Source organism: Glycine soja, chromosome 5, assembly GCF_004193775.1.
Source record: "Glycine soja cultivar W05 chromosome 5, ASM419377v2, whole genome shotgun sequence".
NCBI lineage: Eukaryota > Viridiplantae > Streptophyta > Magnoliopsida > Fabales > Fabaceae > Glycine > Glycine soja.
Genome location: NC_041006.1, coordinates 1,514,812 through 1,586,103, shown reverse-complemented (window position 1 = coordinate 1,586,103; position 71,292 = coordinate 1,514,812). Strand labels below are relative to the sequence as shown.

At 32.0% G+C, this 71,292-nt stretch overlaps 8 protein-coding genes across 11 annotated transcripts; 3 read left to right on the top strand and 5 right to left on the bottom strand.

Moving 5' to 3' along the window:
• The first annotated feature begins 8,118 nt into the window (after positions 1-8,118).
• On the top strand, positions 8,119-11,596 carry LOC114411774 (rhamnogalacturonan I rhamnosyltransferase 1-like). Its single transcript, XM_028375461.1, has 8 exons — positions 8,119-8,930; positions 9,062-9,129; positions 9,232-9,320; positions 9,427-9,592; positions 9,721-10,010; positions 10,141-10,345; positions 10,439-10,596; positions 10,927-11,596. Exons 1-8 carry the CDS (start codon positions 8,615-8,617, stop codon positions 11,180-11,182), a joined length of 1,548 nt encoding a protein of 515 aa, XP_028231262.1. The 5' UTR covers positions 8,119-8,614; the 3' UTR covers positions 11,183-11,596.
• A 5,599-nt stretch (positions 11,597-17,195) lies between these two features.
• LOC114411772 (transcription factor BIM1-like) lies at positions 17,196-26,240 on the bottom strand. 2 transcript variants are annotated; one of them, XM_028375460.1, is made up of 12 exons: positions 26,020-26,240; positions 25,389-25,818; positions 25,190-25,267; positions 22,272-22,661; positions 21,115-21,214; positions 20,853-20,983; positions 19,744-19,849; positions 19,273-19,342; positions 19,095-19,190; positions 18,562-18,956; positions 17,728-17,863; positions 17,196-17,646 (listed from the first exon to the last, which is right to left on the bottom strand). In XM_028375460.1, exons 2-12 carry the CDS (start codon positions 25,423-25,425, stop codon positions 17,542-17,544), a joined length of 1,644 nt encoding a protein of 547 aa, XP_028231261.1. In that variant the 5' UTR covers positions 25,426-25,818; positions 26,020-26,240; the 3' UTR covers positions 17,196-17,541. The 2 variants fall into 2 exon arrangements, with proteins under 2 accessions (XP_028231261.1, XP_028231260.1); XM_028375459.1 differs by having other exon boundaries at positions 19,744-19,852; positions 26,020-26,239.
• A 14,644-nt stretch (positions 26,241-40,884) lies between these two features.
• On the bottom strand, positions 40,885-45,632 carry LOC114411771. The gene is made up of 2 exons (XM_028375458.1): positions 45,252-45,632; positions 40,885-42,842 (listed from the first exon to the last, which is right to left on the bottom strand). The coding sequence occupies exons 1-2, from the start codon at positions 45,281-45,283 to the stop codon at positions 42,086-42,088; spliced, it is 789 nt and encodes a 262-aa protein (XP_028231259.1). The 5' UTR covers positions 45,284-45,632; the 3' UTR covers positions 40,885-42,085.
• Positions 45,633-46,442: 810 nt separating this feature from the next.
• On the bottom strand, positions 46,443-47,534 carry LOC114411433. 2 transcript variants are annotated; one of them, XM_028375121.1, is made up of 3 exons: positions 47,372-47,534; positions 47,177-47,235; positions 46,443-47,064 (listed from the first exon to the last, which is right to left on the bottom strand). In XM_028375121.1, exons 1-3 carry the CDS (start codon positions 47,460-47,462, stop codon positions 46,732-46,734), a joined length of 483 nt encoding a protein of 160 aa, XP_028230922.1. In that variant the 5' UTR covers positions 47,463-47,534; the 3' UTR covers positions 46,443-46,731. The 2 variants fall into 2 exon arrangements, with proteins under 2 accessions (XP_028230922.1, XP_028230923.1); XM_028375122.1 differs by having other exon boundaries at positions 46,444-47,061.
• A 5,680-nt stretch (positions 47,535-53,214) lies between these two features.
• LOC114411770 (E3 ubiquitin-protein ligase CIP8-like) lies at positions 53,215-54,715 on the top strand. The gene has a single exon (XM_028375457.1). It carries the CDS (start codon positions 53,351-53,353, stop codon positions 54,377-54,379), a length of 1,029 nt encoding a protein of 342 aa, XP_028231258.1. The 5' UTR covers positions 53,215-53,350; the 3' UTR covers positions 54,380-54,715.
• Positions 54,716-57,392: 2,677 nt separating this feature from the next.
• On the top strand, positions 57,393-58,267 carry LOC114411432 (basic leucine zipper 43). Its single transcript, XM_028375120.1, has one exon. It carries the CDS (start codon positions 57,443-57,445, stop codon positions 58,085-58,087), a length of 645 nt encoding a protein of 214 aa, XP_028230921.1. The 5' UTR covers positions 57,393-57,442; the 3' UTR covers positions 58,088-58,267.
• Positions 58,268-61,429: 3,162 nt separating this feature from the next.
• On the bottom strand, positions 61,430-64,301 carry LOC114411769 (serine protease SPPA, chloroplastic-like). Of its 2 annotated transcripts, XM_028375455.1 has the most exons (5): positions 63,846-64,301; positions 63,135-63,240; positions 62,167-62,254; positions 61,937-62,075; positions 61,430-61,847 (listed from the first exon to the last, which is right to left on the bottom strand). In XM_028375455.1, exons 1-5 carry the CDS (start codon positions 64,009-64,011, stop codon positions 61,843-61,845), a joined length of 504 nt encoding a protein of 167 aa, XP_028231256.1. In that variant the 5' UTR covers positions 64,012-64,301; the 3' UTR covers positions 61,430-61,842. The 2 variants fall into 2 exon arrangements, with proteins under 2 accessions (XP_028231256.1, XP_028231257.1); XM_028375456.1 differs by lacking the exon at positions 61,430-61,847 and having other exon boundaries at positions 61,943-62,071.
• LOC114413774 (serine protease SPPA, chloroplastic-like) lies at positions 63,967-70,679 on the bottom strand. Its single transcript, XM_028378318.1, has 7 exons — positions 70,635-70,679; positions 68,635-68,856; positions 68,227-68,410; positions 66,513-66,674; positions 66,328-66,431; positions 64,308-66,063; positions 63,967-63,991 (listed from the first exon to the last, which is right to left on the bottom strand). Exons 1-6 carry the CDS (start codon positions 70,677-70,679, stop codon positions 66,046-66,048), a joined length of 735 nt encoding a protein of 244 aa, XP_028234119.1. The 3' UTR covers positions 63,967-63,991; positions 64,308-66,045.
• Positions 70,680-71,292: the final 613 nt, after the last annotated feature.

Genomic DNA, 71,292 nt, shown 5'->3' with positions numbered 1-71,292 from the left:
TAATCAAAAGAAAGTCAAAAATATTGGCGAATTTTTCCTGATTAATATTGCCGTTCGATGTCTTCAATTTGTATATAATCATAACTTATTAAGGACTATGTACTTTTTTGTTCCCAAGACAAACATGAGAGGAACTTTCAAATATTTTAATGAACTTTTACTAGTTAAATAAAGCTGGCTTGCTTAAATAGTCCACTCCGTTTTTTTATTTTAACTTTTAATGAGTAAGGTGTCCATTAAATTAACTAATAAAATTAAATTACTTATAATGTGCAAAAGTTAATAACTGAACCGCCCTTTACTTAAAGAAAAAAAAAAGGATTTATGTATGATATCCATATGTCCTTTAAAGATCGTTTTTCAGAGAGATATATAATATTAATTGATACATAAGTAATCCAAAAATATTTATTGTATTAAATAAATAAATAAGAAAGGATTACCATTGATTCTAACTCAATGACATCTCAAATCGAAATCCATATATTTTCGTACTTCATATAGGTGGTCATTTTGCTGATGGAAAGACAAAGTTGGTTTTAAAAAATGCCTGCCCAAAGAGTATGGTCAACTGATATTGTTTATTTGTTGGGTAATACTAATACTAATATTATTTTTCTTCGCATCTCTAGACCATAATTAGGAAGAGGACTTTGAATTAGTCTTTTTCGTAAGGCTTAATTGAAATGTACAATCACAAATACCCAATTCAATTTGCGCATATTATATATGATTCCAAAGGCAATATTCTTGGGAGCAGCCAGTATAAGTATGGTGGAAGATATCATTTGTATTCAATAACAAGTTATTGGTTTTGTGAGTATGCATTACTCTATCGCATCGAAGTTGAAAAAATAATTAGTATGGAAATGATAAAGTCAAGTCAGCTCCCGAGTTGGATAACTACAATTAATTAGCATAAATTATAATCATTACGTCACTAAACTTTCCAATAGCATGAAATAAAGAAAATTGTAATTTAGCGTTGAACATAGTGTTTAATGGCTTTCAAAAGGCACACTAAGACATTATTGGAAATACTTGAAACAAGTTATAGTTTCACTTGTTTGTGTTAAAACATAAATGAAGCTACACAGTTTGGTCATTTTCATGCAGTCAATTCTAATAAAAATGTAAAAGCTTCTAGATCAGAACGGCTTCACGTTTGCTATGGTACGACCGGCAGCGAGGAGTTAATTCAAAATTTTGATTTTGTGGGATAATTATATAGCTATCTTGCTTTCAAAATGGTAGACAAATTAGGGTTGAAAAATTAAAATAAACATAAGAAAGAAAAGTATAATTTTATTAATAATTTCAAATAAATCAGAACTTTCAAAATGATTATTATTGTAATGAAGGTTTTTTCTTCTTCTGCTGAGCAAATCCAATTAACTGCTGATTACGATCGATACATTGAACTTTCCAGTTTTTTTTTTTTTTTGGATAACTTGATAATAAGTTCACATTCATACATATGTGATTCCTCACCTACTGCTTAAGTGCTCACTCCGTTGACAATCAACAGTTAATTTGACATTTTATACTTGTGAAAACATGTAAAGTTTTGGATCAGAGTTTTAATATGACAATAATAATGTCATGTTATAAAAGAGAAAAACATAAAATAATCATATTAAAGTTTAGAGTAATTATTTTGATTAGAAAAATTATGAATTTTATATTTATGTCTTTCTAGATCAATTACCGCAATTCCTCACAATTTTATGTTTGCAAAAAGAGATCCCTTTTTACGTTATTTAATGCATGAATTCCGAGTGGTGTGGTTAGTTTAATATTATTAACAAATGGTCAAACTGTATTATGTCAATATTAAAGGGTAATTAACGATTCAAATGGAATTAAAAAGAGAGCGTAAAAATTAAACATGATGCGACCATGTCACGCGAATGACATGCGAGAACGGCATGGCGGCAAGGTTATAACAAGACTGAGTGCAATTGCATGTCTCGTAAAAATAATCAAGATAATGATAATGAAAATTGAAAACAAAGTTCGTCTTGTTAAATGAAGTAAAATATTTTATTGTTATATTAAAATATAATTATTCAAATTTTAAATAGCATGTCTCTTTGGAAAACATAAGAATGATTAGGTGGTTAAGAAATAAATGAGAAAAAGACTATGAATTCATTCCTACCATTAACAAAACTAACAAGAAACCTAACGGAATAGCTATATGTAATTTTTTTATTATAAAGTGTGTTTTTAATCTTTTACCAACTAATCTAACCTCATCAAAAAAATTGAATACACAAGGGATTAAAAACACATTTTACAAAAATAAAGATATAAGTGATTGTCCCATTAGTTTCTTTAATGATGCGCTAAATAATTTAGTTATTAATATTTTTGTTATGTTATTTGTTAATGCTATTATTTGAGTGTAAGACTAAAAATATTAATGAAAAAATATTTCAAATGATTAAAATTTAAAATTTTCAGTCTTAATCCTTCGTTTTATTGAGAAAAAAAATCTTGATTAATTCAAAATTTGATCAAAAGGTACTTAAAATTTGATCAATAATTATTTTTACAGGTAATCAAACTTAAATATTATTCAAATAATTAACCTTAACTTTAACATAATAATTATTTGTATTCAATTACTTTCTTATTATAATTTAAATTATGAGTTCATGTAGAGATTCAGAAAAGTTTTGAAAAATAATAAACCCATTAAAATTTATATCGTCGCTTATTACTTCCTTTTATAAATTGTAGAAGATCTCAATTGTAAAAAGCAATTTACTAGTCACAAAATTGAATTTAAAACATAATATAATAGTTGAATGATAACTCCACGTTTCTATAGTTAGTTTTCAACCTAGAAAATAAATGGTCCGTTGTTACTCATGTATATCGATCCCAATAATTACTCTCGATTCGGGAAATTCCTTTTGCCTCTGGCATGCCTACCCCAAAATTTCATTTAAACGTATAGATTTTTTATAAAAACAATAGGAGAAAATAAAAGGGGAGTTAAAAATATTAAAGACGCGGCAGTAAAATCTTTAGAAAAGAAAGCCATAAAGAAATAACAGAATCATATAGTCAGAATAGCTAATTTTAGATGGAGCAATACTATTATTAGTTGTGTAATATTTTTTTATTTTTATACAATACATTGTGTACAAAAGAGAGATTTACTAAAATATTTTTAGACATTTGCCCCTTTTCATTTCATGCTTTTAGTTTGCTTCCACAAAATAGGGAAAAATTATTTTAGCGAGAACTTGGCTTTACATGTTCCTCGCCGTTACTCTGTCGGTTCCGCCGGTACCACGTAACCCATTTCTCTTTCAGAAGGGGCCAGGTGTCAGCATCCTAACTCATCCTTTGAGGACCATGTATGCCATCAACGGTGACTGATCCTTGACCACGATAGATAAGATACGCTGCTTCCTCTCATTCTCACGCTTTTTCTTTCACTATTTGCTTTCCACTCAAATTTTGTTTTCATTTAACTAATAATTGTGAAAAAATATATTTCAAGGAGGCGTTTGATTTTGAGTGTTTTTATTTTTATATTTTGAAAATAATTTTTATTTTTTAAAAATTTATAAAGCATATATATAGAGTAGAAAACATTATGAAGTATTGTTGTATTTTCACTTTTTACTAAAAACGTTAATTTGCTATTTTTAATTTTGGGTCTGTTTTTAAAAATATTTTTAGACAAAATATTTTTTTTATTTTATGCAAATGTATTGTCATTCTTATTTTTTTGTTTTTTAAAAATGAAAACAAAAAACACTCCAATCAAGCCTCACTTCAATTATTTATAAATTTGATTTAAAAGCTGGCAATAATTAAAACAAATGAAAACAAATATTATGTATAAATACATATTTAGTAAAAAAGAAATATAAATATAAGAAACGTAGATATAAGTCTTTGGAAAAAGAAATTACATGCTATTTTTTAATTAGTTTAACCATTAGTTTTGTTAGTTTTTTTAATGGTAGGAATGAATTCATAGTCTTTTTCTCATTTATTACTAATCAACAATTAATGTTATTATTCAAATTCATAGACTAAAAATGGTGACAGAGAAAAAAATCAACAACTTTGACCGATTAAAATTTACATTAATGACTAAAAATAGAATATCAAAAAAGTTTAGGAACAAAAAGATAAAGGTCTTTATGTAATATAACATGTTTCTTATTGTTTTTGGATTTGTATGAGTCTCAACAAAAGTCTACAATTTAAGCTCAAATTTTAGAAGCTGGTCAAAGTTAGAATCCCCAACTCATTACCTAAGAAACTAAGGCTCAGTTTGGTTTAGACAACATAAATAATTTCTTGCAGACCAAAATGAGCTCTCATTGTTTGTTATATGTGAGTGGCAATAAAAACTAACTTTATATTAAGTGTTCCCCGTTTTATGTGATTGAATGCACAATAAATAAAAAGCCACTATTGCCCCTGTATTTATCTCTCATTCACGTCATTTGGATATAAACACTAAGGGTATAATGACACTTTTATAACTTTACAATACTATTTGTTTATTTCTCACATATTTCTCATAAATTAAATAACAAACCATATCATTTTATTTCTCTATTTTTAAATTATCTCTCTTCTATTTTTATCTATTTTATTTCTCTCTTTTAAACCAAACACAACTTAAGCTATCCTTTTATTGTCAAATTAGATGTCACTTAAGTAGATGTCAAAAGTTGAAACCCTCGTTATAGTCTAAGTTGGATGTCAAAGGTTGAAACTTTCAATTTTTTTCAAAAGAAGATTTTACCCTATGAGTCACATGATTTCTCCTTGTTAGATACAATGAGAATCCTTTACACAAAGAAGATAGTGTGCAAGCAACAAGGAGATTCGACAAGATAACATAATCATCCATTCCCATCACCTTGATTTTGCTATAAATATCTCTTTGTAAACACTTCGACCAAATACATTCTCCCTCTATAGTACGAATTGTCCTATCCTTTAGATTCATTTTATAATAATTTGGATTTTATATTATCTTTGGCGTTAGAGTATTTGCACGTGACCATCATTATAGACAATTTTTAATTCATCACAAACAATGTTATTCAACATCACGTTTACATTATTAGTGTGTCTGAATACCTATGTGCTTACTTCTCTACAAATATTTATTCACATGATGATGAAGATAGAAAGCATATATGATTACATAATATTTTATTACATTTTCTTAAATATATATCGACTTCTTAAGTTTATTATTTTAATTATGAGTTTCTTCATGTTGTTTATGATCAAAGAATGAAAGAAAGGTTCATTTTTATTTATTTAATTCTCTTTTAAATTCTCGTATCTCAGTTAAAGTGGACTTAAATATATTGTAAATATCATTTTTCATACTCAATATAGTCTTTCTTTGGGACAAGTATATTGCAATGATGGCCAAACTCACAACTTCTATAAAGTTTATAAACTACCTTGATTAAGTTACAAGTTTGATTAAAAAAGTTGGTATACAAGCTTATTTTAATAACTTTTAACTTATTTTTACAAGTTACTTCAGGTAGTTTGTGAAAAAAAAATTAACTTATAAGTTACTATCATCTAACTTTTAAATTAATTTCATTAGATACTTTTAATTTAATCAATTAAATAATAAGTTTTTAGTTTTTTTTAACTCTCATATCATAACTTACAAGCTTTACTAACTTACGAGTTCTTAACTATTTTATCAGTTAATTTTATAAAACACAACATTTATAGGATGAGAATCTCTTTTGAGTGCATGCTATAGTCTAAGCCCAAGCATTTATTAGACAAGGGAAGGCGATCCAAGGTTTTCATCCCTGCGATAGGTTTAATCCTATCGTGGGAGAGCCAATTAAGTGACATACGATGGAAAATAGATTGTAGTCGTGGAAAACTAGTGTTTCTTGGGATAAGTGATGCAACGACCGGAGCAAGGTTGTTGATGGAAAACTTTGTTGTCGGTGTTATAAAAGTCGTTATTAATGTAGAGTTTGAAGCCAAAAGATAAGGTGCATGCAAATTAGGAATTAGATTTTGATTACTAAGGTTTAGGTGACTTAAATGCAAAGTGAAAGATTACATTTTATTATATGAACCTTAGTTGAATGAATACATTATAAGTTGTTTTTATTTCAACTTCTAAAAGAACTTATTTATTATAGTTTGTGACAATGGTGAAGAAATACAACACATGAAGAGAAATTCTGAAATAAAATCACTTCGTTGAGAGAAAAATGTCTTTATGTGAGAGTGCTATCATTTATTGTAACCATTGGGTGTGATATTCGGGTTTGTAAAATGATATACTATTTGGGGTGAGTTACAATTTTGTAATCATTTTTGTAATAATAAAATACTTTTTGAGTCAGTTTCACAGACATAAGTAAGAGGTGTCGAATCACGTTAAATTTTTGTGTTTGTTATTATTTTTGCTACGTTGTAGTCTTTGTTGTGTTTTCACGATTTTTTGTGGGTGTGAGTAATTTTATTTGTGAGAACATTGATTATCCAACAGTGATATTAAAGCGTTGATTTCCAACAATTAGTGGTGATTGGGTGAGTCATTGGGAACAGGCAATGATTGTTCGATCTCGAGGCCTTGTCGTTGTTGTTGTCGGTAGCGGCGACAGAGGGAGAGGAATGAGTGCAACAATGACGATAGAGGATGAAAGCAGCAACGATAAAGAGAAGAAACAGAGACGACAATAGAGAGACAGAAAGAAGGGATGTTTTTTTTTTTAAAAAAAAAATTAGTATAGGAAAAAATTCCTATGGACCACCTTTGTTTCCCAGCATGGGAGACTTAGAAAGGTCCTTCACGTTAGTCTTCTATTCTTATTAGACAAGGGAAGATGATCCAAGGTTTCCATCCCTGATATAACTGATTTGGAGTTTCTATTATTAGTGTAGGCTAATGCCTTGGTTTGCTTTTGGCGAGCTTATTGAGAACCTAGATGATAGGTAAAGTCTCAAAAGTTATAAGTATAAGATGCAAAGTGTCTTGGATGAGATTGAGCTAATTAAAACTTTGTTTATAATAAAATTTAAAGCTAATTATAATTATTAATTTTCTTATCGATAATCATAAATATACTTTATTTTCTAAAATACGTTTATTTCATTCATATATATATATTTATATTTAGACAAAACTTTATTTTCATTTCCTTACTTATATAAACTCATTTAAATCATTAATTTGTTAGACGTGCCCTGTAGATGGGCAGAAAAACCCGCGATATAACGTCGGCGTGGTGGACACGATTAGCCGTATAGCTCAAACGGCGGATACAAATCACCCACCGCTTCCTCTTAAAGCCCACAATCACACAAACCGCCACGACTGCATTCAACAACACGTGTGAAATATTATTCTCAGTTTGTCACGGACCCATAGAATAATCAAAAGATGCATTTCTCCACTTACTACTATTTCCAAAAAAAAAAAAACACTAACAAAATAAATCAAAGCTCTTATATAAGCATTTTCATCACTTGGCAGTTGGCAAAAGCAACAAACATTTTTATTGTGCACAATAACCATAGGTAAGAAAAAAATTGTTAAATATATGTTGTCGAAATGTGTGTAAAACACATATCATATCACAATTCATCAATAACTGTTGTAAAAAAAATATTCTATTTAGTCTCATACTTCTTTTTGCATAATTTTACTCTCAATTATTATAATATTCATTTTAACTTCCAATAACAATTACATTTTTAAAATAAATTACCTAATTATATAATCTATAACTATTAATAATAAAAACTATTCCATTTGATGTATATATTTCATTGGATAATTTTATCCTTAAATTATTTTTTAAATTTTCCATTACTTTTATATTAATAATTGTTCTTATTCTATCCTTTTTTTAATTAACTGTATTAAATTTTTATTTTTTTATTACTTAAAAAATTTAGAAATTTTTTTAGTATATACAAAAGTAATTTTCAAGTCCAACACGAAGTCTATAGCACTAAGACACAGCTAAGTAAATGAAGCGAACCAAAGGTGAGATGAGCTTAACCATGGTTAGTTGGGTTGGGTTGGGTTGGGTTAGAACGGGTGGCGCACGCCTTTGCTTGCTTTCTTGTGTGCGCCAACACCGAATGTCTTTCTGTTTGCGTTTTATTCTCTTCTCTCTCTACTCTCTCACTTCCTAAAACATTTTTTTTTCTACTCGCCGCCGATCAGCCACGTCACTCTCCGGCGACACCCTTCTCTTTTTCGATTTGTTCCTTCCTCCAAATTGCAAGATATTTTCTTTGTTTTATTGTAAAAAGAATTGTGTGGTGGTTATCGCGCGGTTTCGATTTGGATAATAAGCGTCGTCTGCGCTTCTCTGCCGGAAGAAGCGGGTGGATGTGCCTTTCTGTTAATGCGGCCAAGAACTGAGCTTCGTTGACGCTTCTAGAACTCGAAAATAGAAATCTGTCAGTGTCGGCATTGGCGAGTTGTGGTTTCGTGAGTCCGTGTTTAGGTTCGATCCGGTGCCGTTTCGGGGAAGCACGGATCTCGTCGGAGAGAAGAAGGGGGGAGGATCGAAACGACGGCGTTTAGGGTTTTGACGGTTATGAAGAGAGAAGAATAAAATAAATGTGCAGGGCGGAGTGGGAAGGTTTTATGGGTCTGAAGAAGTGGGAAAGTAAGGTTCCGAAGGTGGGAATGGGAATGGGTGTGTTAGGTTCGGGTTCGGGTTCGGGTTCGTCGCGGTCGAGAATGAAGATGTGGATGATACGGGCGACCACATCGGTGTTACTGTGGACCTGCATCGTTCAGTTAACGGCGTTGGGTGACATGTGGGGGCCGAGAGTTTTGAAAGGTTGGCCTTCTTGTTTCACTCACGAGTCTGCCGTTAGAGCAATGGATGTCGAGCTACCGTCACCGCGTCCTCCTCTTCTCCCTCCAAAGAGTCAGTGTTTCTGTTTCGGTTCTCTCTTGTTTCTATCTGTTACTTAACTACTTCTTTGCTCTAATTTTGCTTTTGAAACAGTTTATTGGTTACCTTATGGATAAGACCGTTTTTTTTCTTCTTGTCACCAGGAGTTTATAAAAACAATGGTTATCTTATGGTCTCGTGCAATGGAGGACTCAACCAGATGAGAGCTGCGGTGAGTGAGTGGTTTTGTTTTTTTCAATCATAATTCATAACCTATCTTGCATTGGGTCTCTCTTTTTTTTTCCTGATTATTTGATTTTATGTAACTTGACAGATATGTGACATGGTGGCTATTGCTCGATATTTAAATGTCACGCTTATAGTTCCTGAACTGGATAAAACATCCTTTTGGGCTGATCCCAGGTGACCCTCTTATTTCACTGTTCATGGTGTTAATTTGTTGTAAAATTGAGCATTATTTTTTAGTGATAATTTCCTATCAATGAGTGTTTTTTGTTGTGTATCTTAGTGACTTCCAAGACATATTTGATGTGGATCATTTTATCACTTCCTTGAGAGATGAAGTGCGGATACTGAAAGAGTTGCCTCCCAGACTCAAGCTGAAAGTGGAGCGCGGGTTTCTTTACACCATGCCGCCTATTAGTTGGTCTGATATATCTTACTATAAGGATCAGGTGTGTTTTATTGTAGTTATGTAGTATCCTTGTGCCAATTGGTTTTGGAGTTTTAAAAACTGTCAGCTGAGCTTGTGATTGTTGTTTTTATCTTGTGTAGCTGAATTATGTTGTATTTGTTCTTGCAGATTCTACCCTTGATACAAAAGTACAAAGTTGTTCATTTAAATAGAACTGATGCTCGGTTGGCCAATAATGGTCAACCGCTGGAGATTCAGAAGCTGCGTTGCCGAGTTAATTTTAGTGGTCTGAGATTTACTTCTCAGATAGAGGAGTTGGGCAGAAAGGTGATCAGGCTTCTTAGGCAAAAGGGGCCATTTCTGGTGCTCCATTTGAGGTATGAGATGGACATGTTGGCATTTTCTGGCTGTACTCAAGGTTGTAACAGTGATGAGGTGGACGAATTGACAAGAATGAGGTGATTACTTAGATGTGAAGTCATGCTATTCCATGATTTCATTGTTTTTCTTTAATTCCAATCAACTTGGACATTGAAAAGATATTTCATATGAATCTCTCTCAAATTTCTATATTCCGTGCATTGGCAGATATGCTTATCCTTGGTGGAAGGAAAAAATAATTAATTCTGATTTGAAAAGAAAAGATGGTTTATGCCCTCTAACACCTGAGGAGACTGCCCTTACGCTTAAGGCTCTTGACATTGATCAGAACATTCAAATCTACATTGCAGCTGGGGAAATATATGGAGGGGAAAGGAGAATGGCAAGTCTAGCGAAGGAGTACCCAAAATTGGTAAACATCAATACTCAAGGCATATGGTAATTGTAATGTTTGTTATTGTTTAATGTCTTTCTTAGCATTTGACTTTGTACTTTGTCAAAACAGGTCAGGAAGGAAACGCTGTTGGAGCCATCCGACCTTCAGTTCTTCCAAAATCATTCATCCCAGATGGCAGCATTGGATTATCTTGTCTCATTAGAGAGTGATATTTTTGTTCCCACATATGATGGAAATATGGCCAAAGTGGTTGAGGGCCACCGCAGGTATAGTTCTGCACGTAATTACATTAATTTGTAAACTTTTAACTACTTTTGCTCCTCCTTCTTGGATAATCAGATATAATTTTGTTTCTATCAGTAACCACTAAAACTGGTTTTTTATATTTCTTTGGGAGTGTTGGCATGTGTGTTCTGTTAAAATACTAAAAACACTTCATGTTGAAACAATTTTTGTATTTGCATCTTCCGAGAGATCAGCTTGCTGTTATTGTTGATTAGAGATGGTATTCAAGCTTAGTTTAATGGTTTGGGTCTTTTCAGTAGTACTTCTGTGTCAGGTGAGTTGACTTTATACCCTCTTCTATGCATGTACAGATATCTTGGGTTCAAGAAAACGATTTTGTTGAACAGAAAACTCCTAGTCGAATTGATAGATCAATACAATAATGGAGTGCTGAACTGGGATGAATTCTCTTCAGCAGTGAAGGAAGCCCATGCCAATCGCATGGGTAGCCAAACCAAGAGGTTTGTAATCCCTGACAAGCCAAAAGAAGAGGATTATTTCTATGCCAACCCACAGGAGTGTTTGGAACCATCAGCATATGAACTGTTGGCGTTGAGTAGTACGTGATTAATGTCTTGGGAAATAGTGGAATTTACTTGTGCCATCATCATCTCCTGGTGCACTTGGTTTTTCTACCACAGATAAGCAGTTTTTTCCAGGCAGTTTCAGCGAATCAACAACGAGGTCGTCAAAAGGTGACCCATAAAGAAAAGTGAAGTGGGTAAAGCAAAAACAGCCAGGGGATACTTTAAATTTTTATATTTGCAAAATAATCAATCCATCACATTCATGTATAGAAAGCTACCCTGCCATTACAGGGTGAGAGCAGTTCAAACAACATTGTAGACGGAGGAATTCTTATACAAATTTGGATTACTGGAAACTGCCCTTCTTGGAAAGCTTAATTCATTGGTATTTGCCTCACTTTTTTTTTTCTTCTTGGATATAAATATATAATTTTTTCCCTCCTTTTTTCTTAAATTCGTCTCCATCATTGTGATTTTCTGGATTATTATACACTAAAGGTTTTGTTTGTTGGTGTATTAATTAATGCTCCTAATTTCATTTTCCACATTGGTACGTTCCGGGAATGGTATGCTAGGTTGGATGAAGCTTTTGTATCATCATCTCATTTATATTTGACAGTGAGTGCCATTTCTAATTAATTCATGAAAACTTATCCATTAACCATAAAGTAGTAGTTGAAGACCAAATAATAAAAAATGGGATGGGAACTTTATGGCTGTATCATGTAGTGTCATGTTTATAGATAAGCTGGAGTTAGAGTAGGCTCTTACTCTTTGGAGTCTATGTTCCAGAGGGAGACATATTAACAAATTAGTACATTCAATAAAAATCAGTGGTCAATTGTGCCAAACAAAGAAAGCCACTAGACAAGAAAAGTGGAACACTGTGATTTTTTGGTTTATTCCAGCATACCCGTCATTGAAGATAAATTATTTGAGTCATGTGATCGTTGGAGGAATATGCTTTGTTACCGTTACTTTTGACGTCTTTTGCTAAGATGACGCTCGTGTGTATTGAATCGAAAACGTATTAGATTCTGGTGTTTCGACTTTGTTTAATTATTATCCCGGGAGAAGGTAAATTAGTCTTTCCTAGGACACCGGTTAAATAAATAAAAGTAAAAAATTATGAAAATATTTAATATATTAAAAACTTAATACCACATATTCATTATTTTAAGAAATTGAAAGATTTAACAGAATCTAATATGAAAGATTGAGAAAAAAAACAAATAAATATTATTTATTGTATTTTAATAAGCATAGTTATGAGATTAATCTTTTGGACCATAGGTGACGATTAAATTATTTTCTTCCCAGAGTGTAGTGATTTTCAAAATTAATTTCCTAACGTTATAGGTTAAGTATGTTTTGGAGTTAAAATTTTATTTCTATGGAAAAAATCAATCACTATTTCTGACCCAAAATTATCATTATTGGATGTTTACCATTTTTGTCTAATGAAAAAGATTTACATCAAATTACTTTGTCAGTAATAAAAGAGTAATATTAATATCGCCCTAAATAATTCACATTATTTTAACCATTCAATCATAAAAAATGACATGCCAACGAAGGCTAGGCGCAATAATAAAGAGCTGTCATTCTAGGATGATGAGTAAATTTCAAATATGAGAGAATACAAGGATTGAGAGGACCTCTTAATTAGTAATCAACAGCACCGACTTTGCATATAAATTATGTTTTTAATGCCACTTTTCATTTTAATAACAAGTGTTTCTTTTCATAATTGAAGTGCCACTAATTTGATATTTTGTTAACCTTTTTTTTCTATGATCAAGAAGTTGTCTTGGCCAACGAACCTAGAAAAATCCTACAATCTAAGAACCCAAGGTGTTTCTAAGAATGCCAGCAAATCCACTTCAGTTAGAGGCAACTACCATCTACGTTAAGTTTTATAGTATAAGAGGTAGAGGACTCCACTTAACAGGATTACATGCAGGAGTAGAGTGAAGAATTGTGAACGATTTATAATCAGGAAAACATTCCTATAGCCATGTGAACAAACCCAAGAACATCCTCACGCCACTTCCAGATCCACCAGCCAGAAGAGATAAAAGAGTTCTCTAGCAATTGAGGGCATCCAATGGGTTTGGTTTAAAAGAGGGAAGGAGAGGAAAGAGATTTTTAACAAAGGAAAGATGTTTTCATGGGAAGAAAAATATCTTGGTATGTAAAGAAAGGGGGAGAAAAAATGGGGATATTATAATGTTATACCTATTTAAATAGTAATGGTATGAGTAGTAAAACCTTTATATATAAAAAAAAGAGATGAGCAGTAAAACAAAGTTTCAAAGTTTCAAATAAGGAAAAAAATATTAACCTTTTCATCAATGTTTTAAACTAAATGAAATAGAATTGAAAAATTTTCTTTCTCTCCTCCCCCTTCAATAGGTTCAAAATTTAAGTTAAATTATTAATAACTTAACTAACTTTTTTCTGTAAATAAAATTTGTACTAATTTATTTTTTCTTTTATCTTTCATAATTTTTACATTTATTTTTATGAAAAAAAATTAATTACTTACAATATTAAGTAAAAAAATCTACACGTAAATCCACATGTAACTATGCATATGAATAGTCAAATTTCTAAAAGACTCTTCGTATAAGGCAAAGTTAGACTTTCATATCGTTTAAGTCATTAATGTATTTCACTTATTATTTTAAAAGATGATTCATAATTAAGAATTTTTGTGAAAAAATAATTTATACAAAATACATTATAGATTGGTTCTAATAAAAACTATCAAACCTAACTCCTAATTTTATCCTTATAGAAGGGACCGAAAAGAGTTTTACATATAGAATACTTAACAAAGTATGTAGGACCCAATCCCATGAAAAAGAATTTGGAAAATTTAAGCATATTATTTTGGATTCAATCTCAAAATCAACTAGTAAAAAAAAACATATTCCGCACTAACATTTTATTTGATTTGATGATAATTGTTCTGGCCATTGATATTAAGTGCATCTTAGTTGTGACAAATTATTTCCACAAAATAAAAATATTACTTATCTTATAATTATTTCAAGTTATTAAATGATAAGTTAAATAAATAAATATATCTTATTGGTATGACTAATATTAATTAATTTTTTTAGATCATCCTAAATTATACAATCTCATATTTATATAATTTTTAATTCCTCTCATTAAAACATGATTCATCTAGAATATTACATCAGTCTCATTGAATCAACTTAAATTCAACAAACACACACGTTGGCTCAAACATAAACAACCTAAATACACAACCTTAGCGTAAACAACCCCAATAAACAACTTCATTCAAGAATGATCTCAGCGTTGAAAGAGAAATAATACATATGCGAAACACCAAATTATAATAAAAAAAACAATTACCAATGAGCACTTAAAAGTAGCGAGTCCCAATGAGGGCATTCCTCATGCATTCACGCTAAGGATGATATAAGGCAAGCACAAAAGACACCACTACACATTCACTCTAACTCGCAGTCTCACTCTTGTCATTTCCTGGTATCACTATTTTGAATATCGAAATCTTTACAAGTGACCACACTAATGCTTGAATCATGGGATTTTATTGGATATTTTATTGCCCCAAGAATATTCTACTCCCTTGATGGTGAACACTTGTATTTACAAAATGTTGATTGTTTGATATAAAAAAAGTTGTTTCAATCCTTTTTTCTCCTATCTTTAACAATGTTCCATAAAAAAAATGCAAGGAGTTGAATACTTGTTCATGCTAAAAGTCATATATGTAAAAAAAAAAAGACTTATATTACATTTAATTTTTTTTATTTGATCACATTTTTAAAAATATTTATTAATAGTATTTATACTCTTTAATAGCTTTTTTTCCCAGTCACATGAAACTTTCAGATGACTGTCTAGAGATGACTTTTAACTAGGGTATTCAAAAGTGAGTTTCATATGTTGTTTAGATCCGAGGGAGATTTTAAACTCGAGCTAATTGGCAGTTAGTCGAATTATAAGGATCTCTTGTATTGTGGTGTTATTTTACTTAGGGGCAAGTGTACTCGCTCATAAATTTATATCTCAATAGCGTTAGAAAATGGACCAAATATCTAGTGATAAATCGGTTTAGAACCATGGATCTAAGACATATGCAGCTCAACTTAAAATAAAAAGAGTAATTTTTTTTTAAAAATAATTCAAATCATGCAGATCAATTTCTTTTAACACAATCAAATTAACAATTGAAAGCCACCAATTCAAGTAATTTTCGTTGTGTAAGGTGTCGGCAATATGCGAATAGCACAAAATTAGTGCGTTGTTTTCTACTGATAAATACTTCATCCATTTCATCATATTCAATTCCTACTTTGTGAACAGCATAAAAGTGGCAGACACCCAATTTCAAACCAGCATTTTCTGAAACCGTGAATCCAATTCGTCACGGCCAAATTAGGATTTATATTCAATTAAATAAAACTTGAAGACAAGAGATGATGGAGTATCTTCTTTGAGTGCTTTGAAGGATTGTTTTGGTCAAATCAAACACAGTTTGAACAGAGAGCAACTAAAGCTAAATTCTTGTAGTGTTGGAAAAAAAAACAAGAAGATCATTGGGAAATTGAATATAAGTAGATCCCAAGAAAATACTCACGAACTTTTCTCGTTATTCTATTTTAATATACATTGAATGATCCAAGAAACCCCAACTGGGACTAAAGGGTCCAATTGTATAAATTATTATCTGACCAATGAGTAATGTCACCTTAGTCACTGGTCAGTGGTCACTAATGCTAGTAGCAGTACGTAGGGATTTCATAATTAAGTAGCAAATATTAATAGGCTTGATAACACACATGGTTATATTAACTTAATGGATGTTGCTTTGGTACCAATATATTGATGGTGATGGTTGGTGCTGTGTACTACTTCAACCCTTTCGTAAATTTCACACTATTAATTAGAAGAAAACATATGAATTTCCTTTGATTTTAGTGATGATTAAGTGGCATTCCCTTTGTTTGGGCACATTATTATTATTATTGTTATTTGAAAGTTGATTGATTATATATCATGAGACCCTTTACCTTTTTTTTATATAGTAAAAATGTGACAAGAACAAATTAACTAATTCCGATGAAAGATGTAATTTGGCTCAGTTTGTAAAAGGTCAAATATTGGCTTTACCATTCTCCTTAAGACCTTTAATTGAATACTGAATACGATCTATTCTATAAGTCTGTACCATAGTGTAATTCAGTTTACCCCTTCCCCACTTCAAGTGTAATGCGTGTTCTGGTGATCGATTATCAAAAGAGGAGGAAGAAAAAAAATAACGAAAAAGCCTCTAATAACAATAGTTGCAGTCTTCCACTTGATTGGCTGTTTTTTTTTTTTTTAAGTTTTGTATCTAATCCTTCTCAAATTGAGGCAAACATTTAGACTTTTTCTTTATAAAATTGAATTTTTGGATTATTGTCGAATTAATGTGACTGAATATTGTCCTCTTGATAAGTCAAAAAGAATCAACTCAAATAATATGTTAGCTCACCAAAGATTGCTCAAAAAGTGAATTAATCCAACCTGGTTGGCTTTTTTTGAGCAAAAAAAAAAATATAATACACAATCCAACTCAACTAACTGTGTGAGTTAGTGGATTATATGGGTTGACTCAGTTCACTTGCCTTAAAGAAATTTAAAATATAAGAAAAAGACAAAAATACAAAAGGTAAAAGTAAAAAAATTACTTGTAATCATACATATAGTACATAAAATTCAATAATTTAATTATACTAATTTATTATATAATATATTTGTTAATCTTAACCAGAATATTCCTACAGGTAAATAACATCGATCCTTCGAACACTAGTGCACTATTGGGATTCAAATCATTTAAATAGTGCGTTCTTTTAGTGTTTTAAACTCTGGTCCTTTTAAGAATGAGTTTCGTCTATCATTCCACTCATTCACTCAACTCCTGTTGGCTATTATCCAAATATTCTAAAAAAAATACATACAATAGGTATCATTATAGTTTATGCTAGTATTTCATAACGATTGACTAAACCACCAAAACCAAATGAAAAACAATATGCAGCAAATAACGGAGCGAGAGTTTACAATCTTTACATGAATAGAAGCCTTGGTTAAAAAATAGCTTCTCGATTAGTATGGAAGCCTTTATACTTATATGATTTAGAAACTAAAATAATTCATTTTATTTTGTTGGGGTGAGCCTAATGATCCCAACAAACTAAGAAGACACTGAATGTACAGTCGATCTCCCCCACGCTGGATAATAAAGCCAGCAGAAGACATAAAATACCCCTTCCAAAAATTAATTTTAAAAAGTTACCCCAAATAATTAGTAAGAATTGTAATAAAGAAAGAATGAATATAACGGTCGAATTAACTTCTGCAAGTCTTTAGCTTCTTAACTGCTTGGTCAGACTTCCCAGAGCTAGCAACTCTAGAGCGCATCATCTTTTGATTGTTAGAAGGAACTGCACCATCCTAGGGGAACATGATTAACAAATTAGATAATGAAAATAAGCTAGATTCTAGCATTAAATTACAAATCGAGTGTCAATATACCTTAGCACCACACACTGACACTGGTACATTTGATCTGATGTTTGCTTGTTTACCAAGTTCAATTTGCACTGAGATGCTAGCCTGTGACAAGTCCACCCCTGAACTCTGCAATGCGTGTGTAAGCGTATGTAACAACCTGTCCAAGTATAATACATTTATCTTAATATAGTGTTACCAAAATGCTTCTAGAAATCTATGTTGCTATTCTAATTAAACCATTTATCACTTGCAAGCATTCAAAGAGAAGACTGTTAGCTAGTTCTCTACTATCACAAAAAGGTACTAAATATAGTAAGTGCAAAGTTTTACATACTTAATTCAAATGCAATGCAAAGATTGACCTGGTTCATATAAATGTTGTGCAAATATTTGGGCTAATTTCTAATATTGTATAATTAATTGTTTGAATGGAATAGAGCAGCACTAAAAGGCATCTTAACATAAGACAATTGATCTAATATAAAGAAATAATAGTTAAGGTGCGAACTGAAATTATGGACTTGTTCCCCTATTATACAGCATCATGAATTGCAAATCCTAATAAGAGAAAGAAAGTTAAATACGTTCAAATATAGGTTGCATAACATAAATCCAAAGACTCTGCGGCATCAGGCCAGGGTCAAGATAAGTATGACGCGACATAAGTAGGTTATTATTAAAGAGCATGTCCCCATAATCACATGCCACATCTACATTCTCTTCCTATTAATGCTTACTAGGGAATGAATCCATATTTTTTATGTCCAACAGACCAACACGATTTCAAAATGGTCTAAAGGAGCAAGCTGTTTTCTTATTATACAGAAAAGAAATAAATATAATATAAATCCTCACCCTTTTGAGTACACGCTTGATATGCTAATGGCACCACCTTCAATAGTGAGCTCTTTCTCTTTCAGCTTTTCATTGGTAGCAGTCATAGTCTGACATTCCACTGAAGGTTGATATTTGGTGTTCTCAGCATCAGATGCCGATCTATGTGTGAGCTGAGACACTACTCCACCTGGACCACCGATTTGGGTTGGAGTGAAGAAATTTAGCTGTGAAGGAATAGGAATTGGAAAAGCCTTGTTCATTTTTCCAGCCTGATGATCCATTGTCTTGGAGGTAGTTGCTGTGCTCAAGCCAGATTCTACATTCTGGGTACTCCCAGGAATTGTTGGTGATGGACTTGACCCATTATCGGTGCCACGAGGTTGAAAACTTTCTGCTGGCTTGTCATTATTTCTCTAATATAAATATTAAAAAAAATGCAAAATAAGTTTTTGGATAGTTCGCAATCATTAATTATTTATGAATATTTCTAAATTCAAATCTGCAGGCTATATGATACTAATGAATGAATCCAACAAAGAAGTGAGATTTACCCATGGCATCAATCTTTCTGGCTCGTTACTCCACCCTTGAAATGAACCTTCATACTTGTGCACCTTCTCTTGCAAAAAATGAATATATTCAATGACCTACAAATAGTTCAGATTGAGCATTAATGAGCAATACGACAAACTTATAAGATAATAACTATGTCATCTCATATGAATGTACCTCCAATAAAAAAGATGCTTTGTCCCTCTTTTGGTCACTGTGTGGAATAAGCTCTCTTAGCATTTGGAATCTGTATGATTAATTCAAAAATGTTCAGTCAGAAGACTCTAAAATAAACACTATATTAACCCTGATTCATGATCTTTGAATTTGGTCCACCCAAACAAAAATGAGGCAGCAATGGAAGCATAAAAAGCCCTGTAAGGCTGTGTAACTTGATAATATTATGTATCCAAATATGAAAATACTTGGTGTCTTTACAAGTTAACCATTAGGACCCGTCAGTCACTCCTAATTATTGTAAGGAATTTTTCTTTTAATTTATCTTAGTTTATATTCAGTTCATAAATAAAAAAGTAAAAAGGAAACTTCCTTATACTCTGCATTTCAAGTTTACACTTTGCAACTAGTGAGTGCCTGCTGTAGCATCCAGAAAAACTTTTATCAGTTTGGCAGGCGATATATACTTGCCTGTCATTAATTTTGCTCCTTCTCCGCTGTTCTGTTGCAGAGTGTTTTGATCTTGGTGTGTTTGGCTTTTGATCAGTACTCTTCCCATCCACTTTCACAAGCAGTTCTGCTGTAAATAATCACATAAATTAACCTCGTCAGAAAATTTCAAACAGGTTAGAATTAAAAAGTGATTATCGCACTGAAAATTTTCTCCTTACTCCCTCTTTACATTAATATAAAAACACAAGAATAATGGCAACAAACAGGAAGAATAGTAGTTAAAGGAACAAAAAGTATTCTGATATGAGAAAAATATAGTTGATACAAAGTATCACCGGAATACCACAAAATTCGACTTTGTTTTGGTTTGAGACTCCTGTTTAAACTTTCTCAAATTAGTCCCATACGTGTTCTTGCGAAAATTTAGCCAAACGGTATTTTGTAGTCCAAAGATAATGAAAAAACACTTTTTGTTGCCTTTGTAAACCAAATTTACCGGAGTAACATAGAAAGTCAAAAACTTGAAGGAGAAGTGTACTTGAACAATACTTTCTACAAGTCTTAACAACAAATTCTGTACCACACTCTCTCTAACATTGTTTTTGTTTAGTTACTATAGTTTATTGCAAATTATAAAATTATAAGTAAAATTCATTAAATAAAGACCGAGATACACATAAATTAGTATTTTTAATAAATTTCAATTAATAATAAAGATGTATTAAACAGTATTTTAGAGTTTCTTGTATTTTTATACAGCATAGAGATAAGTAAAGAAAACAAAAAAACAAACGAGATAAAATAATAAATAATGGAAAATACTAATAGTATTTTTTAATACACTATTATTAATTTATTCTTAAAATTTTGTTCTAGCTACTAGTTGTCTTTAAATAGATCAGGTTTTAAAAACAAATAATTGCTGTTTAAAATTAAAGAATTATTAAAAATTGTTTGACAAAGTATATTAAAAAGGTGTATCTAGTTAACATCTCTATGATGATACTGGTCAAAAGGAGTTATTTAACATGAACATTAATTGAGCCAGCTAAAAATATTCTAAAACTTCCATAAAAGAGACATGGGCATGCTGCAGCCTTTCTCAAGAAGGGAATATTAAAACTTACCTCTTTGGGTGTTCGAGGAGGGTTCTTTCTTGAGAAAAAATGTTTCCTCGCTTTCTAGCACTTCATTCTGTGCACTATCCCTTGCAGACTTCATCATTTCAATAAAACTCTGGTTTTTCAGCCCAGTTGTCCTGTTAAATCAATTCCATAAATCCATCATAAACATATAAATAACCCCACTTTAAAAGACACCTCTTTCAGATTAATAAGATTAAGCGGGGGGAAGGCAAATAAACATCGAAGTAGAGGCATAGAGACTAACTGAGACGAAGAGCGAGAGCTGAAGCTGCCGTGACGATTGTTGGAAAATGACTGTGACGTCCGCTCCGTTGTTGTCCACTGCCCTAGCTTTGCTGCAGACTCTGTCACAGTATCAAGCGCGGCCAAACGCTGTTACCGTTAGACACATTATGCAGTTGATATTTGACAACATTAATATTGTAATTACTATTATTATTACTTCTACTGTTTTTTATTGCTGAATACTGGCAATTGACAAACAATGAATAGAATTTGGCTAACTAGTCCAGCACACTGCCACGCTAAATCTATTACATGTGTAAATCTGAAAGGAATCAACACATATATTGTGGCAAGACATATATATTTATTTATAGATGTAATACAAGATTTTCTATTTTTACTTTTTATTTTTTATCACATTAATAATTTTATATAAACAAATGTTTGTACAAATATATTTGTAGGTATCATCTTTTTTCTTTTCTTCTTATTAAATATATTTTTTAAAATTATACAGATATAATTTCCTATTGTAAATAGATGACTTTCTCCATCTACTTGTTTTTAGGAAGAGATCAAATTTCTATGCAACAATTGAGATGATTTGCATATATAAATTGCCAATAGACTTCAATATTGAGAAATAAGGAAGGAAAAGTGGTTGTTTGATCCTTGTTTTGATTTAAGTTTAGATTCATGCACGTATAAACAAAAGTTACAGAAAACTCCATGACAATGTAGGAAATTGGTGGAACAAAGTGGCGATACATTGGTATAAAATATTATTGTTTAATCACAAATTATTATTTGTATAATTTTTAAGATTATTTTTTTATAAAAATTAATAAATTTATCATAAATAATAATTTGTAATTAAATAAAAATATAAAATAATTTTATAGCATAACCTCTTTTCTCTAATATTTAAGGCATATTTAGTTAAGTATTTATTCAATAAATTATTATCATACAAAAATTTGTTATAAATTCATCTATGAAATTCATTGAATTAAGATGAAAAGTGTTTGTTTGAATAAATCAAAATTTTATATGAATATATATAAATAAAATTATAAATGTCATTTATTATTTTTATAAATTGAAAAATATTTCGGCGAATTTTTACAAAATACTACTGATGCAATGTACACAATAAAGAGAAAATTTATGGTTTACCTCCTAGAGAGGGTTTCTCGCCCGCATTATTCTCCTTTCCTGTCTTTCCCCTCTTCCCCGACGACTCTTCCCACAAAGTGAAACCACTTGAAGTATATGAACTGCAGTTAGAGTTTTCTTCATTCCTATCCGTACTAGTTGCTTGACGCCCGTAAAGGGATGATGTCTCTGGTTTTGGAACCCTTTGATTATTATTATTATTATTATTAACATATGAAATGTGGCTAATACTATAAGTCCCAATTCCTCCAGGTAAGAGGTGCTCAACTGAAGGTGAACGTGGCTTTTGAACCACCGATGATATTTCATCTGTGGCTTCTTCCTTGGCACTGGCTTTCGTTTCTACCCGTTCTAGTGGCTGCAAGAAATCATGGGTCTTGAGGTAACTTCCTGATGTTCACACGTGAAAATGGCAACAAGATGTTAAGGGAAGAGAAAGATAACTCATTCATTCATCCCAAATAAATACTATTAAAACAAATAATACATGAAACAAAGACGGATTGTGACAAAAGCTGATACATCGTTTTCATTTCCAGCAAACTATAATGCATGAAAAAAAGACGCGCATGTGCACAATAAGTGAGCACAGTAAGACATTAACTAAGGTTAAGATATCAGCGTTCAATTAATCAGAAATATCACTTTTTATTTTGCTACTTTTAGTTCCCATGCAAAACAATATATTGATATATACATTTTTAAATATGCTAATAATTTCAATTATATAGGAATAGAAACTTCTTATCAACACAAAATAATAAATTTCTATGAAAATAAAGCTTAAGTGAATTCTATTAGAAAAAATAAACAACTGATGTAATAAAGTATGAAAATACCCTCAAATTAAAGTTTTGCCTAAAAACATTAAAACCTTCACCGTTTGTGCTTGGAGTTAAGAGAGGAAAGAAGGTAAAAGGAAAAAGAGAGGGGGAAAGTTAAATAGATGAAGGAGATCAAAGAATAAGTTATTATCTTTGTTTAGATGTCATGAATTTAAAAGAAAATAAATTTTTAGTTAAATTAAAATAATTAATAATAATATGAATTTGTGATTTTGTTATTTTTAAAAAAGATGAATTAATTAACTTAATAAAAAAAAGTTCAATTCTCAATTGGAAGAATTCAAGGTACTATAACTGAAGGTCAGAACTTAGAAGTGATGAATAGAGAGAATCTAAATGAAAAACCATCCTTTTCCTTTTCTTTAGAAAACAAAAGGGTAAAATTGTAAAATTGATCCTCCACTTTATCTCCAATTACAGATTTGGTTCCCATATAATTTAATTTACAAATTTGATCCTCCAGTTTTATAAATCCCTACAAAATTAGTCCTGAAAGTCTGATTTGGACGTTGACCGTTAACCTCAGACGTCGACTGCCACGTGTCTGAGTGATTCCTTGTAAAGATTTCATTTTTTTAGGTAAAATTGTAGTTTTAGTGCTCCAGTCCTACTTCAATTTCGATTTTGGTCCCCCTATAGTTTAATTCACACATTTAGTCTCCAAGTTTTATAAATCCCTTTATAAATTGTTCCTGTAAAATTGGTCTTTTGAATGGTTTAACCACTGGTGCTAGAGACATGTAGGTCTTGATAAATCTCGTACTTCTTTTCCATCGCAAGTTTTTCACTCACTTGGAACCTAGAGAAAAATCACTCTTTGTCTCTCTCCCACTTCTGGGGTTGTTCAATTTGGAAAGATAACACATGAATCCTAACGTCTGAGGTTAACAGTCAATGTTCAACTCGAGCTTCCAGGACCAATTTTGAAGGGATTTATAAAACTGATGACCAAATTTATAAATTAAATTATAGGAGGATCAAATTTAAAATTAAAAATAAATGAAAAACCAAAAATATAATTTTACCAAAACATAAGTCACAAACAAAAGGTTACCCTTAAACTTTTCCATCGCTCGTGTTTTCCCCCACCTAAATCTCTCACTCGTACCGTTACACCGAACAGGACGCATGGTATGTATTGTTTTAACGTTTTGAAATCCAGACATAAAATTAGGTACATGGTACGTACGTAACTGCGTGTGTCGTAACGAAGATTTCACCTGTTGTGAAATAAAAGTAACGTATTTTTAATCTATTAATAAATAGTTCATATCATCATCATGTGCCTAATTTTTTGAGAGAGGGAGAGAGAAAAGCTCAAGGAGACAGGAATGAGAGAAAGCAGAGCCTGAAGTCCCATAAGACGTTGCAAGCCAACCAGGCCAGGAAGAGAGATATTCCAAAACCAAAACTTGAGCCAAAGAGACAAACAAACCTTTCGCTTTGGGAAAAAAGGGAGCGAAATAAATATATAGCGCCCAAAGAAAGAACATAGATGCATCCAAGTCTTTCGTTTTCGTTTTCATTTCCTCATTGAGGAAAAATAAAAAATTGTTTGTGAGCTGGGAGAGTAATTTCTTTCACAAATGAAGAGAAAAGGAAAACTACATACACCTACACGAGGACGCCATTCCCTCCACAACAAAGACCAGATGCGAAACGTCAAATCACCTGCAACTCCAATTCCAAATTGGGGCCCCCAACCATCCCCATGCCCCACCCAACCTTTTATCAAACGGTTTAAATACGTTCTGATTGACACTTCTCCGTTCGATGGGAAAGCCATCAAACGACAGATATCAATAAAAACACCACACAATGATAAATACGCAAACCATGAGATTCATGGCTCAGATCCTTTGATTAAATAGCGGTCACGTGCACCAGCAACCATGATGTACATAACTAATTGAATTATTTAAAGAAATTGACCGTGATGTGGAATTTATAAGATATTTACACCACGATCCCACGTCAGAGAAAAAACGGCAAAAAACAGAGAAAAGAAGAAGAAGAAAAAACTCTCACAGTGAATCGCTTTGCATAATAATCAAAAATTAAAAAGCGGAATACCTTGAGAAGGTGGCCTTGGATCTTGTTGGGCAGTTGAATTACTGTAGAGTGACAGAAAGTCATGGGTCGGTTTCCTCCCTGCTCGTGTTCCCGGAAAAAATCAGAAAATCTCATACCAACAAATTCAAATAAACTAATTAATTATTTCATTTTTATTTATTTTCTGGGAAAAATAGGACCAACTACTATCAGGAACTACCTTCGGTTCCAAGGGGGCATGCTTGAGGAAGCTCCATCAAAACCTGAATATGATGCTTTTCCGTTTTTCTGTTTTCCTTTTCCTTCCCGGTAATTCAACGGAATTTTGAATTTCGCTCCTTCCGGAGATGAAATCTCATAGAATTCGATCCCGTTTGAATTCGGAAACGAACACGGGATTCGAGAACTTGCAGCTTCGGTTAGTATTAAAAATTCTCAGATCTTCTCAGATTACGTCCCCGGCCGGCTGAAGATCGGAGACGCATTCACTCAATTTCGCCAACGAATAACTGTTTTAACTGGATCAAATTTTACCAGTAAATTCTCCACGACTTATCAACGGAAACTTTCGCGATTGATTTTCATTGGACGAAACAGTTCGGCTCCAAAATCACCAATTACAGAGCGTTCGTTCAGAGATTTCACAGAATCTGAAATCAAATCAAACAAAACACACAATCACAATTCAACTTTGAAAAATTAACGCGCTTTCTGTTCTAAACTAGTACTTACCAAACAAATCAAAACTCAGCACACCCGTAATTCAGAAACTTGAACAAATAAAAAGTAAAGATCCGAAAGATGACAAGATAAAAGTGCGAGTGAAATTCCATGAAGAAAGACATAATTACCGTAGTGTGGAGAGGTGGAACAGTAGAGAAGTGGAGTCCACAGCAGAAGAATCAGGGAGCGTTTGACACCAAAGATATCTTCTCCCTTTTTTAATCACTTTCTGTGTCGATTCCTTTGCAGCTCTGAAAACGAGCACTAGGGCGAAAGATGAGGTATCGGGTCGGACCCTGCGCTTTCTCTTTCTATGCTATGTTGTGTCTTGAGTTCAGAATTCATAATTGAGATGAGAGATGTTTTTATATAGCTCTTCTCTCCATCCATTTCATCTCCTTTCTCCGTCAACTCATGCACTCCGTTTACAAACGTCGTTGCGGCGGGTAACGACGTTAAGTTACTAACAAACGCTTTATTCTGTGCGACACGGCGCCGTTTGCTTCAATACAAGATTATATGGACCGGGAGACGTCACGTATTACTGAAAAAAAATAACTCTTTTATTTATTTATTTAGACCTATATTTTCTGTTTAATGTTTATGCAACCCGTAATACCCTCCTAGGCTCGTTCTAATTAATTTTGTCCTGTGAGTAAAAACTAAACAATTTCTTATGCCCACAGGCCACAACTTCATACAGTACAGTAAGTTGGAGAGGAATTTGACTGTACAAAAGTATAATTATATTTATTAATTAAATCCTTAATAAACTACATGTATATAGTATTTTAGGACAAATTAAAATAATATATATATATATATATAAACAAAAAATTAATAAAATATTATTGTTATCTATCGGTCTTTCTTTACCATTCTGTCATTCAACCATAATGAAAGTAGGCCTTGAAAGATAGATCACATTATTTTATGTATCACGACCTCTTGTACCGAAAATCAATCTGATCTTTGATTTAGGTTAACTCTTGTAATCAACGTGCATCAATACCAACTTTATTTGCACTGACCTCTAAAGATTGATGGACTAATTTTGACATTATCACACATCTTTAGTGACTATAACCATTTGCCACATGTCTCCCATGCTTTCTAATGACCTCGTGACTTTTCCCGCCAAATCGTTCAATTTCTATATATGGGATTTCACCAATCAGGTATGGATTAATTCTTCAGAGTTCTTACATGTAGCCACCAGTAAAGCTCTCTCAGTTTCGTGTTGCAACTGCGTTCCATAACATTCATCTAGATCCACCAATGCATATATCTTGTTAGAATTTTCCTATAAAATTTTGTGGACTACAATCAAGTGTCATGTTTTGTTTTGCTAAAAAATAATTTAATATTATAATTCATTTAATGATATTTTAGTTCAGTAATAATATAATCAATTGCTAATAAGTTTCGAACATATCTAATATTGATGTGTGAGAGATAATTTAGGTCTAACCACTAGACTTATAATAGGAAATACATAGTTTAATAAATATTGTGACTAGATTTCATTCATTGTGACATCATTCAATTATTCCTTAGGTTGCTGCATTGAAAACCTAAAATTTAGAGTATATGATTTGATAAAGAATGACTTTAATTCTCAATTCCAACTTCCAAGGATTCACACAATATATAAACAATTCTTGATCGATTTGATCATGTATTCCACAAGAAAGTTTTTAAATTAGTATTTTAAATTCATATAATATATTTATCTTAATTTCTTGGTGTGTTATCCACCTTGACTTAAGGAATTGAACAATTATTAAATTTTCATAATAATTATAATTTCATGCTATATTATTTAAAGTTCCTCAATTACTTTTGAAAAAGATAAAATCTTTTGAAAGAACATCCATTCTGTGATGATAAATGTTTAAAATAATTTTCTTACATGCATAATTTAGAAAAAAAATGTAAAATTGGGAGAAAGAAACGACCATTTAATAGGGGGAAAGGTCATATGGTAATATTTATCATAGTTTATAATTTCATCAAAAAAATTAAGATTTAAAATTTCTTAAATTAAAAAAGATATGTTTGAAATATTACCAGTTTAAACTCTCAAGGAAATATATAGATTTTCTTCCTCTTATGTCTACACTAAAATGCATTTTTTTAATCTATATAAATCCAAAACCAGTAGCAGAAAATTTAGAGTAACAATTCGCATTCCTTGTTTAATCATCAAAGCTAAATTTCTTGATGTTAAAATGCTTTTTTTTTATTTATCAATAAACGAGATTTTCTCACATATTTTGTTTTGCTTAAAAAATGTATTTTGCAATTCATATCTTTTATTTAGGGACAACACATTCAACTGTAATACAGACAGACTTTGAATATAGCTTGAGGTTCATTACCCAGTCAACCAGCAAATTGTATATATGTAGGTGAACTCAATTCTTGGGATCTGTTTTATCCTTTTGAGAATGCAGTGCGAAATGAACTTGACAACAATTGTTCGAACTTAACCGGGGAAAACCTAACTTTTGAAGGACACGTCACTTGTTCTCTTCAATAGCTGGCTAGATAATTCTATGGGCGAAAGCAAAGCAGTATCGGAGGGAAAAGAAAAAAAAAACAAAACAGGAATGGAACTAGCAGAATTTTTTACCATATTTGTAAAATAATAAATTATAAATAAAAAAAGTATTAATTTATAAAATAATATTAAATAGTACAATTTTTTTGTAAACGATATATAAAAATATTATATTTGATCAATTATATATATTACTATTTTATTATTTTTTCTGCTTACATATAAACAAGTCACTGGTGAAAAAAATGAGACGATTTGGTTAAAAAGAAAAAAAGAAGAAGAAGAAGTGACGTGAGACTGAGAGGAGGGTAACCCGAGCTAGCGTTGACATGGGAACAGAACAGTTGACGTCCCTAAATGAAATTAAGAAAATGATAAATAGAGTCCTGATGATTAGTGCACAGATCCCTAGCGATATTATCTGCATAAGTTACTACTTAAACTCTAGTACAATTTTATAAATTAATTCGAAATGCATTTACATTTCTCCTGTGAAGTGTCACGTGCTGCACCACCTCCACTCTCCATATATCCTTATGTATCATGGATCTTTTTGGCTGTGCCGTCAAACGCGGGATTTTTTTTGTTTGCTCTTTACTCTTTAATCTATCTCTGCTCTATGCTCTTTTATCACATCATGCCTTCTCCTATGCCTCCATGTGCATGGTCCTCAAGATTCTCTCTCTCATACCCACCTCACATATGAAAAATACTTGTACTCCCACTAATTGCTGTTTTTATATATGCCCACTCAAGAAAAAACGTATAGAGACAAGGTTCTTTCAAATCATATACTTACATTTCTTTTTCAACAAAAGAAAAAAAAAATGTTACTTTCATTTGTATCCTTCATTCTTCGTGTTGCTGTGATATATAGGTTACGCAACTAAAAGTGGACTAGTATTTAACTACTTATTAATTTAGCTATAGCACTGTTTCAGTTTGAATATGTAATGTTCTTAATTAAACTTGTCTCACATTCTCATTATAGCTAATTAAATAGTTATATCATTCTATACTTTTTTTAATCTTAAACAGTTTATCTATAAATATAATTTACTCACAGAATAAGATATAATAAGATATAGTAGATAATAATCATTCATCCCACTTATTCATTAGGTAATTTCTAATTTCAATAATTGACAAATTCTACTAATTTAAATACATTGATACATTATAGGTAATACATCTTTCAGTTACATATTATTTTTAATTATTTTGATCATTCATGTTCTGCCTTGAACTCCAAAGTAACTTCAGAAGTATCATTCCCATCATTTAGGGGAGCTCGACATATAGAATAGAAGATCATATGACTAATAAAAATTGATATGAAGAATACTTCAGAAATTGATATATTAAGAAACAAATTAATTAAGAGCATTATTTGATACCAAATCAAAGCAACTACTTTACCTTTATGTTGATTCCTACATTGATAATTGAATTTCCCTTACATGCATATAATTGATAGAAAGAATTATTTTTTATATAATTCGTGATTAACAGAAAATTTAGAAATTTGTCACGTTGCTAAGTTGATTATGCACAGGCATGTGAATTTTCAACCTTTGTCGTGGCCTTTCCCTTTCCGCGGGCTGCAGCTTCCCCCCTACCTTCTTTTGTTTTCTTAATCGAGTTTTATAATTATTTGTATCACTTTTAATTAAACAAACGAATATCAATTTATTAATGAAACGATTCTTTAGCCCTCCGACAATCATGGCGAGCATTTACACTATGATGCAAAGATACAATGAGACAGCTTGGAGTTACGATATCCATACATCTTTATCTTTCTTCTTTCTCTTTTCGGATATATATACACACAACTTATCTTTGGTTGGGAGTATACTAATTAATCAATTCTTACAAAGTAGACACTCAAATTTGGACACATGGCAATACTTACTTTCCCGTTAAATATAAAAATGGACAAGATCTTATAAAAACACCTCAAAGTTTGATTCCCAATAGCAGTGATGGTTTATTAAGAGTACTAAATTTTCTAATTCTTAAAATTCATACTGCACAGTTCGCAAACAAGTTAGTGATCGAGCATGCATTAGCAAATTAATTATGCAAACCCACTCATCATAGAAGCTTAAAGCTTAAAGGAATATATATATATATATTGGACAGATCTGTGTTATAAATTGATGAAAAAGTCAGTAAACACATTGAAATTCTTTAATTTGTTGGCATTAATGTGTCATTGTTGTGACTAAAATTAAATTCAAATATCTTAAATAAGATATTAAATTTAAATTTTGTGAATGAACTAATTCAAAGATAAGACTTCACTAAAATCAATCAATCAATACTCCCATAAATATTAGTCTTCAATAAAATTAATATGACACACTTTGAAAACATGTTTTAGAAGTACTTAATACAATCACATTTTGAGCTTAGGAATATTCTGTATTTCGTTCATCTTGTATGAAATCACAATATATTAAACATCTTAATTAATTCTTTAAAATGGCTATATAAAGGTTTTGCTAAATAATTAAGAAGACATTTCACATAGATTGAATTAGGCTTGTTAGTTTTATATATATAACCCAATTGATATTTATGTACTTGAAATTTTATCTTGTATTGTTCATAAAATTTTGGGTATTTTTATTTTTATTTTCGACACTCAATAATTTCATCAATCAGAAAAGCTTGGAAATGGTGATCCATGGCCTGTGATTTCCATGGCATGTGATTTTTCTACGTCTTTTCCTACATTACTAAAACTAAAATAATCCAAATTAAGTTTGTTTAGTTTTAAAAAAATATTTAAATTATAGTATCTTACGTAATTAAGATTATTAAAAGGTATCAGTTTGGTTAGAAAATAGATTTATTTAAACTTGTATTCTATTATAGTATATATAAGATGGAAGAATTAATGTATGGTGAAAAGGTGATGAGCAGTGACTTTGGTTAGTTTGGTGACTGGGGTTACAGATGGAAGGGGATGGGGGCCACGTGAGTTGATCCCAACTCACGTGCATAAAAACAAAAGGAGTATGCAGAAGATAACCAAAGCAGACCAGTAACTTCTATTACCCACAGAACTGCACTGTGGACAGGCCCAGTCATGAGGTCCCCCACTTTTTCAGTCACGCATACCAGTGTCATCCAAATCCACACTTATTCAATTCCACCTTCTTTTATAAACTCTACACTTATTCTACGTTAATCTACTTAGCATTTAGAAAATAAGAGCAAAGTTACCGCTGCAATTGGAAAATTTGAGATCACAAGGGACAGAAGTATATGCAAATTTGTTTTCGTGTGCAAATACAAACAAAAGTTGATTTGCACAATGTTATAATTGTTATATAACAAGTTCTTAAATTGATTAGGTTGAAATTTTGTATTACATTTGTCTTATAAGATAATTATATTAGTAGTTTTATTTTATATTATAAAATTAAGTTAGTCTATTAAATAATTAAATAAGATGATATAAATTTAAATTAACATATTTTAGTGTTTGTTCATTAGAAGATAATGAAAACCCATTAAATATATAATTTTTTTTGTCTTCATCTAATTAAGAAAGGTATTATTGAGAAACAAAAAGGTTGAGGTTGAGGAATAATCATAAAGATCTTATAACAAAAGTCAATGAACGTTTAAATTAAAAACCAACTACGAATTTATATATTTTAATTAATTTTTAATAATAAAAATGTTATAAATCTTAAGACTTTTGATGAATTATTTTAAAATATAGACACATGAATTTTTAATTTTCACATAAAGAAGAAAGATTAAACATATTTCAAAATATTATTTTATAAGAGTGTAGTATATATAAAAAATTTCATTGTTATTGTTATCAATTAACATATATCCACTATTTGTAATGAGTATCTTGATGAATGTTTGATAAAACTAGATATTTTAATTTTTATTTATTTTATTTCTTAACCTTTTTATTTATTTAAATTCTATGGTTTTTAAATAATGTCCATTAAGTCGGATACCCTAACAGACATCCTTGGACTTTATTTATTTTTCAAATATGACACCTAAACTTAATTTATCCTAACTAATCCTTAAACTTTATTTGTTTAGCTAGTAAATAGATATCATAACTTTTAATTTTATTACACATAATCCTTAAATTTTGCTGTTTCTTTTAAATAGACATCTTAATTTCAACTTCATCTCAATTAATCTTTACAATTCAACCCATTTATAAAAATAGTCACACATATCAAATTCAGGTTAAACTACTCTCAATTATTTATTTATCTTAAATCCTAGTCATTTACTAGTTTTATTTTTATAAATCACTTTTCCAACACATTAAAACTTGATAAAAGTATTAGAATAAAAAAAATCTTTTAATTTCTTTTTCTAAATTCATATTTTTATTATATTTTGCTATTTGAAGAAATCAAATGTAACAAAAGAAGAAAAAGACTAATGCATTATTGATATTTTAGATGAATAATTTAATTGATCTTAACATGATAGAAAACAACTATTTGTAAAATGGATATATTTTAAGAATAAATTAGAATTCAATTAATGTTTAAGGTATTTATTTGTAAAAATGGTAAAGTTTAAACTTTAAAGACCAATTGAAGCGAAATTAAAGTACATGGTATTTGTAAACGGGATAAAGTTAAGGATCAATTGTGATAAAATTAAATTTTAGGGCTAGCATCTATTTACAAAAGAAGTAAAGTTTAAAGAAATTAAGTACTCTTTTCCCTTGTTAAAAAAACTAATGAAATTAAATTGAATGATTTTTAATCTCAAAATTTAACAAAACTAGAGATATGCAAATTTATAGCCTTATTAATTCTGATCCTACGTCATGCATATAACACATAATTATACATTTATATATGTCATTAAGTTCACTTAACGCAGCTAGTCTATTAAATTTGTACGATATGTTAATAACCTAAAACCTAATCCTTTTAATTAAATAAACTTTTTAAAAAAAAAATCTTAACATATTTATTGAAGTAGACTTTATATGATCTAAACGGATAATCAAATATAAGCTAAGTCATAGATTATCATCAAATGACTTATCACTTAATCCATTCTTATAGCTAATTACTATATATAGCCATATAAAATAGTCATATACCACGTATTACGTATAGTATAGCCAAACGGAGTTTTATTAAAAGTGAGGTTAAAATAAGAAATTAATGATTCTGATGCATAAAGACAGCGTACCAGGTTCATGCACGGAGTCGCAAACCTGTGCTCATTCCTGAACATAAAATTAAAATTTGAAAGAGAATATCACAAAAGAATTGCTTGAAGCTCCTTATCGGCATCGGGGTCTGACTGGTTACAATAATTGTTTTCGTGGTATTCTATTAAACATATGAAGAAATGAAAAATAAAATGTAAAAGATCAATTAAGCCCTATTAAATAGCCAGAACTTTTTCATACAGAGAATAAAATACTACCATTTAAACTATGCTCTAGCTATATAATATACTTATTAGATAATGAATTACACAATCGTACTTTTAAACAATTGAAAGCATTAATAAAATATACAACCAAGAACGTGACACTCTAATTCTATAGTGCAATGCACTTTTTCAAGTTAATTCATTTGCTTTTTATATAATATTATGTATAAAGATCTCAATCATTAGATGTGTTTTTCATATTTAAGTGGATGCGGAAACACACAAAAGATAAATAGTTATATGTAGTAGAAGAAAACGTACACCAGAAAAAATAAATATATAATGAGATAGATCGATTTTGTTTGTAAAAACAAAAATATATCTTTTAAGTATTGAAAATTGAAACATCGTCTCACAAGATATCTAAATTTAAACTATAAGTTGTGCATATTTCATTTTGTTAAAGAGCATAGATATTTTTTACATTAAAAAATTATTCTTGATGTATGCCAATTGTATATTCTAAATTAGAATAAGATCTTAATTAAATTAAAATAATCTCGTATTGATTGATTTACATTCATTAAAAAAACAAATTAAGTGTAGTCATAGAATAAAATTAAAGGGCCCCATATCCTTCCAACCCAAAAAATACAATAAAATTAAAGTATATCCTTATATAATATGAAATTAATTCACTCTTATATATATATATATATATATATATGATATATGAATGCAGTATGTAGTGTTCAAAGTATAAAAGAAAGCAGTAAGCAAGATAAATTAAAAGCAAAACAAAATTATTAAACAAACAAAAACGGCGACAGAATCGCACAGGATCTGTGAGGTGAAAAAAGAAAAGAAACTGAAGCGACGTCAAAGTCGTACAGGATCAGTCAAAGAGATGTGAAAAGAAACTTTAGATTTATTTAAATTGAAAGAAGAGTTTACAAAGATTTTTTCTATGCAGAGCGCTTCTCTTTCTAAAACCTTAAAATAAGGCTATCTGAAAGGGTGCCTCACAATGAAAACGAGGACTCATTTAAATAAATCCATTGACCACTGTTGTTTTTATAGTGTCAGTCATATCTTTCGGAACTATTATAAAGTTGGCATTGATCTTTGACCGAATTGATTAGTTACAATCACTTTTGATTATATATATATATATATATACTCTTAAAAGTATTTGATATTTAGTCATGACTTAAGAATAAACTTTTTAATTAATTCTCAATGTTGTATGGGCCATCAAACGTATTTTTGGTACAAACAAATGAATATTTAGTCATGATGTTATGTGTCCCATACAAATTAGTAAATTTCAAACATATATTTAGCCTTTCAAAAAAATATTTTTTAATATCATTTTACCCTAATTAAAAGGATTAAAGGAAATATTATTTTGTAAAATTAGAGATTCTTGAAGGGTATTTTAAAAAAATCGCATTACTTAATAAGTTTCATATAATACCTAATTTCATAATAAAACTTAATATATATATATATATATATATATATATATATATATATATATATATATATATATATATATATATATATATATATATAAAATTTACTAATTTATAGAAGGAATAAATTAGGAAGGCAAATGTAAAGTTAACAAACCCTTATATACCTATATATGTATGAATAAATGTCTAGATACTAAATATATTTTTATGCATAAAAATATGGTTTTACGCAAATATTATTAAGATAAATACATTTAATAGTATACATATTGCTTTGCTTATTTTTGGTCAAAAAATAGGTTTATATTTATGCTATGTGCTGGCTAAGAAGGTAGTGACATTCCTCTGTTAAGGAATCAATTTAGGGATCAGTTAACAAATCCATTTTAATTTGGATGTTATATAATTATTAACAATTCATCCCCCTAGCTAGCTCCACTCTTTTTAATAGTCTCTGGACAAGTCATGATCCTAATAGAGACATTCTTGCTAATAATCTAATTACAGATTGCAAGACGAAGCACACTTCTAAAGCCTTTTCATTTTCTCTTTTGTGTGTTTTTTGAATCACAAGTTAAATGTATATTTTAATTAACAAATAACTTGTAATTAGCTGTGACTATATGTTTATGCCTTAAGGCAACCGATATGGATCATTAGAATACCATATCGGGTTTCTGCACGTCGTAATTGAATGCACACGTGTCGATTTTTCCGGATAATCCGCACCCCATCACGTGATTAAAATGCAAGCATACTTTCTCTCTTCACGTGGCCAACTCTTCCATCATCGTTACTGGCTCCACCATATTTTACGTTAATTAATAAACTTAATCCTTTTATCTCTCTCTCTCACTCATACGTCATACTATATTGTATTTCTTTTTCTTCTTTTTTTAAGGAAAATGACTAAAAATATAAATTGTCCCACTACAACAATTTGAAACCATAGGGAAAGCATGTGTCAAATTCAATAATGTAAAAGCTAAAAGCTGGTTATCACGATACGGGATCTAAACTAAAAATGCATAAAATACTTTAACTAATTAGTAAAAAGACTAATGATATACTAGACATAAACCATTATTCCAAAATTTTAAAAAATATTTGGATAAATTAAAGACAAATTAACTGGCTGTTTTTGGCCCTTATTTTTATTTATATTTATAAAGATAGCATATATCATTATATCTTTTATGAGAAACAAATAATCGCATAAGTCACATCGGTTTATCTAAGAGTATTCGGTATGTGATAATATTTAAAATAACATATTAAAACATTAAAATTATAGAAAATTCAATAATGAGATAATACTTCCATAAAATTTAACACTATACATACTTTTAATACAATTTACAAGATAAATTTACCACATCGTCCTGATCACTTGTTGGAACTCTCTTAGCTTGAAAACCTTATTCTCCTTCTTCTTAAAAATTATTTAAGTCATATTCATAATGGACGGGTGCATTTAAATCAAATTTCCTAATTGTTTTATACTTTTCTTCGATCGTACGTCAAGCATCACAAATGAGTGGGAATCTTGATTTACTTTGTAGTTTGTACAATCTTCAAAGCCATTCAATTTCTCCTGACTATGCATTAGTATTGGCATCATGTAGTGACTCTTCAACTACTTCTACTTTAGCTCTTGTGGTGCAAGTGTACGTCATCACCAGATTTCACTCTCATGAAAATTTCATCCCTTTCTATTATTTTCTTTTGTATTTTTTCATAAACATAAAATTTTACCTTGTGTGATCAAATTTCAGCCCTTTCTATTATTTTCTTTTGTATTCTTATGTCATCATAAAATTTATATATTAGAAACCGAGCTAATCCTATTGATTAATGTGAGAAGATGTGATAAAACGGAGTGTCATTTTAATTAAATCTTTAAATGTTTATTACCCAAATTTATCTTTAAATGTTTATTACAGTCTGAAAAAAATATCAGAGAGTATTATGTAATTTATTCTAAATAATTTGTACTCCTACGTAAAATTATGAATTCAATTTTATCTCGAATATTTGGGAATCAAATGAATCTTAAATGAGTTAGAGCAACTACTACCTTTGTGAGAGTCTAGGGTTTCTCTCTTCTTTGTGAGAGTGGTATGAAAGTTTGTGTGAGGATTGAGTTTTCATTCAAACGTGTTTATGTTCAACGTTTGCTTTTATTGAATCATGGATGAGAGGTGTAATTAAAGGGTTTCTCTTTTGAGAATTTTTTTTCCCTTGATGAATAGGAGGTTAATTTTTTAAAACATGATTATCTGATAATAGTATTTTTTATTTAAATTTCCATATCAACAGGCTTATAGATCCAAGTCCTTTATCATTCGTCCAAGATATGATGATATCTACTTAGATGACTGAACTTTAGTCATATTCTCATCCATATAGCTAGTTATCAAATATAACTAGACATGTTACGTTTTTTTTTTAAAAAAAAAATTAACACAAGAATGAATTTGAGTAACAAGGTCCACAAAATTCATTATACTAATCTTGTTACATAAAAATGTAATTTGTTAGCCTTTTTGTTCAATTTTACTTCAACACAATCCTAAATAATTATCAAACAATTTATGCCTAGAAGGAAAATTTGTCCCTTATAGGTTCCTAAGTTTCTTCAAAGAGTGTTTAATGTAGGTGAACAAAAAAGAAGAAAGAAGATGAAGAAGGAAGAATATTTGCATTAAAATAAAGGTTAAAAGCTATAAATGAAAGAGGGTAAGTGAAAGAGGGTAAATAAAAGTTAATCGAATCTCATCTTAGCTCACAACTATTGTGCTAAATCCTCCACAGCTCAATTGCGAAGTAAAATTTGAGTGTTAACAATTAATATAGATTATTAAAAACTTATAAAGTAAAATGAAATTAGGATAGATTAAAAAAAACTTATATGGGACTATACAAGTAAATTATATTTTTATTTTTATTTTATAATATTAGAGAAAGATATTGTGTACAATCTGAAAAAAATAGAAAGTATTAATGTAATTTATTTTAAAATAATTTGTACTCCTACATAAAATTATGAATTCAATATTATTATATGCTACATGCAATCAAATGCAAGGGAGGGGGTAGTTTGTTGTTACAAATACGGGAGCATGGTGCACAGAGCACGTGAGGAAGCAGTAAGTCACGTGCGATCATCCCCTGCCGTTGGTCTACCCCGCGTGCGGTGGGGACCATTTCTCTTTCTATTTCTAATTTTCCTTCGCCACTTTTATGTTGCGACATTCGGCGCCCAGTTCAACCTTCACGTCGTCATTCCTCCTTAACCGCCGTTAAGTATCGTTACGACCTCTTTGCCCTTCTGTTACCACCTTAGCCTTCAATGTCCCACTTTACCCTTTCCTAATCCCTAACCTTTTAGTAAGTCACATGCTATTATTCTATTATAATTGATAATTGACTTCTAATACATTTTTTTTTTAATTTTTTAACTTAAACTCACTTTATTCAACTTCAAGCCTGTAAAATTATTAAAAGTGATAAAAAAATTCCTTAACAAAGTGTTTCGGTTCTTTATTTGATGAACTAGTAATTTATTGGGTGTTTAACGATAGCGAAGAAGAGATTGATCAAGGGAGAAAAAAAAAATCAAAATAGACAAGTGGATCACTTAAAGAGAAAATTATTAAACCATGGCCATAACTAATAATAAAGTTTCATTAAGTTGTGATTTTGGTATGAAACAGCTAAGTGATTGATAATTGATGGATGTATTGGATGTCAAAGAAAAGAAAGAAAAAAGAAGAAGAAGGAATATGTTATGCTTATGGGTTTGGATGAAGAAAATTGGGATTTAATAGAGGAAGAAAAAATGGAGGAGGAAAAGAAAAGAAAAGAAAAGAAAAGAAAGGGTACATGAAAGCACGTGGTTTGGTGGAGTGGAGGAAGAGGAGGTGGTGGATGGGATGGGATGGGATGGGACGGGATGGGATGGGATGGGATGGCGGTGCGGTCTCTCTATCTATGTGTGTGTCGCTTTCTTTCTCGTGAGGGTGTCACGTGGGGGTGGGTAAGGGACCCACAAATGCACCCATCAAAAAAGCCCCTCCAAATAAAAGGCAAAAACTTAGTGGGGGCATGTGCTCTCCTTTCTCAACTGCGACCTGTCGTTTATGGGTCATTCAAATCTGAAAGCGATCCAAGAAGTTCTTTCTTTCTTTCCTTCACATCTCACGTGCCCCCTCTCTCTTTGTCGTTTAGCTTTGGTAGGACAAGTGTCTCCATCCACCCTGCCACAGACTATAATCAATCTGGAACACAAACTACACTAGTACTACCACCCCCTATGGGCCTCACCATCCATTGCATTTACTTTAATCTCTCCTTTTCCTATTCGCACCACTTTTCATATATTACCCTTCTTATTTCATTTTATACTATTATCATTTTCAAATAAACTACCAAATAAAGTTAAACTATTACTGCAAAGGAAAAAATTACCCTGATTCAATTATAATCCATCATTTATATTATAATAACTTTATTAACTTTTAAAATAATTAGTTTAAAGTAATTTAAATAATGATCTCTAATTGGATGATAGTATATAATTTTACTGTGATACATAAAAATTAAACTCTATTACTAATCACTAATATAATATATAAAAAAGTTTCTACTACTTGTCATGGTGAGATAATTTATTTCTTTAAAAATACTATTAGCTTTTCTCACAAGTCAGATTTTAAATAACTTATCTTTCTATACGGATGATTCACAATCAACAAATTTAATTCCATAGATTTCTTTAATGACGTATACTTTTGATGAATATATTTATACCTCTTATTTATTTTTAATTCCTATATTTAAATAATTTTCTATCTTATCTCCTTTTCTTATTTTGCAACTACAAACCACGCAAGGCTAACAATTTTATTTTATTTTTTTACAAAATAAACAATGATGTTACACACAGGAGAAACTATGCAGCTCGTATTGTGCGCTGTTATATGAAAAAGAATTTAAGGATGAACCAACAAATAATTGGAGGACACTGGGACAGTATAAGTTTAAATTAGAAATTAACTTCGCGCCAGCATCAGCTTTATTTCCTCTAGCAATCTCTTCTCCAATTGTGCATGTGCTGCTCAAATTTTCTATGGACTGGGCCATTAAAACTGCTACTTTTATAAGTGGAGTCCTGAACCAATTTAGATAACGTTTCGTATCGACTAAACCGCTGCAATAACTATCATTGCATCACGTTATTATGAAGATAATTGGAGATAAAAAAAACTATCCATAAGTAAAGAGGTTGCAAACTGTATAGCTATAGCGTTTGGTGGAGAGAGAGTTCATGTCAATTGTAGCACCCTCCTGAATCCTGATGTTTCAGTGCTTTGATGATTCGTGACGTAATGTGAGGCCACACACTCATTGGAGACAACTGTATAGCTATAGCGTTTTGCTTTTTCGCTGTACGACTGTACCCAAACAAGTGACACACTTACATAGTGCAAAGGTTATGTTTCTTCCATGTATTGGCTTTGAATGATGATCATTGTGCAATCTTGAAGAATCAGTAAACAAAATACTCTAATTTTCCATTTATATCCTCAACTATTCCCTTCAGGTGAAAAATAAATAGATTACATTACACTGCTATCCCCTACCTACGACATAAATTTTACAATGCAGTTACCTGGGCCACGAAGTAACATTTTTTACAGAGTAGGTGCATGAGAACAATAATCACAGCAAAAGAAATACATGATGCACTCTCCAAAGAAAAAAAAAATAATGTAGATCAAGCGCAACCCACTTTCTCCAATATGGTAGAGTTGACAACATTGTTTACAAAGTCATAAAAGCATTGCCTGCAACAATTAGGCATTAAAGTAGATTTCTGAAACTGAGGAGTATTGTCGGCATGGCTGCATACTGAGCTAGAGGAGGATGTACTAGACTTTTGCTGATCAGAACTGCAAGTAGCCAAGATGGTATGAGTGGCCTGCCTTGCAACTACCTTGAAGGTATCAACACCTGCATCAAGATAATAGCTTGAAGTGAAATTACTTTCATTCAAGTAACAGTTACCATTTGGAATTTACATGCAACCTGTTTAACAGCTTACAACATACATACAGGAAAAACAACATTAGAAATTTATCATGAACACTTTTTGTAATGAGGGATAGAATTTGTGCCTGGCATAGAGGTGCACTCTGTCTCTCCACCTCGCATCGAATGAACAGAAATATGATATAAGGTTGATATGCTAAATGTTGAATGCAAACCTAATGCATTTGATGCATGTTTGGAAATGGTTTTAAGAAAACAATTGTTATTTTTCAAAAGTTTTCTCCAGACATTGACAAAAATAACCTATTATTTCTCCAAAATAAGCTGAACTAGACACACACTCAACCTAATTAAAGATCAGGTTTGGATTGTAAAAAGGGTACACAAAACACCTATAAATATTTCAGCCTACAATGATCATGTAGATATGAAGGAAAAAAAGAAATTTGATAACAATGGACGTTCACAATATCCTTTTGAGTGAGTAGTATGGTCCCTCACATGTAACCCTACTTTGCTTTTTCTCTTCCAAATTTAGAGTAGAGCGATTTTCCAAATTCTGGTTGAGACTAGAATAGTCACACTGCTTCTCCATTTTAGTGTTCCTCAAGACTAATGCTTTGAAATGTTGATCTTTCTGTTCGGAGAAGATATAATGTGCCAATGATATTTTTCTAGCTCCTCCACTGCATGAGGGTTTATCTACTCCCTGTAGAATGCTGCCTGTTCTATGATGAGGCGTTGTATCCTCTTTGCCCTGTCCATCATTTTCCATGCCTTGTCAGCATCTTTAAAGACTCTCTCATTCAACATTTTGTTAGAAGGACCACCTTGGACAGTGGATTGTTGAAGGCTCGTGGAAGCCATAGAATGCAAACCATCCAATTTGTGATGTGATAAGGAACTAGAATCTTGTTTTTGACTAACTGTGCTTCCAGGTTGAAATGAATTGCAACGGAACTGAAATGAACCACTTCTCAAAGCATTCCAATTTTCACGAAAAACCTTTACATTCCGCTGCATATTACAGACACCTGTGACAGGACCTTTTCCTTTTAATCTACTTAAGTAACTTAACCTATCAGGTAAAGGAATAACAGGAGATGACAGGTTCTGTTGTAAAGGAGATGCCCTTGGTCTATTAACCACCCGGCTGCCTGTTTCCCTCACAATATCAAAGATATTGATGGTTACACTTGGCTCAGCTGTTGGCGCAAAATTTTTGTTGGTCTGATTCTTCATTGATATTGGTCTCCCGGGAAATAGCACAATCGTGACAAAACCAATCACCATCAGAAACAGTATAGCCCAGGCCAACACAGTATGTGTGCGAAGCAGTATCACATAGATCACAAAGTAGTAGAAGATGCTCATCTGTTCCAGCATGACAAACACCACATTTGGTTTCAGTATAAGAATCAGCCGGACCAGTTGCCATATTTCCATGAGGATGATAAACCTACAAAACATAAGATATCATTTGCATATTAACATTAATGCATATACTACATAAATATTATGATACGAGCAGAGGAAAAGAGAGTTTCGGATAATGCCTTGGATTCGAGGTCAAGGTGGCCTCCTTCTAAAATATGTAAGTTTACTGAAATTTTCACTGATTTTATTATTGATGTTCCTCATGATTATATAGACTGCGGGGATTACAAGCACAACACCAATTTACTGCTAACAGAATTTGTGCTCCACTACCACACTACTAACCAACTATTCCATTACTAACAAACTTTGTCCTGTAGCTAACAAACACACTAGCTATTCTGGAATTGCTAGGTACCCATTATACATAGTCTTTGAAATGTGCTGGTTTGCTGGTGTGTCTCTTGGGCCAGCTAACACTGCTATCTTGGGCATGTATGTTCGTGTTGCTATCATATTAGCTCTTCCATTCTTTAAACTCATTGGATCACCAGCGAAAACTAATTTATAAATTAAGAGAATTATGATTTCTTTTAAGTTTGATACCCTGTAGGTCTAAATAAGTTTTATATCATCATCCAATTATATGTTACTACTTGTGACATCATTTAATGAGTTCGACAATATGAAATGTTTAACTCATTAAATGACAAGGCAACACATTACTACTTATTAGATAATCTAAAATTGATAATGCAACAAAATTAAATTCTACAAAAAAATTGATATGAACAACCAACTTTTGGTGGGCATTTCACAGCCACAAACAAAAAGTACACGGGGGTGGAATGATGTATAAGGACAGTGGGGCAATATCCCTCCCAAATTTCATGTTTGAGTACATACGCAACACAACATGGCATCAGTGGAACGTAATATTTTATTAGTGTATTTTAAGCTTTTTTTTTCTTTCTTATTCAAGTCACTTTATAAAGCTAAGATTATACTACCTCCCGTTCCTTTTTATAAGAAATAGGTTATAGTGTAAAATATACCATCACTAGTTTCCTATAAAAAGGAAAGGAGGTAGTATCAATTTCAAGAATAGGATTTGTTTCCAATTAAGGTTTAATATTAGGGGTTTAAATTTTAATAGCTAACTGATTGTGAACTTCAAGAACAGCTCTCTATTGATTGTGAAGCACATCTTTCCAATCATTCATCTCCTCTCCGATCCAGCATCAGGAACCCTCCACACTCTGTTGACCTTAGTTAATGTGAATTAGCATTAATCAATAATTAAAATACTACTATTATGCATTTCTCTCAAAATAATAGCTCTTCTCATACAAAACATTTTGATACTAAGTACCTATTTGTCAAAGAGAATAATTAAGGATTTTCAAACTCGGAGTGAGCATCATGCTGCAAAAAACAGCTGTATGAAAGCAATACTCTAACAACTGAGTTAAGTAGGTCATTTATCATCAACACCCCCCCCCCCCCCCCAACACAATATCCATTCAAGGGATTGGATCATGTAATTTTCATTTTGACAATCAATTATCTACATACTATGATAAAATATGTATTCAAAGCACAAGATCTATGACCCAAACTGTAGAGCACCTCGGATACACAGGCACCAATATTTTTTACAGAGGAGTTACAAATCCACTTGCATAACCTTAATTTTTTTTTCTAATTTCATTCTTATGAGATAGAAGTATGAGCTGATTTGACTTTATTACCATATTTCTTATAGCATTATCAGATGCTGGGAACATTCTTACATAGCATATTTCTCTAAATTATTTATGCTTTTCCATATTCATTAGTCTTACGAGAAGTGGGGGCATGTAAGATCTATGATCTAATCCATATCGAATATCATTTCTACAACATTAAAGCTTATGTGTTTTAGATTGTTGATCAACACATGCTTTGACCATAATTGTTATTCTAGTTAATGAGTAGTTTTATGAATATTGTAATTGGGTATTACTTTGAGTAGTCCATTATGGGTTGAGTCCTCAGTTTTAATAGGTAGCCGAGATGTTCATATTGTCACCTGGTCAGTTACAAAAACTACCTTCTAGTTACACAATTTTCACACACAAACACACACTTATGCTTGTTAGGTTGGACAGTTCTCTCTCACAAACACAATGGTTTCTCTTCTCCTTCAGTTTTCATGAATTTTGGGATGAATTCATGTATGTGTCCTAAAATTAATCTATCTCCGTTACACAATGATGCTTTATATACTACAATTTGTGCCTATGAGTAATCTGATTGTTCTAAAATCACATTAAATAAATTCCCTTCAATTTAACAAAATTCCACCAACTCTAACAATGTTGCCGAGTAGTTAGTGTGGGCAAAGCACTTTATCATCCGCAAAGATGTTAATTTAGATTTCAATTTCAGTTGATACAACTTAAGCTGAGTTATGGAGAGAGATGAAAAGAACATGGTCACGATGAGGGACCTTAACGTCCCTGGAGGAAGAAAAGACGCCATGCATAGGGAGCCAGCGAACGTAGGAGAACCTTTGGCGGAAAATTGGGCCTATTCCATGATGCAAACGAAGCAGAAGTGGTGGCTGCAGCAATCGATTTCCCCTGTAATCGAAACCCCACGCTCAGCGTAGCAAATCCCGCAACAAACGACCTCTTCCTTATTCTCTTCTGCTGTTTGGGATCTCAGCCGCTTCTTCGGGGAACCCAACGACGACATCCTCGTCGGAATCCGAATCACACACTGTTCAGAACCAGGCGATAGTTCTTATACGGTGAAGACGACAGCGTCGGCTAAGTCCAACACTTGGCTCTGAACCAATTCATCATTATCTCGAGTACACTCTCGGGAATGGGCCCAAGACCCAATTTAACTTGCCCTAATGTAAATTAAGTCAATTCTTAACCTAGATAATATTTGATTTTTGTTAATTCAATTGACCAATTATAGCATCATAATTCTGTCCATCTTACAATTTCACATAAATTTAAGTATTTTATATAAAAATTTATTAAAATACTAAAATTATTAAAGTGAATATGTAACTTAATTTTGCAAATCTTATAATAATTAAAAAATATGTTATTTATGATATAAATTTGTTAAGAAATAATTATTTATATAAGTAACATTATGTCATATGTTCAAATGAAAAAAAAATTAAACAGATCTGCATTCTTATTAGAGATGTTTTTATAACTATTTATTATATGAATTATTTATGTTAAATCTTGACAAATTTTGGTATTAATATAAATAATTTTTATTTTCATTTTTTTAGAAATATACATGGTTTTAATTTTGACATATTAAATTAAATAATTTTCAATCAATGTCAAATTTTATAAATATAATTTATAAAATATGGTAATTTTTAATCTAGTGATGAAATTATTGCCGTTTTCAAATATATTTATTGAAATTATTTAATAACGTTAAAATTAATATAACTAGTTCCCTTGCATAATGTGTGTATAATCAAAATTAAAAAAGAAAATAATGTCTGTAGTTCCAAGTGGTAAGAAGCTTAGCTTTCCTTTAATATAATCTTGGATTTAAGCTATGTGAGCTGAGAAAATAGATACAGGAGAATTTTATCCCCTTAAATGAGTTCACTCGACTTAAATTATATGGAGGATTTAAAAAATATTACAGAATTACAATGAATTTTATTAATAACATTTAAATGAGATCTTAATATAAACGGTACGTAGAGTTCTTCTTTAAAAAAAACAAATCGTAGAGAACTCTCTTTGAACAGTAGCTGAGTTCACAGTTTAAAGTCTCAGTTTACGTACAAGTATAATTACCTGTTCTTTTGTGACTATCCTAAACAGTACGTAAGCACTACAAAACTGAACAAATACAAAGGAAATGGTTAGAAGTACGTAAAAACTAACTAACCAAGCGAAAGCAAACTACATATATATGCTTAAAACTTTGTACGTGAATCAGTTATTCTTGGGTGGGTGAGGTCTTGGAACATAATAATCAGCATTCAGAGGCACCAAACCAGACATCTTCACTCTCGTAGAACGCCCATTGCTCCTTTTACTGTCTTTATGTTTCAGACCCAAAATTCTTTTCCCTTTTTCACGGTTGCAGTTTCCAATCAAACAAAGCGCTTTCCATTTGGTGGTTAAGCCCTTTGCCATATTAGTTCCATTCTCGGACTCTACCACATTCAACTTCGAGAGTACTCCTCTAGACATCATCTTCCTTCCTGGAAGAAATCTTATTCCTTGATTTGTCTCAGCAACTGCAGGAACACCATGATAAATCTGCTGAAGACAAATTTTTGAATGATTTCATATATAAGTATAACATATACATGTGTCGCAAATAAATTAATGTATTAATGTATATATATATATGGGGACACGTGTATATTCTTACCTCTACGTTCACTGGACATCTTGGTGTTTCAAGTTTTGCTACCACCAGTGTCTTCTTACCTGAACAATATAAAGTTTAACAAAAGGTTAAGGAAATTTTTGCAACAAACACAAAGGTGAGGGAAATTGCATGATTGAACACAACACAACATTAATTAGGAACAAAAGAGACGGGGAAAGTGAAAAGTTAGTGAACCTTCTTGGTGTTGGGTGTGTGCGCTGGAGAATCTTAGAGGAAGCAAAATGAAAACTAGGAGAAAGGTGGTGGTGGACCTTGCCGACACCATTATTGCGAAGGGAATAACAAATAAGTGTGGTAAGGGTATGTCGTTGAACAAAAAGAGGAGAGGAATCGTGAGAAAGAGAAGTGGGTCTTTCTTTATAGGGGTCCAAATTTTAACCCATGTCAAAGCTTCTAGCTCTTGGTGCTTTATGAACAATTTAATTAAAGAATGAATATTTTTATTATTAGTATTTAATGTTGAGGGTTTCACAGTCTTTGCTTGGGAAAAGTAATTAATTAGCGATAGTAGCGAGAACAATGTTGTTGAAAAAGGTTTTGTTTGCGGGAGTGAAGTCAAAGTGTTGGAAGAAAAAGGTGTATGATCGCGTGAAATGGAAGATACGAGTTGTTCAGTGCTTGTCGGCCGTCATGCATGCAAACGAGGAAAACTTGTTTGGTCCTTCTTCCATGATGCTCCAGTTCCTATGAAACTACTACTTCATTTACCTTTTTCGATCTTTGCCAGTACTTTGAAAACGCATTTTAGCTCATTTACCTAACAAACATGTACCTAAGGTTTGTTCATATTTATTAATATTCTATAATTAAACAGTGATCTTAACTTAAGTTTTAAAAATTAACTGAAATCGAGTGGGGATAGGAGAAATAAGTTAGGGCGCGCTTTGTGGTAGTCTGTGTTGAATATGCATAGGAGCATAGAATAAAATAATAAAGGTAGTTGGTATAGACTTACAGTTGTATCTCATTCTTGGGGTTCTGAGCAAGGAGCGACCATATATACAGCTTTAAGCCTAGTCTCATTTTAACCGAGATTAGAGGGTACTTCGATACAAGTGTTTTGGTTTGACCATTACGATTAGCGAGTAATAATGTTATAATTATAGTACAGTATTTAATTTATTCAAAATGTAACTAAGTAGTCAATAGTCAAGTTTTTTTTTCAAAAATTAATAAGTCAATAACATGATAACAAAAGAAAAATATAACTAATAGTACAAATGTTTAAGAAATGAATGACATCACAAATTTGGTGATGATAAAAATTTCATTATTAAAGTAATTAATTAAATACAAAATCCATTTATGTCATTTTAAACTTATTAACTAGTTTTTTTTTATCATAAAGAAATACATTGAAAACAAACAAAAAAAACTAACACAAACGACTAAATATGGTGCCTATAGCATCCACACAAATCAAATGAGTTAACCCATCTCCTAAATAACCTTTGTTCGCCGGGCAGTTCGCGCAAGCATTTCCTTCACAAGAGTGTGTTGAAGGGTGATTTTCTAGGCTTTGGCAATGAGAGCTTTAATGGCATCAATATAAGAGGTGTATGAGGATGAAAACGGTGCACACCTTGAGAGATCATAGATCATGTGGAGAACACTTGTTAACTAGTTTAACAACTAATTTCACTATTTTTTTTTAATTTAATAATTGAATGTATCTATTTTTCAACTTTCAACATTTCAGTTTTCAATTAAATTTTAACTTTCAAATAGTATTTTATTTGTTAGTTTCCTAAACACATCCTAAAGGTATATTGCCATGTTAGTTAGGAGAGGCATGCATTAATTTGGCCTGTCATAGGTGCCCTTTATCCACACAAAAAGGGTCAATTGGTGCGTTAAACCAAATATTCTAAATAAAGGGGAAATATAAAAAATTAAAAGAAAACAAAAACAAGAACGATGCATACGTTGTAAAACTTTGCATTTCTTAACATTTAAATTCCCATTTCTTCACGTGTAACTTGAATTATAGTATAGTGTTTAGGTTCTTACTCATACCAAACATTTAGGTCAAATCATATTAGGAACCTTAATTATTACATTTATTTCTGCCTAGTTGTCGCTCGATAAGTTTATTCATACTTGTTCACAAACTCTTTAAGTTCAAAGCAGACCAAATGTTCGTGGTTGTCACATCACTTTCACAATGACAATGTTCCCTTTTTACTTGTCTATATTTCCCATACACGTGGACTTAACAGGATTATTTAATATTTTTAAGACAGAATAATTATTAATGTAATAAAAATTTAATTATTCATTTGATTTTTATAATTATAAAAAAAATTCTTTTACTTTCTATATTTAAAAATGTTCTCTATTGATAATATATTTTTAAGCTTTTTTAATTCTTAAATATATTGTTTTAATTTCTTTTAGTTGTAGGATCAAATAAATAATTAAATCTTTAACAAATACTAAGAAGCTAACCCATATATATACGTTAAGTAAATTATTACTCCGTACTAGTACCTCTTACTAAATTGTCAAAACCATTTATAATCCTAATTCCAAGCATCAATTTTCATAAATTTTGAAGAACTTATATGTTGTTGTTCCCTCTCTACATATCATTTATGTGCTGGGAAGCAACATCTCATATTTATTTCACGGGCTTCCATGTTGTTTACTATGTAGATTTATTGGCCAAGATTTCAGCTTTCTTCCTTTACCTTCTCGTGGCCCATAAGTCAAGTTTTATTCCTGTTGTGTTCCTTTATCCAAGATGCCCGTGGGGTGACCTAGGTCTCGCACTAAGGCATTGGTATGCTTGAATTACTTTAGCATCAACTTGACTTCATTCATTTAAAAAAAATTGACTTCATTTTATTTTGAAATTTATTTTTGAAAATTTAAAATAAAAAATTACATCCACCCAAATCCTTACAAATTTAAGGCTTACTCATATATTTACTAACTATTATTCTAACTTAATAATTACGTGTTTTGTATCACCTCCTTTTCCTTCCAGCTGTTATCCTTTTCTTTTAGTAATATTTTCCCTTCTTTCTCTTAACTACCATTAATTAGCAAAGGCATTTTAGTTAGGATATAAAAATATTTTATATTAATGAAATAGTTGTATTTCTTAATTTATAGACATTAAATTTGAACATAATATTTTTGAAACGAGAAGAGTAAACGGGGGAGTAGAGTTGGTGGCAACAAGATTAACAATAGCTGAGATGTATCGAATAGGATATGGCTTTGTGGGCTCAAACATGGGGTAAAGCCCACAAATTAGGCGAACTACAAGGGGTTGAGCTTTCCATGGGGTAAAATCAACTTTTGGGTTGGAATAATACGACCTAGAACAATTTTTGATTCATTCGTTATGCGAGGAGACCTTGGTTAGTATAAATCGAAAGGTACGACTTAGAAGTTAGAACTTCAAATTACATGAAATGAATAAAAGAAAATTACATCACAGTTAAGAGCGAGGAAGAACTAAAATAGAGTGAGGAAGTGTTATTTACATTTGTTCGGACTGCGTGTTTCGGAATATAAATTTTTGCAATCCGGATTGGTAATTCCAGATTAAAAAATATATGTTCCAGATTAGATCCATAAAAAGGGTAAATAAGACGGCTAGATTAGGCAATTTTTTCTGTTATCTTGTAAGAGCATCTGGTGGTTCTGGAACTTGATGTTGTAAATCTCCTTTACAGCATGACAAAAAAAGTGGGTGAATATCTCACATCAATGTTATTGAGCTGAGTGATGTTGAGTTTAATCTCTTTAACTAAAATCTCAAGACGTAGTATTATGGATTAAAAATATGCTGAAAAATAAAGATTTCACTAAAGTCACTAATAAGATTTTTTGACTGATATTAATCATTAATAAAATTAATAGATACTTTTAATGATAAAATAAATATGTTAGGTGAATGGAGAGTGCCAACAACCAAAGGCGCGACTTTTTTAGAATAATAGGTCTATATGACAGTTTAATGTTATGACATAAGTATTAAGTAATATAATTAATTTTTCAAATTTCATATTGAATATTATGCAACTTCCTAATATACCCTTTATCTTTTTAATAACTACTCATACTACTGCACAATACTCCCATTAAGTGTAACAGATTCCCATAATAATTGCTCATGTTACATCCTTTCATCTTCACCTAATTGCTGGCTTGAAGAATAAAAAAAAAGGCTTTGAACAGAGAGAGAAATGGTTTAGGAAAGACAAATTCCAAGAATTGAAAAAAATATTATTAATGCATGGAGTAGTATTGATTAAGAGTAGTTTTTTTAATAAAAAAAAACTTAATGCAACATTGGTTTTGTAAAAGACCTATAATTTGGAATAATTTTTTTCTCTAAAACGGAATGGAGGGAGTAATATGGAAGAATTTAATTTGTGCTAGGAAGGGAGTTTGTGTGAAATAAATCATGCTTTAGGTGGTTTTCTTTTGTATATCCATGTTTTGACATAAGGTTTTGGGTGGGAATAACATTGTATCAAGCTAGGTGAGTTCTATTATCGGTTTTGTCCGATATATCTTTTGTAAATCCTGTTTTGGCTTAGTTTGACGCACTTTGTGCGCAAACCTTGCTCTTATTTAATAAAATTATTTTGGCTGTAAAAAAAAGGAAAAAAAAACTGCTACATTTGATAAATCAAGAGTTGCTATATTTGTCAATCTCCGGAGTGAGCTGTTAAATAACAAACAATCCATTTAATCCTTGTTTTTATCACATTCACACTCCAAATCCTTGTTAAAATTGTTGTTCCTATAGTGTACTCTATTAATTTCCGGATAAGCTACTGTGTAATAAGGGGTGTGAAGGAGTCCATTGACTTAGGGGATAGAAGGCGAGACAGGAAGTTATAATAAGGTAAGGGCAACATGGAGATATTCAAAATTTTGGGGGTGCAAGAAGCAATTCTTGGAATGCAGGAAGTAAAGGCCGCATTTCAGTCCACTATACTAGTTTAGCGATGACCCATACCAAAGTCACTTGAGTCCATTGAACACCGAACGTGTTGTTTTTTGTTATTTTTACAAACCGAACGTCTTGTTGAGCAGGAAAAATTTGAGTTGAAAAAAAGGAAAATTTTAATATAAATTTTTTAAGTAATTAAAATCGAAATCTCTGCAGAAAAATGTTACCATAAGAGAAAAAATAAAATTAAGAAGTTGATTTGTTAAACAATATAAAAATAAGTGCTGAATAGTAAAGTACTTGTTATTAAGAGAAAGATAACACAATGAACAATACATTACAATTTTTTTTTTTTACAATTTAATGAGTGAAGTATATGTCAAATTTATTTGATAACTAAATTTTGCTTAAAAAATATAGATTCACTACTTTTAATAATATTTTTTCTCTTGATTTTTTTATTCATAGAGGTTAGTATTGTTAGTTTTTGTTATTAAAATTTAAACTCATAATTTCTTCTTTTTTTATTTTCATTTATCACTAAACCAACTTTATATTTTTCCTGGTGTAATTACATTTTATAATATAAAAAATGAAGTGCGAGTAATTAATTTTAAAAAATAATTTGAAGTAAAAGTATGAATTAAGAAACAATAAAGTGAAACCATAACGTGGCAAGCTTTTATGGATCGTAAAGCTTTTTAATAATATCCCATTCCTTTTCAGCTGAAATTTATTTTCTTTTATGAAAGAAGCAAAACCATAAAACAATTTTTAATGTTCCGTGAAGGGAAAGGAAGAAAGGAATGGAAATCTTCCTCCCTGGCTATTTGAGTACTTCCATTTTTTTTTTTATTAATTTTCATTCATCATTTCTCTGCTCCCACAATAAATTGACCATTTAAATATCGGCCAACAAATACACGTACTTGCAATATCCAACACTAGTATTTATTCCGTACCAAATGCTAATAGAAAATTTTGCATGATGTTTTTACATTCTCTTATTATTTGCATAATAATTTTTTACACACAATCAGAATAAAAAGATCTCGAAAATTATTTATATTTTTTCTGGGGCACAAGAAACGGTGTGTGGGTTCCCCGTAATCCAGAGGCGACAAGGAACGGACATTGAATTGCGACAGGGGCATTTCCGTCATTCCACAGAGCAACCCGTTATAGCCCCAAACCCCACACTTTCCATCATACCACACTTTCTAACCAACCAACCATCAATGGCAGATGTAACCACCTACCTCCGCCACCACCGCGACCCCGACCCCGACCCCGACGACGACGACCAAACCCTAATTCCATTCCCTTATTGGGATTTGGACTTTGATTTCGACCCCGAATTCCCCACAAACACTTTCTCCTTCACCGACCGCGAAAACCAGATCAATTTCGTCATGGATCTCTTCCACCAGCGCGTGGAGCAGTCTCAACTCACCGATCCCCTCTCCAACGACGCCGTTTTCGGCGTCATCGACGGAATCGACTTAGGTTTCCCCGCCGCCGACGACTTCTTCATCGGACGGAGATTCTCCGTCGGATCCGACGAATCCGACGGAGGACACTCTCACTCGCACGCGGGGATTGACGACGGTGTCCTGGGGTTCTGCGCGCATTCCGACGAAGACTACAACGAAAACGACGACGTTGCGAGCATCCCTCTCTGCTGGGACGCGCTTCAATTGGAAGACAACAACAACAACTACGATGACTTCGAGTGGGAGGAAGTGATAGACGAGAGAGACGTTCTCAGCATGCTCGACGACACCGTTTCCGTTAACCTCGGAATCGAAGCAGAAGCAGCAGCAGCAGCAGCAGAAGAAGAAGAAGCAGAATCAGAAGCCAGCATTTTGGAGTGGCAAGTTTTATTGAACTCCAACAATTTGGAAGGACCAAATTCGGAGCCTTATTTCGGAGACAACGAGGATTTCGTTTACACCGCGGACTACGAGATGATGCTCGGGCAATTCAACGACGATGCGTTTAATGGGAAGCCTCCGGCCTCCGCCTCCGTCGTGAGGAATCTTCCGTCGGTGGTTGTGACCGAAGCTGACGTCGTTTGCGCGGTTTGTAAAGACGAGTTTGGCGTTGGGGAAGGGGTGAAGGTGTTGCCGTGTTCGCATCGTTACCATGAGGACTGCATTGTGCCGTGGTTGGGGATAAGAAACACGTGTCCCGTTTGTCGCTATGAGTTCCCCACTGATGATGCTGATTATGAGCGGAGGAAGGCGCAGAGATCTGTTGTTATGTGATAATCATGATCATGGTGTTATTATTAGGGTCAGTTTTTTTTTCTTACTTTCAGTGATAGGGTATAAAAAGTATAGATTTTTTTTTTTGCTGCTGAAGAAAATTGTGCTTGTTGATTTTCCGAAATTTGAGTTTTGGGATGATGCTTCTCTTCGAATTGTACTTTTGGGATACATCACAGAAACGATTCATTTTTCCATCATGGAATCTGTTTATGTTGTGATTTCTTCATGTTCTTGTTCTTGTGGATTGCTCTGCTGCTATCTTGTATCGTTCTGGGTTACGGCCAGATTGGAATTCTGTGAAAGTCTTAGCTGGTTCCTTTGACGGATTTTATATCCTCTCATGTTTTGAATGTGTGTTTGCATTCACATTCGATGATCTATAATGATGTAGAAATACCATTTAAGTTCGTTTTAGGTAAATGTTCGTAACTTCGTGTGTTTGGTTCTGGATTTTGAATCTGAAATTGATTTTTGAGAAGCAGTTTTAAGTAGCTTTTTGATGGTGTTTTACAAGCGTAAATCACTTCATTTTGAAATTAATTTTGCGAACACCAGCCCAAACACATAATGAGTAATGTGATACTGTACAAGGTTTAGGGCCATCTCTCATCTCATGACATGGTCATGTTTAAGAGAAAAAAGATTGTTATAATTTTTCTTAGAACCTGTTAATAATTTGATAAAAATTATTGTTTCTTTGTGCATGATTTAGCACTTTGAGTTTCACATGTTAATAATCAATGGCCAACTTTGTTGTGGTCTCTTATCCTTTCAGCGCGTAGTAAAAAATCTCTGCTGGCTTTCTTTGTCTTAGGAAGAAATTTCTTATCTGGACCTTTGTTTGGCTGGACTGTGTTTTCTAAGACTTTTTATTGCAGTACTAAGCTTTTACAACAAGGGTTCAGCTTTATGGTGTCCTTTTATAGTTAAGGACTACACAGGATGAGATTTTTATTTGATTTTTATTACCACGATGAGATTTCCATAACAATGCCTCGGCCACTTTCTGATATAATTAGCATTTTCTTTGTGACTTTCTTAATTGTAATTCTAGTTACGTACAAACTCAAATTTGGTGTAGTTGCCTGAAAATGCAACAATGATAGTTGCTTGAAATTTGATATTTGTTACGGAAAATATTATTTTGATTGATAGAAATGTAGGTATTCTTTCCTTTCTTAAGGGTGTTCTTGTTGAGTTTCTTGCCGAAGATTCATTTGTTAGGGGCAGTATTCACTTCATTCTCACTTTTGTGTGTTCAGAAAATTGTTTTTAAATGATTTTTTTGTCAAACAATATTGTTTCATTTCAGAATCAATTCTAGATCCAAAATTAATTGAGTTTTTTTCAACGTGAAATTAAACACATAAAAATTTATGTAAAATCAATTTTGGATTCAAAAATAATATTCCAACATAAAAGAAAGCATGCACTTAATGTAGGTGATTATTGTCACACACGCCTATGCAAATTAATTTTTTTGTAATTATGTTATTTGTATAAAGGATCTTTGTCAATAATATCTGAAAAATCTGATTAACTACCTCTAATGAGGTTCTCTCCTCCTAATTGAATTTTTTTCATCCATGAGATTCGAATTGGAGATTTTACTTAAGAAAATCAAGTCTAAATCAACCACTTATTAATATATAATTTGATATATAACTTTTCTCTATGTGATAGTTTTTGATATGGTTTTCTTAATCTATTAATTTGATTTACAAGAAAAGAATAAAATGAACTCAATAGGAATAATAACAGTAGATAAGCAAGTTTTAAGTCGCTTTTTTCTCATGTATATAGCATATGATGTTACCCTTGGTTTTATCTGATAACATTGAGCAATAACAAACATATGAAGAAGCCTGGTTTGCAATGCACTAACAACACCCGAAACTTTCCTGTTCCATTAAGTTTTTGTCTTTTGCCAGACGACGCACTTTCTCCTTTAGATTAATGAATTTATAGTTGATTAAAATGTGTACCAAAATTAATTTCAGTCAGATCAAAACGTGTTATAGATTTTGATAAGAAACAGACGTGCGAGTTGAAGATGCACAGCACATATGACGCTGGAAATTTACTGATTTGAAACTCCACATGACAATGGTGGCAAAAGCTGGTGATTTCCTACGGATGGGAATCCTTATCGAAATTTATCATAGGCAATATTAGACTTTTAATTAGCATCTCCGCTATAGAAGCGAAATGAATAGGGAAGAAAAGCCCTTTGCAATTGCAAGTGAAAAATACTTTTTATATACGTATTAACCTTGTAAGCCAATGTCTTATTGTCATCGCCCACCAGGGAAAGTGGAAGACATTGTTTAAAGCGAAATCAATAGGGATGAAAAAAACACTGTTTAAAGCGTGAAGTTACTCTAAACAGTGTTTTCAATTTTGGAGATGTCCTTAAATATCACCAATTCTAATATATATTATTCATTAAGGTAAGTGAACTTTTCTTCAGTTTTTAAATTTTAGCTTGAAATAGATGTAGTTAAAGTTAACGCGCATTGCCATTTATTCTTGGGTAGATTACATAATTAAGACCAGAAATAGAAAAAAAGAACTGTAGATAGAGTCACCTAGCCAGCATTTTACTAAATTGGGTATGCGGCTATGCACTTATGTGGCATGATTTAATCCCCTGGTTCTTATTCAGGATAGAGAATCACTGAATTTCTTGCTTTCTACCATGTTTTAGGCATATTTAGTAAAAAGTCAATGGCATTGCCTTCCTAGCTATTAAACCACCTTGCTTCTCAATTTTCTTGTCTCTGTCAATTATTTCCCACCATTTTGCTGAGTAAAAGGTTATCTAACCATTGTTTGTTATTAATCTTGATCACATTGTAATCTTAACTTTCCTAGTATGCAGAATCAAGATGATCTACGGAACTTAGCACATCTATAAATACATAAAGCCAACTTAAATGCCCAGAAACACCCTTACCTACTTGTGCTCTATCTGCATTATGCATTAACTATCCAATCTTTTTAAAACCTGTAAGTCCATTAGTTCCATCTCTCTCTCTCACTCACATGAAAAATTGAGAAATGGAATGCAATGAAGATGATGAACTCCATGTAGCACCTTATGCTTCCTTAACACAGCGCCTTCACTATCATTCTCCAACCCAGAAACCTATCTTTACCTCAACAAACCTCTTGAACGTGGAAGCTGGTGAAGGCCATAATTTGAACCACATGGATCCACCTCATTGTTTGCATCATACTCCATTTTACTGCTCCCAATTTCAGCTTCCTAGCAACAGCAACAACCCAATTCAAATCCCACTCCATAAACCCTCTCCCAACATATCATCAAACAACAACAACAACAACAATTCTGACGAAGCAAAGGCTCTCCTTGATGACAGAAAGAAGAAGAGGATGTTCTCCAACAGAGAATCCGCTCGAAGGTCGCGGATGCGAAAGAAGCAACAAATTGAAGTCCTGCAGTACCATGTGGACAATCTGCAGACATTAAACCATCAACTGTCCCAAAAGATCATTTACTTGTTGGAATGTAACCAACAAATCCACCAACAGAATGCTCAGCTAAAAGAGAAAGTTTTCTCTCTTCAGGTAGCACTCTCTGACTTGTTGGCTACTTCTGGAAGTGCTGAGCAACCTCACCTCATCCCTAATGGCTTCCTAGCCGAGCCTTCGACTCGACCAATTGCGAGTTCCAGAACATAGCCATTTTGAGTACCATGTTGTGAGGTAGAGATACATACATATGTGCTCTAAGAAAACTTATAAGCATTTGAGTGTTGAATTTGAATCTGATGTGGAGACATTTTAGCCTGAAGCTGTGGTTGGCATCAGTGATGCAGTCATAGAAATTTAGCTCACAGGTAAGCATTGAACAAGAATAAGAGTTAGTGTGTAATATGATATTGATTAGATATATACTATACTGAATTTCTATTGAATGAATGGTCTCGACCCAGTTCTCTTAGCTATATACAAACTTTACCTCTCTTCAACCAAAAGAAGGGAAAAGATGAAGTTATAGTACACTGTCAGAGTATGAAATAACTAAACTTTATTTGGTGTTCTTGGATGCGAAGGCATGGTTTACAGTTTGATAGAAGATACACTGTTCTGGTAACAGTTACTATTTAATGCATTAAACGTGAATTTTTAATGAAAATATGTTCACAATCTTCGCGTCCAAAAATTAGGACTCGTCCGGCAGATAAAATGTCTAGAAAGCCTTTCAGAAGAGATGGGGGATATGCAGGCAATTTGAGCAGAGGTTTACGACTTTTTGATATAAATAATAACAAAAATTGAAATTATTTATTAAAATAAAAGTTTATGGGATTGTATTTTTGACACGTAAGATTCACGCCTAGTATACCTCTATTAATGTGTTTGAATTTACTTCAAAAGATACGTGTATGCTTCTATTTTCACATCCATTTTACTAGAAATATTAAAGCTATGATATAGAGTTCTAATTTGATGAGGACCACTGGGTTGAATTGCCCCCTTGATGGTTTAGAAATATCTATTATCTCCGTATATCCATTATGCTGTTGAGTCATATCCAAGGCATTAAGCATCTCACAGGATAACTTTGATGCAAGATATTTACAGACTACAGGGATAACCCACCAATCAATTGATATCAATATTATACGTTCTGATACAAAAGATCCTCCAAAGAGACGAGTGTAGAGCATGCTAGCTGGTGAGAGTTTCAAATGATAATCATTATATAACTCAGAGTTTCAGAGATGTTTAGAAAAAAAGTCATTTTAGTAAGAAGAGAGTATTATTTGATTCTGTGTGCCTCAACATACAAACTTATCCCCTTTATGGGAATGAACACTAACATACAAAGTCGTATCTGGGAAAGGATAAGATTATTACAACAAGAGATAATATAGAATCTACTTTATCAAAGATAAGATAAGGCTGAGTAGACTCAAGATAAGACAACTTCTAAACGACTGACACGTGGAACACAATGGCGAGGATATGATTATGTTGAAGATTACTCTCTCTAGAGCACACCTTTATACAAGATTTCTTCAGCAGTCACTAGTGTGAATTTGGTGGATAATGACAAGTTGTAATGTTGTACCTCTGACCTAGTGAGACTTCCGTACACTGGGTGATGATAAGGATATCGCTTTTTGTGTAACAATTTCTCCATCAATTGAGCATTGTAGTCTTCCTAGTCTTGTCCTAATGCAGAATAGTCATCAACCAAATCTTCTACCTTTCAAAACTCAGGTTCTCGGACATGAATCTCTGTTCGAATTTGACCTTCATTAGTATTCTGAAGTATTATCCTATCACTAGGATAACTATCCCTTGGCCTTTGGGATGAACTTGATAGATTTGGATCCAAAGGTCTGTATGAGTAATTGTTAACTTAACAGAGATGTCTTGCCAGCTGGTTTTGATAGTTTTCTTCTAAGGGATATGCTTCAAAAGTTCCTTACATTTGAGCTTCATTTCTAGATCAAAGTTGTCCTTGCTCCATAGGACGGTGAATAATCACAATATAAACTAGTTTTCTTATGTGATCTTCTGAGATTCCTCTTTGTCTCTCAATGTCTAGAATCTGTTTCAGCTTCATACACCACCATGCTAAAGGAGAAAATCACTCTAACATTGTTCATAAAAGATATTCATCTTTACATGGATCTGTCAAGATGTTGTATGTCATCAAAAGTTTTAGGGCGATGGGGATTGAATATTGTATTGTATTACACCAAATGACCCATATGGTTGGTTCACACAAATCTCATCCAATAACACAAATCTCAACCAAATGGCCCATATGGTTGGTTCACACATATGTATTGTATTGAATTTCAACGTTCCAATTTGAAAATCTTATTAGTAGGAGATTTATAAATATCTTTTTGTAAGTGCTATTTAAACCAAGAGCCGAGAAACATGCCCTAGTTATTTTTTTTTGTTTTTTTTTTCAATTGACAAATAAGATCGAAATTATATATATAATCGGTACCAGTAGTATCAAGTTCAAGATATAAAAAGAGATATATAAGAACATGACTTTTGCAGCCTTACAGCCTCCACAACATCTCAACCGTTCATAATAACAAATACTAATATACTTTTTTATATTCTATTTTAATAACCATTAGATGCCAAAATTAATGAGTAAGATAATTGCTGTAGAGACAGTACCGCGGCAGATGATCCAAACACCTTCGCTAAATTTTCTTAGAAACAAAAAAAAAAAAAAACACACAAACAAGGAAAACTTTATAAATAAGTTAACTAACAACTACAGGGAACTAAAGTAATCTTTTTATCGATGCCAAAATGGGGTTGTCATATGAATATCCTTCCAATTTCTCAAGCACGATATCGTCCATCCGTGCTTGGACTCCATCAAGGAGCTATGAAGTTCCTTAAAGCTGGGAAAATCAGGATTTGGAGGTCTCATTCGCGATAATCATGGTCGTTGGGTTGTTGGTTACTATGGTTCTTGTGGCATTTCGACAAATACCAATGCTGAACTTCAAGCAATTTATCTGGTCTTAGTCTTGCTTGGTTAGAGGGCATTCGGAATCTTCATTGTGAGTCTGACTCCACTACTACTCCACTTCAATTCATCGCGGATGCTGTGGTTCGTTCTCACCCCTACTACCCAATTGTCCTGAAAATTCAAAGCTTAATCACCCTTCAATGGCAGCTCCATTTTTCTCACACTCTTCGTGAAGCTAATAGCTGTGCTAACTCCCTTGCAAAGACAGGTGCATCTGAAGATTCTCATTTGGTGATTTTGGGGAATGCGCCGTCCAACTTATCTACATCTCTTATGGCAGATGCTCTTGGTGTTTTCTTCACCATGAATAGATAGTTCCTTATTGTTTTTATTTTCATCTGTATAAAAAAAAAGTTCTTATGCTTGCGAACTTACTACTAGGTTAAGGAATTATTTATCACAATTACCACAATTTATTTTCAGTCATTTCTCTCTTTTCTTTTCCAAATACAAACCTAAAGTTTCAACAACTTTAGCATCTGAAAACATCTTCGCAAAATTTAATTCGAGTAAATCAACATATCTTTATTTGTTTTTTGGAATTAAATTTTCTCCAAAATTATACACACAACATAGTTCCCATTGTGCGGGAGGAAGTGGAATGAGATATTCACACATGGGTATGTGTTTTCAGCGGATTGCATGCATCATTATACAATGAAAAACACAAATAGAAGGAAAAGTTTATAAATAACTACAGGAAACTAAGATAATCTTTTACCAATGCCAAAATGGGGTTGGCATATGGATATCCTTCCAATTTCTCAAACATGATTCCATTCGTGCTTGGACTCCATGGGAAAACGTCAAGTCCTGTAGTAATTCATTTAAAGTTCTGTCTACTCCAGTGAGAGAATTACCAAGACCACTTAAAATCTCGGGCAGAGAAGGGCTTGGTCTCGAGAGCTCCACAACATTAACCTGGCATAGCTCAAGCATGATTACCAAAATAATTGTCTTCAGGTATATAAGCATACACAATCTTAAAATAAAGGTATTATCAAACCGACCTGTCTGCGGTATATTGGCCTTCAATTTTGCTATGGCAACAGCTCGAGAAAGGCCACCAATAGCATCAACCAAACCGTGAGAAGCTGTGTCCTTACGAGTCCTAACCCTTCCTTGTGCAACCTCTTCCATCTTGTCTACCTTGCAACAGAACAGCAACTGTCTGTAACTTGGATTTACAAAGAGGTTGAACAGAAGGCATGAAAAATAGATTATTGAATTTAAAACATACAGTCATAGATTTGGACAAAGCTGCCTTATCTTGAAATTGTTTATAAGCATGCTGCGCAGACTTGGAAAATAGCTCTGCTTCATCTAGTCAGTAGCAGAGAGAGAGAGAGGATGATTATGAGTACGAACCCTCAAATCAATCAAAAGTAAAAGATTAGTGCATAAATGACAGCAAAAGGAAGACATTAAAGACAAACAGGCTATATAAAAATAACTCTTAGATTAAAATCATCACCAGCATTAGAAAAATTATATTCCTACACTGCAAGCAAGCCCTGGGCCTGCTTAGGGTGATCTTTAGTGCCTCTCTATTTCCCCTCTATTTCTCACATAACAGAACGTAGAGGATAAAGGCAACAAGAATGTTCCATGCATTTCTCTTCTTTTGCCATAATCCGCTTGCCAAGATTAAAAAACTTTAAGACGGGCACAAAACTGCACTGATGACAACGTGGGCAACTGCAAGTCATTGAAAAGCATCTCTACATGTTTTGTATCATAAATTTAGACTATCTGCACCCGTAAGTCATTGCTCTGGTTCTGCTCATGCTTTTAGGGATACCTTGATGCTCTTTTCAGGGATTATGAAAAGGGAAAACTATAATTGATACCAGTATCAACTGATAGATGTGGAATCTGAGCCAGGTTTTATCCATTGTCCATCAAACTCTCTAATTGATTAAGGAACTTCCCTAATAACTGAATTCAAAGAATGAGAAATATATATTGAAATCCAAAACTGGTCTAAATGAAAAGGATTTTAGCTGGATTCAAATACTGCCGCAAAAATGGAATTTCATAATCAGCTTATTAGAACTGAACTGGAGATTATTCAGACAGATACTTTGTGTTTTCCATTCGCAAACAGACAGTGCCTCACAGTTAGATATCAGATGGTACGGTGCACTGGTTAATATTCTCTCCAGCTCCACTAGAACTTTATAACTGAACGTTAACAAATTCCATTACCTTAAAGAACGCTGTTCAGCTGCATGGAGCTCAGCATATCTACCCTTTGATATGATTTCTTTGTTGAAGCCAATCTTCTCAGAAAGTTTCCCAAGGTTAAATTTTCCTACAAAAATATATGTTATAGTGCTATACCATCAAACTAAAAGATTACAAAACCCAAGGAGGCAAGGACAATATCTGGGGAGCTGATTGTTTATGAAATTACAATGTCTTCCCTCATTATCTCAGAGCTCAAATGAATACTTTCTTTTCAGCCATAATTTCCTTTGGTTGCATTTAATTACCATTTAAATTTCAAACTGCTATATTTTTCTTCATCATAAAATGCTATAAATTATATTGACACAACTTATACTATGCTATATTATATCCTGGTCATGGAAAGTTAACAGAAACCAGAAATATGTAAATTCATGCATATCTACTCTTCTTTTATTTAAGTTAATTTTCAAGACCAGTTAAGTTAAGTAGATTTGGAGAAATTTCAGTAAAGGGAAAAATAGCTACAAATCAGAACAATCAGTAAGGTTATCTAGTGATATCTTGTGTATCTAAACCACCAAGAGTTTCCTATATTGAACAAAATATCAATTAGGTTTGAAACACAGAGAGATCATCTATATCAGTTGTCAAACATACTGTGTATCTCGGTTTGTAATAAATCTTAATTTATATTAGCAGTTTAATCATCCATACACCCAGGTTCACCTGTGACCACTCCAATTGAACCAGTTGAGGTAAGACTTTCTGCAACAATAACTCCTGCTCCCATTGCCATGTAGTACCCTCCACTTGCTGCCACATCAGACATTGAAGCAATGACTGGTTTTGAGGCAGCCAGAAGCCTGATTTCTCTCCACATCCAGAAGATCATGACAAAAAAACTTTATACTTAAACAAGCGAACTCAACAAAATACTTGCACTTAGCATCATAATTTCATGACAAAGATCACATAAGTTTTTCAAATTTAACTAGATCATTAAAGCACTAATAACTCCTCTCCAATCTAAAAGTAGCATCCCAAAGAAGTTCTAAAGGAAAAAATCAAAGCAGTACAAGTTTTTACCAAGTATTATTGCTTTGGTATAGATCTTTCTTAAATGCATCCAACCAACCATTTTTTGTATGTCATTTTAACAGACTGCATTTTGAACAGTGGGGAATTTACCAGCACTTGCAAATCAGAAGCAAGAGCATCCCCTCCTGGACTGTCAATTCAGATAATAGCAGCCCTGTATTTATTTGACTCTGAGGAGAAAAAGAAGGCTCAATGTGACCTCCAAAATTATGACACAAATATAATAACCAAAAAGAATAAAGCATAATAACATTGCCAAAAAGGTTCAGGTTTGGCACACAGCATCATAGATGAACAATGAAATCCAACGTTATCCATGTTATGGAATGGAAGTGTCCAATGTAAAAGGTAAGAAACAAAAATGAGTGTTTTGAGGCCTTACAGGGTGCAATAATGCTGAAAATTAGACAAGGTATTAGGATAGAAATGAGTTAAATTAAATTGCTAGAATGACAGTGATTTAGGCCAAGAAATTGATGGACAACTTGTTGAGACGATGACTAAAGCGCTTCCGATATTAAGTTTAAAGTTCATGGAGCTAAAGCTTAGCATTTCCATGGCAAATCTCAAGGAGTGCTGGAGTTATGAGAAATTTCCTTATTTGAATTTTGAATTTAGAATAAGTTTTAGATAGTGTTTTTGTTATCTTTGCAGATTTTATCTTTTATGTTTGGTTTCAGTTAGTAAATTTAAATTTCAAATAAATCTGATGGCAGATTAGATTTTTTTAGGAATTTCAAATTGGTTGTGAGCCTATACATAGATATTCTCATTTTATGAATTTCAATGGCTATATTCCTTCAATTTTAATATCTTCATTTTCTCTGTAAGTTCCAATATTTCTATATTTTTATTTTACAAAATATTTCCAACAGAAATAAAATTTAGAGATGCCATACCTGATACCACAGGTTTCTATGTTTAAGTATCTGAGATCACAATTACAAAAAAGGTTTGAAAAATTAATGATGTCAAGATACAAGCCAAGTGATTGAAAAAAGAAAAACAAAAGGGATTGTTTGTGGCCGAAAAGTATCTACCAAGATCAAAGGGAAATTTTATCATTATGTTATATGATTGGATCAATTATACTTTATGGTAGTAAATATTGAACTTTAAAAGGACAACAAGAGAAAAAAGTGGGAGTAGTAAAAATGAGTATCTTAAGAGTGAAGTATGAGCACATGCGAAAGAACAAGATATACAGAATGATTGTATACAATTTTTTTTTACATGACACATGTTAAGGGAAAAAATGACAGGAAATCAATTAAGATGGTTTGGGCATGTGCAAAGAAGGTCATCGGAGGCACCGATGAATAGAGTAGATTGCATGGATAAGGGAAACAAAAAAGACATTAAATTATTAAATCCCTCAAAATAATATCCATGAGATTTTGGTTATTGATCAAGTTGAATGATGTCATGTGATTTCATGTAACTGATCTCATTTGGTGGGGTGAGGTTATTGTTGCAATTTCTTATAGTTTTTTTTTTTTGAAAGGCGTTGCAATTTGTTATAGTGTCATGACAATAGTTAAATAATGTAATTCTAATCAAATCAAGATAACTATGATGTTACACTAATGAAAACTGCCACACTAAAAGTAAATAGCCCCAAAAAATTCCACTAATTATGTGCCGATTTAAAGAAGGTGAGTTTATAAGATTGTGTGTACCTCTAACTTTGCGTATCTTCCCAATTAGCTTCTCTCCAATTATACCAGAGCTACGGGCACTTAAAGGACTCTGGATACGACGAATACTCCCTGAAGCTCGGATGATGGCTATTAATTCTTTGCCACCTGATAGTCCAAGAGTTGATTTCCTAACTCCAGAGTATTTTCTGCATTTGAGAAAAGAAAATATAAGTGTATGGTTAATGTGAGTTGTTTGGCATATTTTAATTTATAAAAAAGTATCTATTCACATTATAAATCTGTTGGAAAACAAGAAGCCATATAGTAAATAATATATTGCAGTGGCAGCACACCACCCATGCCGCTCATTAGCAACTGAGACATGGTGGAATGCTCTGATACCAATTGATAGAACCTTAGGAGAACCACACCACAAAAGCTAGTTATTGATACCAGTGTACATCATGTACCTTGTCATCATAGATTATGTCTGATATGAAACCCTCTTCTTTAAGTCTCTCTACTTGATAGACACCTTTATTTATGAAGTTCTCAATATCTTCTCTTTTCTTTCCTGTATAAAATTTGCAGAAATCCAGAAGTTAATTTATTGATTCAAGATTCGAGTAGGTCTTTAAATACACTTGCATTGCACCTCTAGCAGAAGAGACTTTGTCCAGCCAATTTGTATAGATATTATCAAGCAATGCAGTAAACATCTCATGATGATCTTCAGACATGGTTTTACGGGTAAGCTGATCTCCAACACTTTTGTATTTGCCAATCCTTTCCACTTCTGGTTCAATTCCAAGATTCTCTAGAACACATAAGAGAATTAACAAATGAAAAAAAAAATAGTTTTAGGCTAACTATAGTAATCAAAGAACAAGGGTCTATGTGATTTGAGAAAGTGTTTTCTATTTGCACTTTTAATTATAAAAATGTTGCCTTATTTTCACTTTTTCTAGTATAAAGATTTGTATATGAAATTGTATGCTTATTTCTCTTCCACTATTTCTCATACAAATGTTTGGAAAAAAAGTGGTATTTTTGTAACTAAAAGCAAAAACAAGAAATAAAAAAACCGGAAAAAATTCCTTATATTAAAAATGCCCTAAATTTATAAGGATTTAGCAATAAGTCCCCTACCAATATCTACAAGATGGACAGGAGGGTAGAAAACAATTTTTCAATAACATAAAAAGCATGAACAATTAGCATGCCATAAGTTTTATTTTATTTATTACTTTATAGGGTGCACCAGAATCAGCTTACCTCTGAGAAATGGGGCTCGAACAGTCAATCCAAACAAAGAAAAATAAGCACTTGGAGGGGTAAGCAATATAATATTCTTTTTCTCGACATTAAGGGACATAAGCCACAACAAATTTTCCTACAAGCACCATCAACTATCAAAGCGGTTCATAAGTAGAAAATATCAGAACTTATAGATCGGAATATTAGATGATTCATAGCTTTGTATATATTTAGTACCGAGAATCATCAAATTTAGGGGGCACTTGGAAGAGCTTATAGTGAGTATAATTAAGCTTATAAAAATAGCCTATGACTATCATAAGTTCTTCTTAACTTATTTCAATAAGTTTTTTGGTGTAATTTATCAACATAAGATCTTGTCAGCTTAGTCCAATAAAATTCAAGGTCAAATTTATGGCATAAGTTCTAATGTGATAAGAGCTTATCAAATAAGCACTTAGGACCTGCTTGGATAAGTTTATCAAAAGCACTTCTAAGTGAAGAAAAATAAGAAGAAAAAAATGAAATGAGTTTCTTCATAAGCTAACATAAGTTAAAAAACATGTTAGAGAAGTTATATGAGAAAACTTTTACAAATTAGCTTATGCATAGAATAATTTTAGCTTATACAAAAGTTCATTTTATTTTTTTCTTCTTATTTTTTCATGCTAGAGGTGCTTTCAGAAGAAATTATCCAAACATGCCCTTAATTAAGTTATTTACCCAGCCGAATCTTAATGTATATAAACTTCAGTTGCTTCACAGCCTCAGTAAACCACATATATCAGTGTTCTTTGGGAGAAAAGAAAACATACTGATTCAGGCAACAGCGCTACCTACTTGCCACTTTAATATCTTATAAAAAATAAAAAAAAAATCGTATTTAACAAATAAATAATTTTCTTGAATTTTCTCTTAATGGATACATGATTAAAAAAATAAATAAATTGGCGAATCATTACATCTCTGTAACCAGTTCACGAGACCCTAGTATATAAAACAAGATTTTAAAAACGGAAAGTAACATTTAAAAAAAAGTTACATTTTAACAATACTTGTTCCTGCATTCTTTTTTTTTTTTTTTTTTCCAGCAGAGCAGTAATTTGACGCACCTGAATTTCTGAAATTCAAGATATGCCTTCGAATTTCTTCGACCTTTGCCCAACCACAATTTAAAACATCAATATGGAGATAGATGCCGGATATTCGAGGATCATAAGCTGCCTTGAAGAAATTATCACAGATTTGAGGCAGAGATAATCCCGGAGAGAACCTACTCTTGAGCTGATCCGATATCTAAAGCGAAGAAATATGCAAGATAGTGAACAACTAGTCACGCAGGTGACAACAGCGTGAGTGATAAGAGAATTATAAGATTGACTTGGTGGTTGAACGGAAGAGAAAGAAGTTGAAAAGAGGAGACAGAGATCGTAGGTTCGAATCATCTCACTAACAACAACTAACATTTGCCGATACAAGAAATTAACGTGAGTGAGAAGTTAAAAGAGAGAAGGAGAAACCTGGCCGTGCAACTTGATTGTGAGGTTGGCAGTGAACTTTTTCCAGTCTCCAGTGGGATAGTGCTCTTCGCCATCGACTAAGTCTTGTTTGGGGGGAGATGAAGAATAAAGAAGAAGGTGGAAGTGGAAGGAGAGTGGTGCGCGCGTGAGATATTGTTGAGGGCATTGGAATTGGGAGCGAGTAAGTGCAAATGATGATGATGGTGGCGGAAGCGGTGGATGCTAATGCGAGTGCGTGACATTTCCGTGAGTTTGCCGCTTCACCGCGGCAAAACGTGGGAGGGAAAAGGGTGCCAGAAATTTGCTTGTTGTCTGAGAAGGTAATGCTAAACGAGGTTCTAGAGATTAAAACAGTAATCCCTCTCGACTCATATGAGAAAAATAATTAATTTTATACTAATTAAAAAATTAATTAATATTATTTAATTTTTTTAGTTTAAAGTAAAAATTAGATTATTTTTAAAATATTTTTTATTGAAACTTATAATCATGAATAAAAAAAATATTAAAAAATAAAATTAAAATTAAATAAAAAATATTTTAGGAATGATACCACAAAATTAGTTATATTTAATTTATTTATACTTAACTTCAACGTAAAAAAAAAATTATATAAGTCGAGAGAGAGTATAATTCTGGATAAATCATGTCAAGTTTTGGATAAAGTCAAGCTATTATAAAATTTGTAATAGAAAAAAAAAATATGATCCTCTTAGATAAAACGATGTGCTTTAGAAGATAAAGAATAATGAGAAACATTGATTAAAAAATAATAATTGAGATTACAATCAACTTTTAAATTCTTTTCATCTATATTGGATTTTATCATAATTTTTAATTGTTGGTTTTCAAATGAATAAGTGTGAGAGTATTTTAACCAATTCAAATAATTAATTTTATTTATTTAAAATGATTAAGTTTTGAAACAACTTGTATATAATTTTAAGGTGTTGATTGAGAAGAGAGATACAAAGTTTTGTACATAGATTTAAGCTTCACTTAGACAATTATAAATTATGTTATCAGATAATTAATAAAGAATTTTCCTTCAAACATTATCCCATCTTTCTAAATTTATACTTAAAAAAATCCTTTATATTACAAAATTGAATACTCATTCTAAAGAGTGGTTTATTTTCTTAATTAATCCACTTTTTATACATTCTTTCTTGTCTTAATGGTGTGAAATACATTGAAAAAATGGTATGAACCATCCAAGATAAAAATTAACTGACGTAAAATTATTTTAAGTTAATTAGGTCAAGTCTAGAATATATAATTGTATTAAATACTTAAAAAAAATGTATTAAGTGAAACATACATGTAATTTATATAAAAAAATCATATAAATATTTATAAAAAATAAGCTAACGTAAAAATTTACACGACACAATTATGTAAAATTTTAAAACAGTAAAATGCATACTTATCAAGAGGGTGTTTGAACTTATATTTCCTTTATGGGGAGACAGCCCAATATCAGAATCTATCTTTTTTAGATCTAGGGTGGTCTAATATATTTTTTCAGCCGGCAATATGAGACTAATTCCTCTGCTTATAAATGTTTTTGTTTTCATATAACTAAGAATCAAAACTTATTTCATATATGTTTAAAAAACTCAAGTTACTACTAATTGTGAAGAGAGGGCCCTACAATGGAATCTATCCTCCACGCCACCAAGGTTTGTGTATCAAACATTTTCAAAAATCGCGGGCATGCTAAGGAAATAGTACATATATATTATTGCATCTTATTTAAATGCCGATTTCTTTGGAGATTATGCCCTTTCCAAATCCAAATGGAAAGCGACTTCGTCCTCAAAGCACGTCGATGATTTGAATGATGCACTGACGAATATTAATGCTGGAACCTAGTAGCTAGCTACTAGCTAGCAGTTCATTCACATGTGGTGTCCTGCATAGCATATTAGCATTGATAATGTCAAGTAGCATAATACTATTTGCTACAACAAACTCCTGTACCAGCTCGAAGATCATACTACGGCTTCAAGCTTAAACCTCACATTAGCATTAACTCCAAGCATTTCTCTGTTTATGAGGCCTGTGATATAATAAAGGAGTCCTGTGTCCTTCTGAGAGAGCTACAGGACATGTTTGATTCAATTTCAATTTTGCCTAGATTCATTTTTAAATGTCCATTTTTTTTAAATTGATTCATAGTGTGGTGCGATGTTGTGTTGATATGTGTCATGTGTGGAGTGTGGCTGGGTTGACTTGGGTGAATATACAAGTTTAGTTAGTCATGATAAGGGTTCAAGGGCTATGGTTATGGTTACTGTTTCGTAAGAATTAAGATTAAGTTTTGATGACAAAAAGAATGGTTGTAGCATGAGGTTCCACATGAATAATTATAAATTTAATGTACTTTGTTGGCTCAATTTTATTTTTTTTGGGTCGTTGAACATATGACTACAATTGAGGTTTGAGAAAGTCTAAGTTAGAAAGGGTCCGTTTTTGAAACAGTCTTTAGTCATTAGTTTCAACTTTTTAAAACACACTTCAAATAATTTTGCATAAGGCAAATAAGTGCATGCTTTCTTAGCGGTTAAAACCTTGATTGCACGAATTCCTATGCATCTAAATGGAAAAGATACAAGAGAAGTGTTGAGGACAAATTGTGTTTGAGGGGGTGCAACA

Excerpts from the sequence above, each read along its gene's own strand:
- LOC114411774 (XM_028375461.1), top strand. The coding sequence starts at position 8,615 with ATGTGCAGGGCGGAGTGGGAAGGTTTTATGGGTCTGAAGAAGTGGGAA. Across the intron at positions 9,593-9,720 it reads TATCTTACTATAAGGATCAG|ATTCTACCCTTGATACAAAA; the intron begins GTGTGTTTTATT and ends TTGTTCTTGCAG. Across the intron at positions 10,346-10,438 it reads CGAAGGAGTACCCAAAATTG|GTCAGGAAGGAAACGCTGTT; the intron begins GTAAACATCAAT and ends TTGTCAAAACAG.
- LOC114411772 (XM_028375459.1), bottom strand. The coding sequence starts at position 25,425 with ATGGAGCTTCCTCAAGCATGCCCCCTTGGAACCGAAG. Across the intron at positions 21,215-22,271 it reads CGAGAAACCCTCTCTAGGAG|AGTCTGCAGCAAAGCTAGGG; the intron begins GTAAACCATAAA and ends ATACTGTGACAG. Across the intron at positions 20,984-21,114 it reads AGCTCTCGCTCTTCGTCTCA|GACAACTGGGCTGAAAAACC; the intron begins GTTAGTCTCTAT and ends TTGATTTAACAG.
- LOC114411771 (XM_028375458.1), bottom strand. The coding sequence starts at position 45,283 with ATGGCGTCTTTTCTTCCTCCAGGGACGTTAAG. Across the intron at positions 42,843-45,251 it reads CTTCCTCCAGGGACGTTAAG|GTTTATCATCCTCATGGAAA; the intron begins GTCCCTCATCGT and ends TATGTTTTGTAG.
- LOC114411433 (XM_028375121.1), bottom strand. The coding sequence starts at position 47,462 with ATGGTGTCGGCAAGGTCCACCACCACCTTTCTCCTAGTTTTCATTTTG. Across the intron at positions 47,236-47,371 it reads ACACACCCAACACCAAGAAG|GTAAGAAGACACTGGTGGTA; the intron begins GTTCACTAACTT and ends TATATTGTTCAG. Across the intron at positions 47,065-47,176 it reads GATGTCCAGTGAACGTAGAG|CAGATTTATCATGGTGTTCC; the intron begins GTAAGAATATAC and ends ATTTGTCTTCAG.
- LOC114411770 (XM_028375457.1), top strand. The coding sequence starts at position 53,351 with ATGGCAGATGTAACCACCTACCTCCGCCACCACCGCGACCCCGACCCC.
- LOC114411432 (XM_028375120.1), top strand. The coding sequence starts at position 57,443 with ATGGAATGCAATGAAGATGATGAACTCCATGTAGCACCTTATGCTTCC.
- LOC114411769 (XM_028375455.1), bottom strand. The coding sequence starts at position 64,011 with ATGATCTTCTGGATGTGGAGAGAAATCAGGCTTCTGGCTGCCTCAAAA. Across the intron at positions 63,241-63,845 it reads TTCAATTGGAGTGGTCACAG|GAAAATTTAACCTTGGGAAA; the intron begins GTGAACCTGGGT and ends ATATTTTTGTAG. Across the intron at positions 62,255-63,134 it reads GCTGAACAGCGTTCTTTAAG|ACTAGATGAAGCAGAGCTAT; the intron begins GTAATGGAATTT and ends TCTCTGCTACTG.
- LOC114413774 (XM_028378318.1), bottom strand. The coding sequence starts at position 70,679 with ATGCTTGGAGTTAATGCTAATGTGAGGTTTAAGCTTGAAGCCGTA. Across the intron at positions 68,857-70,634 it reads GGTTTAAGCTTGAAGCCGTA|CATCCACCGCTTCCGCCACC; the intron begins GTATGATCTTCG and ends CACTCGCATTAG. Across the intron at positions 66,675-68,226 it reads CTTGAATTTCAGAAATTCAG|AGAATCTTGGAATTGAACCA; the intron begins GTGCGTCAAATT and ends TATGTGTTCTAG.